The following is a 72,089-nucleotide window of genomic DNA, read 5'->3' as shown; positions in this document are numbered from 1 at the left end:
GTATCACTGAACATCCTGCATGAGTTTCACGTCACATGACCAAGGTCAAAGGTCATTTAGGGTCAATGAACTTTGGCCGAATTGGGGATATCTGTTGAATTCCCATCATAACTTTGAAAGTTTATGGATCTGATTCATGAAACTTGGACATAATAGTAATCAAGCATCACTGAAAATTTTGTGCAAGTTTCAGGTCTCATGATTAAGGTCAAAGGTCATTTAGGGTCAATGAACTTTGGCCGAATCGGGGTATTTGTTGAATTACCATCATAACTTTGAAAGTTTATTGGTCTAGTTCATTAAACTTGGACATTAGAGTAATCAAGTATCACTGAACATCCTGTGCGCGTTTCAGGTCACATGACCAAGGTCAAAGGTCAATGAACTTTCGCCGAATTGGGTGTATCTGTTGAATTACCATCATAACTTTGAAAGTTTATGGATCTGATTCATGAAACTTGTACATAAGAGTAATCAAGTATCACTGAACATCCTGTTCGAGTTTCAGGTCACATGATCAAGGTCAAAGGTCATGTAAGGTCAATGAACTTTGGCCATGTTGGGGTTTTTTGTTGAATAACCATCATATCTCTGTAAGTTTATTGGTCTAGTTCATAAAAAGTGGACATAAGAGTAACCATGTATCACTGAACATCTTGTGCGAGTTAGAGTAGTATTCAAAGTCAGCACTGCTGCTATATTGAACCGCGTGATGCAGGTGAGACGGCCAGAGGCATTCCACTTGTTACTTCTTAAACTCTCTTCTTGAACACTTGTTACTTTTCATCTTGCTCTCTCTAAATGGATATCAGAATGGAAAACTTGAGATTGGTGTGTGTCAAGGAGGGGAGACAGTCCTTACTCAGCTTGGAGATCAGGGAAACCAATGGTATCAACAAAATATGACAGTTTCCTGTGGAGACTTTCCACTTCAGGTAATAAAAGTCTGCCTAATTTGGAAAAAGAAATAGTTACATATTTATGATAAGATAGCATCATGACCAGATGATAGAGAATACCTTGTTTTAATATCCCAAAAGGATTATGATATTTCAAGCAGTACTCTCATGTGGACAGTAATTTAATTCTCTTTTTCTTTCCTGTATTATCAAGATCATACGCATAAATGAATAATTCCACAATATTGTTTTCTTTTTATTTCCAAGGTGGATCCACACCTTACAAGCTTTGCTTTCAGTGGACCCCCTCATTTCTATTCATGCTCCATTTTATACTTTTTTACGAAGTAAGAATGTTCATCTATAAAATTGAATATGATTTATATTACTTTGTATTATTTCACAAGTGAAGAATTGAATTTAATGTGGCGTTTCATATATGGATATAAAATTGTTCTAGGATATATCATTATGTATAAACAATAAGATATTCATCACATGAAATTCATATTATCCACAATATTCTCAAGATGTTGCTCAAATTATTATATTATCTTTATTACTCAAATGTTGGTAGGCCTTAAAATGCCGTTAAATGGTTTAACTAGGAAGGTATAGAGGCGACACCATCAAAAGGAAGCTTGAAGATGATTTGCACAAAATTAGGCAGAACAATGTGATTGGTTAACGGAAAATTCAATTTTGACATCTGTAATGCTGCTAGAGTGCAGCTCTTAGCATGCATTAGCCTTAGAAATTATCTTTCTGCTATGACATAGACATGACATTAAAAAAGGGTGCGATATTTGCGCAGTTTCATGATGGTGAAAAGGGATATTTTACACCAGAAATCATTACACAATATTGATTTCAACACTTTAACAAGTGTGTTAAAATCAATTTAAATTTATGGAAATATGTAAAAGGTAGTAGTTTATACTAAAATTTTCCCTTTTGTTGTCTATCATACATAATACCGGTGTGTTGGCTCAGTTGGTAGAGCGTCCATCTCACAACCGGGAAGTCGGGAGTTCAAACCCCGGCCGCGTCAGACCAAAAGACATTAAAAGATGGGACTTGCTGCTACCCTGTTTGGCGTTCAACAACGCAAGGAATAGAGCTACGTCGATCTGGCGCTGCACAGTGACTGCCGGGACCGCGATCAATTGGGCAAAGCAAATTTTCGGAGTATTTCATTTCATGTCTATTTCAAACAATAAAATGTGGACTTTCAGGTTTAATACAGGTCTATATGCTTTCCATTGTTATCATTATCATGTCAAAGAAGAGACTTTTCATTTGAAAATTGACTGTCTGATGATCATGATTACTAATGTTTTGTTGTTGACAAATGCCTAAACAGTTCAAGCCCAACTATGTGTGTGTTTTGTTCAAACAGATTACATTCACATCAACCAGGGTTTCAGAAAAGGCTGATGTGGGTATCGATGATATCTTCATTTATAATCACCCACAGGGTAAGTGCAAAATCTCCTAAGGTTTTCATCATACTTGCATCCATTTGTGCTCTTGTTTCGTCCGGAAATACATAATCAAAAAAATAAAAAATAAAATCGTCATTGTACATGAAAATTTTATTTGTCAAAATCCGCAAAAGAGGATTATATGAATTCTTTTTATAGATAGAATTGGTCCCTGAAATGCGCCATATTCAAGTATTTAAATGGAAAATAAAAAGAAAGAAGTGTACAGTCATTTTTTAAAGAGTGACATACAGCGGGCCTTACTAAACACAACGCAGTCATTATTTATGCTGTTATTCGTATCTAATACGTTTTTTTTTCTACGTATAGATGCTTTAAAATGGTGATACACATGATTATAAAGAAAGACAACCAGTTAGTCTAATGAGGTTTAAGTTGGGGTTGTAATTTTTCTTTCAAGCAATCTTCTTTTGATGACACCCCTTCTCCTGCTAATTGTGAATTTGAATATTTGTTTAGATTTACATTATTTCCCTTTTTCTATCTATAATTCATGCCAAAAACATAAGTCAATATTATGTTTGTTGTGTAATGGAAAAATGTATTATACATTTATGTGAATGCTAAAGAAAACTATAAATCAAATAAAATAATATATTCTCTGATTCAGCTTTATGCATACGATGCATGAAAGACTAAAACCCACCTCCCTCAGTTCATTCTTTAGATTTTCTGTCTCCTTTTAATCTCGCAATTATTAGATTTGTACACTTCAACAGTTCCTACAAACAGCGCAAGTACCGATGTCACAACTGCACCTATGTCATCCAGTTCCCCTGCCACAAACCAGGGACTCACCGTTCCTGGTAATTCTGTTGCGACATCAGATATGTCGGATGAGCTAACATCTGGTACAGAGATGACTACAAGGTCATCAAGTTCCATTTCACCAATCCCGAGAAAAGGTTTGGGTTGCATTACATGAATGACAAATGCTATTTTCTAAAGGACAAAGTATACTCATGCTCATATCATTTTAGGAGTTCCCAAAGTAATTTCTTATGGAGTGTTATTTCATCTATTAAATCCTATTTCAACAAAATAAGAAAGAAAAATTTAAACCAAAAAAATCTTTAAGATGAGTGTTAGAATAGATATTGACGAATGATTTCTCTTCCCCTTGTGATCCATGGCCGTAGAAAAAATTTGCTTAAGTTTTCAGGATCTTCCATGAAAATTCAAAACACCTTCCAAAGACCAAATTGTTTATTGATGGTTCATGCTCGAGAATGTAGACAACGGATATTCAACTCTTATTTGAAAATCAAATTGAATAGAAGAATCAATAATATTTAATAAGTAGTAAATCTATTGCGTGTTTAATTCTTTGTTCAAAGAAGACTATAAATAATTGCAAAGATAGGTTCTTAAAACGTTATTTTTTTATTCTTTTTAACTATTCCTCGCCATAATTTCTACAATTTTATTTAGGATCAAGTACTGTATTGCCGATTTCTCTAAGTGCCGCAGGATTGCTTTTAGTAGTTGCAGTAATACTTCTTGTCTGTTTCATCAGAAATAGGTTCGTTCATTTTTGTTTGTACCTTACCATTTTTACGTGTGCATAAGATGCTTGATAAAAAAATACATTCGAGATACAGATTTTTTTAAGTGTGGGATTGGTAAACGTATGACTAATTCACTTACATAATCAAAAATGTTAGTCTAAAAGTGTTAGTGTTAAAGAAATTTAGGTTCATTGTGACAATTACATGTATATTCAGTATCCTTTGTATCTTTATTTTCAAAATATCAAGTAGGCCTAATGCCATAACATATATTACGTGAAGCTTAGAATTGCAATCATTCTGATTTTGAAGAATTCAAGTACTTATTTGGATTGTCTCCGACCTTTTCATCAAAATAATCTTACTGTTAGGTGGTGTTTGAAGAATTACAAGGTGGTATGACAATCGCAGAAATGGTTTATGGAAAGGACTGAAAGTGGATAGAGGTTGAAGTGATATGGATAGGCGAGGGAGTAGTTCAGTATATCTCCTTGCTGTTGGGGTAAACTTGTTCTTCAAAAACTTTTTTATGTTTAAATTTTCAATGAAACATACAGACGTCAACAGCCAGAAAAGCCCATTTCGCTGGAGTCCATCCATAGATACGACAACCATGCTTACAACACAGGAATGGACGGGCTACACCACAGTACAAGAGATACACGGCGGGACACTGACAGCACCTTCGACAGCAGCACATGGCGCTCGACGGCTTCTACCCTGAACAACCCGGAGGTGAATGGAACACTAAGCGGAAGTCAGTCACCGAATGGTTCCAGTCATGCTTCTCGTACTTCAAGGTCCGCAGTTCCAGGAGATGGAGAAGACGCGGAGACCAGGCAATATTTTGTGCTGAATCCTGACCGCGCATCCATGCTCGTGGAGAATGAAGAGAATGTAGACAGCAGGAGTCCCCGGGATCCGGAGGCGCTGTATGACAATAAACCAGAGCGCTACACCTACATCGATGATACCTCCTCAGATGCCATGGCAACGGGTGATAGTCATGGCTTGGGTTTAGAAGACAACGGTTATGATCCGGTGACCGTGAAGGACGACATCACCGGTGGGTACCAGTACGTCGATGACACTGGAACGGCCGTTGCGAATGACGCTACTAAACGTGGCGATCTTTCAAGTCCATATGAAACAGTGACTATTACAGAGCCATCCCCGCAGTCAAAATCGAAGAAGACTAAATCGAGTGAGAGGAAGGTACCTGTTCCGGCGACAAGAAAGAATATTCCACCCAAACCCAAGGAAATGATGGTCGATAATATTTTATATAAACCAATGAATGGTGAAATAAGGGTTGATAATGTAATATATAACCCTGTACAAGATGACAGATAAATATTTGTCTTATCTTGTCTTTTGCGTTTAATCTTTGTGTTCATCATGTTCATTGGTTAGTAATCAAGTCTACTTTCATGGTCCATATTATTTGGTACGTTCAGCTTCGGGAGGTCAATATTATGATGGATTAAATGTTAAGGGAAATGGTTGTCTCGCTGAAAGTAAAATTAGATATGATAATGCGATATCATTTTGAAAAAAAGTACTTGAAATATGCTGTTAATATTTTTAATGCCTCCGTTAAAAGTTTTTATAATGTAGTAATATTTTCGAAAACACTCATCAACCTACTATACAATCATGGTGCCAGCTATGAAAGCTGTTTCTCCTTTCTACATCATTTCCTTTTTCCATTCATATTGTATAAAAAAGCTTGTGATTTTTTTGTGGCGCACTGTAAATTTTGTGACGAATGTGCTTTGTTTTTAAATGCATAAGCGTAATGTGTTATATGATTATATCTGCGAATACTTGAAGTATGCTATTTTATATTGTCAGATATTGACATATCCTCATGATTTTGATATAAAAAAATTTAGGAGCAGAAAAAACCATGATAATATATACTATAGTTAGCTCATGATACCAAATTGTCCATTTACTTAGACAATTTCAATAATTTGGGATTTGAGATTACGCGTGTGATGGGAATGTTTTGTTATAATGCTACAAAGGGAATACTTCATGAAACTGTTATTTCTTCTGAACGTAAATTCGGCCCCATACTTCCTGTCTGGCCCGCTTATAATTTTGGGCTCATTACGCACCTGGCTTGAATTGGTTCCGTATTTACTTATGTATATTCAGTATCAAATTTCAATATTGCATAATCTTCTAGGTCTCTATAAGCATTTTGTTCTTTAAACTACCGGTATCTCCTTTGGTTCCCATTTTTTATTTATGTTATTAATATTAATCACATTCCTAATGACCCCCACCTCATTTTATCCTACTATCTCTTGGCACTTAAAGGATACTTATATTTTCGTCCAAATGCATTTTCATTATATTTGCAGACACATCCTACACTGGAAAAACTGTGGTGTTAAAACTGACACCAATTGGTGTTAATAGAGGACCACATCCTGAGATGTTAAAATAACACCCTAAAGATTGAACATAACACCAAAGAGTGTAAATGTAACAACCATAGGTGTTGTAATAACACCTATAGGTGTAAAACTAACACCATCAATTCAACACCGGCCTAAAGTAACTGGTGTGGTCCTCTATGTACACAAGTTAACACCACAGTTTTTGCTGTGTAGCATTACCACAATCTTTTTCTACCTCCAAGCAACACTGATACATTCATCCAAACACCCGCTCCTTTCTTATCCTGCTACAACCCCCACACCCCCTCTCCCTCTCTCTCTCCTTCTCTCAAATAATCTACATCTCTTTCTCTTTGTGTTGGTGTACCCTTCTCTTCCACATTGGATTTTCCTTAATTTTTCAAACAGCAAATCAGCTACCATTTATATTTGTTGCTTTCTTGTACATTTTTATTTGGCCAATGATAGACATGCAGAAAATACGAACCTAAAATGGATAAAGTGGATTAATACATCAAGCGAAGCAAAATGATTATGTAGTAAACATTTTATTATGTACAAAACGATCGGATTTATATGTAAAGTGTATTTTACATTTCTGTTTTTTTTTTTTTGTACGGCTTACAAATGCATTTTATTTCAAGTTCCAGGGCAGTCAAATCTGATTTTTGTTTTTAAGAAAAAAGGTGTTACGGAGAATGGTGACTTCATTTTTGTCTGGCGCCCCCCCCCCCAAAAAAAAAATCCCAATGCCCCACTTGGGTGTAATAAACATTTCTAGACCAATCTGTATTTATTTTATGCCCACCACATGACGTGTCACAGAAAAAGGCACAACTTCGTCTAATTTTGAATCAACATTAGTTACTAATGTTACCATGGTTTCTGTAACATTAAATATAGATTTCTGATTTATCAATTTGATATTTCGTTTCAGTTTCATCTCAAGATTTGTATTTTTCTTGTTTGATAGTAATCATGGATTGTTTAACTTGTTGTTATATTATATTATTCCAATTTAAATTTGATTCGGTCATGGATCACATAATATTGCAATTGATTTACAGGAATTGTACAAAAGATAACCAAAAAGTGTTACCCCGCCTTATGCCCTCATAGAGCTTCTAATCACAATGCAATGTTTAATGAACTAAAAGATTTGGATATGTATTGTCCAACGATAATTCAAGTTAAAAATCATACTGAAAAAAATGTTGACAAGGAGAGTGATGTCATTAAGCAGATGTTGATACACAGTCACATTAAACTGTGCCTCTTGGGTTATATCGAGGAAAAATAAATATGTAGTATAAGTCTCATGTTCATTTACAAACAACATGTAGATGATACTTTAGGGACGGTTTCACGTTATAAATGGGAGATATACCACATATGAAGTTCTACCAAAAAGAGTAGGCCTATATTTATAAAATAAAAATACAAATGTAAATGTTAGCTAAAGCATTATTAATATGTTAGGGCGCATGTATCAGTATAACAATCTTCATCATTATTATGTAACTCAAAGTTACAAATGGAAGTGAAATCTTAATTAATGCAAACATTATTTCTTTAATAGAATTATTTACAAGTTACAATATAGAAAATGTTATTTCTTTACTTAGATTATGTTCAATAAAGAGTATTTCCAAAGGGCATTCCAACTCAGTTCAGTTGTCTCAGTGTGACTAAAAACGAAATAAGTTGGTAGTTACTATTGATAATTCACATGAGCCTGAATAGTTCGGAAGATATTGATTAACGTATACCCTGTAAGGAATACAACAATCGTGTTTAGAGCTATTAATAGAGAGATGGAGAGTTCGACCAACCCAGTTTCAATGGGTTTCAACAATGCGCAATTTCATATGAATTGGTCTTGCCCAACAAAGCATCATACTCCATGTTGTTGACCCATTGAAATAGGGTTGGCCAAATTCTCTCCATTCATGACTCTGATCGTGTTATATATACTGCCCTCCTCCTACCAGAGTCCTAACCGGGATCGGCACACGTTACAATACAAACAGTTTTGATTCAATTAGATACATTGTCATTTCCATGAAAATATGTACATGATTCCGTTCGATAACTTATTGACCTTCCAAATACTTTTTTTGCAGCTCAATAATCCATGAATAATATCTCACTTGGCGATGTTACTGTTGAAAGAATAGCTTCCCGCAAGCAGGCGCGCCGGAACACTTTCAGTTTTTTTTTTTTTTTTTTTTTTTTTGGGGGGGGGGGGGGCAAAATCCCGAAGGGGGCACAATATTTTTGACAGCGTGAGATACCGAAGCGATAGAGCGGGAGAGGCTATGGGAACCCCCCCCCCCCCGCGGTAAGGTTTTTGTGTAAAAATGGAGTATAAAAGTTGCGTTTCTAAGTGCATTCAAAAATAAATTTCTTGAGAATTAAACAGTCTTGGAGTTCTTTTTGCTCCTTCTGTTTCCTTCCTTCTGACCCAGCCTGGTGTTTCTTCATGACCAGGGTCGCAGTTCCAGCAAATTACGAGCCTTTTGCAAACGAGATTGTTTCAAACCAATGTAATATAAGCCTTTTAAAGACTTTAAGATGACAAACATGACCGTACGCAGCCGGGGGCCGCCGATCGAGAGGGCAAAATTCACAAAATTCACCAAAAGTGTGCACGAAATCCTTCAATTTTCTTCTAGAAAATGCAAAAGCTCCCCCATCACAAATCCCCTCGCTCTTACATTTCTTCGAAAATTTAGGTCTTGCAGCCCCACCCACTCCCGGGTTGTTGTTTTTTTTTTTTTGCAAACGTCCATGAATAACAAAAGCTGGGATGAACCAGAGAACATAGCTGCCATTTCGATCTGATTAGTAACAGGTAATGGGAAGAAGTTTTGGAATCTAAAATACATAAGTACTACATATGAGCTGAAATAGTATCAGACAAAACGCCTTCCAATCATGCCAATGAAAAGGAATAGAGGAAAATGCGGGGCTGTGAAAATTGAAGATTTTTTTTTTATAGTAGAGCAGTACTGTAACGCTTATTTTTTTTCTTTTATATTCCTTACATTTTTATTCATATCTCGGATAATATGAGTCCGGTCAAGAAGACACTTTTACAGATGATTTTATTTTCTTCATGTCTAAACATTATCTCTAAGTTGCTTTCGAGTGGGATTCACCATTTTTACAAATTATAAATTATAATCCTCTACACATGATTATTCTGAGTGTAATTTTCTGATAACATGTCTATATTGAGTTGAAATGACCTTGGTATTTTCTTTAGGGCACTGAATTGTTATTTGTTTGGCGTCACATGTGCCTTGGAGGCGAAAAGCGAACTGAATCACTATGATCAACAGGTCTCTCCTCCCGATATAACTAATGGGGGGGGGGGTGCAGGTGGACCTCGACACCGTCCGGGGTTTCCCCCCCTACTCTTATACGAATAGTGGGAATAGTGCAGTGGGTTCTTAACGTGCAAAGGTGGTGACTCTCCTCTACACGGGGCCTTCATTTAACAGCCTATCCGGGGGACGGAATGTTTTCCATTGCATAGCCTGCATCTATGAAACATGGGAGAGACGTTTACACACAAAGCACCGACTTCAGTCATCCGCCCAGGGTGGACTCGAACCTACGATCTTTGGTTCGACTTCGACGGGCAGACGCGTTCCGACTGAGCCATGCAACACCGCTCTCTTGTTATCACTGTATTAACTCAATTTATATTTAGTTGAAAATTAAATAATTGAAACAAGTTTTCTTGAGATGTTATGGTTTCTGGGCTTGACCAGGGGCGGATCCAGCTTTCGCCAATAGGGGGGGGGGGGGGGCGAAAAATATTTTCATCAATATTTTTTTTCTTGATTGGCCGCTATAATCTGATTTTTTGTTGGGTTTTTCAGGGGGTAGTCCTAACTATATAGAAACTGAAATTTTAAGTATATGTTAATTTTTATTGTTATAAACAAGATAAGGTATATCATGTGATCGTAATATATAATGCGGGCGCGAAGCGCGAGCTAAAATTCTTTTACATTTTATGTCCTTAGAACTGAAGATTCTGAGCAGTTTTTATAATCATGAACAAAGATAATTATCCAACTAACAATGCGAGCGCGAAGCGCGAGCCGAAATTTTATTATAGTAACGTGAAAAGGGACTCAATTAGGACTGCTTTTAGTGATTAATGAAGAGGATACAAGTATCACCAATTAAACAATGAGAATGCGAAGCGCGAGCTCAAATTTTTGATATTCCGACCTGAAAACTGAACAGTCTAAGCGCGTTTTTATTTAAATAAAGAACAAGCTGTGTGTCTCAAACCATTAAATGCAAGCGCAAAGCACGAGCTTATTTTTTTATATACTGACATGATAAAGGAGCATTTTGACAAATTTTGGAAAGAATTTCCAAAGAGAAGTATCTCATAAGTCAAACAATGCAAGCGCGCAGCACGAGCTGAAGAATTTGATATAACAATTTGTGTAAATCAAACAAAATAATGAAAGCTTGATGTGCGAGCTAAAATATTGTGTGCAAATTGTTTTCAGAACTGGATATATAAAGTGTCATTTAATCCTTTTGCATGGGATTCATTACACAGACAATGCGAGCGCGAAGCGCGAGCGAAAATTCTTATATATAGTCTATATAAAGTCTATTTTCCAATTCTTCCCCTCACCTTTCTCTTGTTTGCTTTCTGTAAATTACACATCATGCGTGTAATACCTCTTTCTTACTTTTCTTTCTGTTTTTCGTAGTTTTTATCAAGATAAAGTACACTTTTTTCTGTAGGTTGTTAAAAAATAGGGGGGCCGGGGCCGGCTTGGCCCCCTCCTGGATCCGCGCCTGTTGACAGCTATGACATAGATTCCATATCTTGCTCGAGTAACTAGTGTTCACGCGCGTTAGTGATATCGGGTCCGGTCTGAGCGTTTCTGGGCGACCGCGCGTTTGTTAGACGACACAGCCAGCATCATAGAATTATAAACCTAATCATTGGTGGACCACTATCAATTTGCCATTCGCTTTTAGTCTGAAATGTATTAATTAAAAGGTTAAACGTTATCACACTGTAATAAGATGGAAAAGGGGCTTATCAAAGCTATGTTTCAGAGGAACTGTTCGTCAAAAGACGCGAGGCTTACTATGATAATGTATTTGCCCCGTCAGGGGCAAATTTTTTTCATTTTTTACAATGGAAATGACAATTTTCAGGCAGAAAAGTTCCTTCATTTACTTTTGTCCTTAAATAATTTATCATTTTTCATCTTTCAGGGGGGCACGTTGCCCCCCCTGCCCCCCCCCCGCTTCCGGCGCCCTTGCCCGCAAGTCCTGAAAGTCCACGAATCACAGTTTCTATAACAGGAAAAACAACGAAAAACATAAATGATTTAGTATATTCTTTTGGGTTGAACGTACGTCATAGTGTTTTGTTGTTTCTTTGTTTTCATTATTAGTTATTTTCTCTAATTCATCAGGTTTTATAAAGATCCAAGCACTTAAGAATATATAACAATAAAAGACAATCATTATTAATTATCGAACACAGATATTTACATAATTATCATTAGGAGTGGGCTATAAATGGGTGATTTTGGGGTTTTACTGTGGAAACAGTTTTTTGTGTTCCTTTTACCTTATCTCAACATGAAATGACAATATTTTTGTCTCGGGTCCACAAATTGTCGCCCCATTTCGTAACAAACAAGCAAAAATGGTCATGTAGAGTTGGGGCGACAATTTGTGCAATAGCTGCCCTCTTTAAAGGACAAGTCCACCCGAACAAAATGTTGATTTGAATAAAAGGAGAAAATCCGAGAAGCTTAACGCTGAAAATTTCATCATAATTATCGGATATAAAATAGGAAAGTTTTGACATTTTAGAGTTTCGCTTTTAAAATTTCTCAAAACAGTTATATGCACATCCTGGTCGGTATGCCAATGAGCAGACTGATGGCATCACCCACTCCCTATTTTCTTTTTGTATTTTATTACATGAAATATGAAAGAAAAAAATCTCATTGTCTTGTGAAACATCTTTTCCTCCTGAACATGTGGAATTACCATTATTTTAACAGTTTGTGATGAAGTAAAGTTGGTCCTTGTTATCAAAAATTATAATATCATATAATTTAAACAATAAAAAACAAAAGGAATGGTAAGGGACATCATTGACTGTCTCATTTGCATATCCCTGAGTTGTGCAGATTTTTTTGTAAAAAAAATAAGCGAAACTTTAAAATGTCATAACTTTCTTATTTTACATTCGATTTTGATGGAACTTTCCGTGTTTGTTTGATTTATCTCTATCGATTTGTATCAGCAATTTTCTGGGGTGGACTTGACCATTTGAGAGTGTGGGAAAAACTAGTAATTATTTATATAGCGCATATCGATCAGCGAAGACTCTCTATGCGCTTATTCAGTGCATTATACAAAAATTAATAATTCATTAGACTTACCACCCTTTCACACGGAAAATAAATCGCAATTTGAATGATGATTCCAGTGAAAATAAAAATGCCAATGACGAATTAGCACGTGTGAAACTATACTCTTTACAATAATGATTCGGGATTCACGTGTGAAATGGCCCTTAATGATATTTCATATAAATTAGAATAAATTGCATCAAAACACTGAAATTGCAAACATATTAGAAAACTATATGATTATTTTGATGATTAATGATATGATTTATTTTGAATATTGGTGAGTCTTAAGAACGGATTTACAATATGGAATATGACGACATCGTTCTGATATCTAAAGATGAGAAATTCAAGAGTACAAGGACAGATATCGAAGGACTCATTGATCCTTTTTATTTGTGTTGATGGAGGGAACAGAAGGGAGATATTATGATTGATGTATGAGCAACAATCATTTTTTTATTTCGTTTGTCGATAGTAAATGTCAATGTTTAAAAAACTATACAGATCATAACATAAAATAACTGATTTTGGGGGGCGCGAAACAGAATTATCATAGGATTTGTCAAGTAGATGAACTCATAATTTTGAGCAATTCGGGGTCAGGCAAGCATAATATAAAACTTGATCTCAAAGAGTTGTGCAATACTAGTAATAACGAGTCAGAAAACTGCCCAATGATTTGTATAAAGTGACGGAAGAGGTGTTTCTCACCTGTGTTATTGCCATCTTGTTTATCCTCGCAGAAAAATCCCTGATGAGATTTTACACAGATTTGTGTACACATGTCACATTCCCCAAAACAGGGATCTAAACGTAAAAAAATAATAATTAATCGAGAAAGGAAATGTGTACTCTTACATTAATACATCCCATAACAACTTATTATTGTACTCTTTGTACTTTTGAATGAAACAATGAGCAACAGTTGACAAGAATCTATCTTTCCCATGGGTGGATCAAGGATTTACCAGAGAGGAGGGAAATTTAGAAGATGATGAGCGAAATAGGGGGGGGGGTCACCTAAAACTATACAGATCATAACATGAAATAACTGATTTTGGGGGGCGCGAAACAGAATTATCATAGGATTTGTCAAGTAGATGAACTCATAATTTAACTCATTAATACATCCCATAACAACTTATTATTGTACTCTTTGTACTTTTGAATGAAACAATGAGCAACAGTTGACAAGAATCTATCTTTCCCATGGGTGGATCAAGGATTTACCAGAGAGGAGGGAAATTTAGAAGATGATGAGCGAAATAGGGGGGGGGGTCACCTAAAACTATACAGATCATAACATAAAATAACTGATTTTGGGGGGCGCGAAACAGAATTATCATAGGATTTGTCAAGTAGATGAACTCATAATTTTGAGCAATTCGGGGTCAGGCAAGCATAATATAAAACTTGATCTCAAAGAGTTGTGCAAGACTAGTAATAACGAGTCAGAAAACTGCCCAATGATTTGTATAAAGTGACGAGGGAGGGGCCGTCCCCGGCGTATGGTTAATTCACATATTATTTTTGTGAAAAATCAGAGATCTCCAGAGTCATCAGAATAAATGTTTTATTTCTTAATTAACCGGAAGAGGTGTTTCTCACCTGTGTTATTGCCATCCTCGCAGAAAAATCCCTGATGAGATTTTACACAGATTTGTGTACACATGTCACATTCCCCAAAACAGGGATCTAAACGTAAAAAAGAATAATTAATCGAGAAAGGAAATGTGCACTCTTACATGAATACATCCCATAACAACTTATTATTGTACTGTTTGTACTTTTGAATGAAACGATGAGCAACAGTTGACAAGAATCTATCTTTCACATGGGTGGCTCAAGGATTTACCAGAGGGGAGGGAAATTTAGAAGATGATGAGCGAAATAGGGGAGGGGGGTCACCTCCTCATGAATGGAGAGAAACATAATTGTGTCGATATTAGGGAGTTCTCGATTGGCACGTCGACTAGTGGACTGCGACGAAAGTACGTCATAATAGTCTGCTTTGTGTTGATGGTATGCAAAGTCAGTCGAGCACATGATTGGAAGACAATGAGCATGTGCAAGCCATTCCTGACACGTCAACTTCATAAATGAGGACCGTGGGGTTTTGCTCAGATCACGCTCGTTCGAAATGTAGTAAACGAGCAATCAAATCCTTGCCCACTGATTAAAGCAACGTGGTGATTTACTCCAGCGGTTCTGTATACCGTAAACACAAAGCAGACTATTATGACACACTTTCGTCGCGGTCCACTAGTCGACGTGCAAATCGAAAACTCGCTATTACGTTTTACCCTCAGCGCTCCGGATCCATAGAATGTTGTATCACCCCATCAGTCAATATCTGAAGATTTTTGTTCCAAAAGGAGCTAATTTTACTATTGGTGTTTTTCTGTAAATCAATTTTTTTTTAATTCACCACTTTCCCTTAGCCACTGTTGTTTTAGTTTGATATAGATGATAGTAGGTCATACTATCATCTTAGGTTAATTAAATCATGAATTCAAAAATCTAGCATTCATTATCAATTTCCCAAGAATTTGTACAATTTTTTTCATGGATTTAGCTCCTTTTGGAACAAAACCCTAGAAAATGTCAATTTCTGCCAATTGAGACATGTTTGATATTGGAAAATGAACACGAAACACATAAATATAGGTGGCAGAGTACATTTCGCATCTTTTCTGATGTTTACACATTGAAAATTATAAAAAGAAAAAAATATTTTGTAATCTTTTCTAAGAACGTCCACTATTCGAAATCTAATTCCAAAGGAGTTAAATCCATAAATATTCATAACAAATGTAAAATTCTGTTGTTTTCAGCAAAATTTGCACTGATGGCGTGAACTTGTATCCACAGCATGTACCTAAAAAGTTGAATGCATAACTTTATTTGAAATAGGAAAACTAACTAATTTTAAACAACCGCAGAGTGGATTTAGCTCCTTTTGGAACAAAACTGGTTTGGAGTTAACTCCTTTTGGAACAAAACTCAAATTTGCAATCAGTTTTTACAAACCTTTCAAATTTAATGGATTTAGCTCCTTTTGGAATCAAGCTCTTCATCCGTAGGCCTATATTATCAGATAAGTATGATGCGCTGGTTGTGTGTGATTTCACATGTATCAGGAAAAATATAAAATTTTAAGTCTATAAATCTGATATTCGTTGATAAATTTTCGCCAACCATATCAATTGATAACATCGAGTATCTCGTTTATCAAAACCGTCTTGATGACTATGTGAATTTCCCCATTTACACATGGGCCACATATTTTAATTATTATTTTGTCTACAAGATGTGTTTCTAAACGTATATTTAATACTGGTTTGCCGAGCAAACCTTTTTCTTTAGATTTTTCCTTTCAGATTTGACTTTTCAAATTGACCGTATGAGGTCAGCGCACTTGCCGAAAGCTAGAAAACGTGAATGTTTTTCTTCGATATGTCTCAGAATAACCAATAAATTACCCCAAACTGAAGCAGTTAGAATGCCGAACAAGAAGTAAGTTTGCATAATTAATACTCATTGTATCTGTATATGTCTTAGAAAGAATGATATGTTGTTTAGTTAATGTAAAAAAAGGGAAATTATTTTTGGTTGATTTCATAGAAAGTCAAGGTCAGTTTAGCGTAAGGGTGCTTACGTGTCAATGAAAGTAAATCGGGCAAATTATGCTAATGAGTATAGTAGCGTATGAAGACGTAGAGGGCGTAAGAGATGTAAACAAACCGTATTTTGTGAATGGATGTTAGTTTAATATAGATTCTGAGAATGAAGTTTAGATAAAGAAGTCTTATGACTTATCAGGAGAAATTGATGTTTAGCTTAAACATTCTTGCATTAATTCATAAACCATGATGGTGGTGATGTAGCTGACAGTTTATTTGATATGTGCAAAGCATGGGAGTGATTTTAGTTGTAGCTTATCTCTCATAGGATTTGATAAAGACAAAACCATTTAGGAATATTGAGAATAGATTAGATAATACTTGGAGAGCAAATGATATAAGGCGATACTTTACATAAAATAAGCCCTATTTTTCTGCTTATCAGACTCATGAATAATTATATAGTCTTCTGAGGTACTGAATTCGTTTGAAGAATGTTTACATTTTATATTTATACGAAAGGAACTATTTCTTTTAAGAGAGTTTCAGTACACAAATAATTAGTCAATGAAGACTTGACTTTAGTTTGAACAAATTCATTTTAAATGACAACATAGCAAGGAATTATGATAAAGTGTTACATATAAACATAAATCAGTTTAAATACACAAAATTAGCTATCATAATGAGCAAGTCATGAATGTTGAATGATAAATAGATTCAGGTACTCGAATCGTAAACAAAGTGAGTCTGATAGTGTCATTGACAAAATAAGTCTATTTTGCACTTGCAGCATACTTATGATGTTTTTCATTTCTTTTTCTGATTATGCAGATTGAAAAAAATCTCCCTATACAATTATCGGCATTTCTAACTCCGAGCTTGAAAGTTTCCTTTCTCCGGCGATCCATCAAATTCAATTTCTTTGGGAGACGGATCAGAAGCTGTAACGTCTTTATCTGGGATCTGGAGTGAAGGAGATATGGATGAATCTACTGAGAAAGAGACTCCTGTGTCCAAGGCTGATCTTCTGAAGAGTCAACGCCACCAACGCCGAGGTGCGAAGGGCAAGCTTACAAGAATAGGACACGCCTTGAAGAGCTTGATAGAAGAAAGACGGCCTATTTCAGATGTGCAGGAGATCTATGAAAGGTATCTTCTTGCTTATGAAGAATTGCAGAATAGGCATGAATCATTTTCAGAGCTTATTGAAGATGACGATGAATACGACATGGAAGAAAGATGGATGGATGAATGTCAGCAGTCTTTCCTAAGCCATCAGGGAGAGACAGAGAAAAACGTTTCAGCGCAGAAACTACGAAGACAGATGACGAATTAACAGCCAAGTGATTCAGAAGCTAGTTCTGATGAAACAACATCAAATGTTCAGAAGAGAGTGGGATCCATGTTCAAAATGGAAAAGCCAAAGATGCCCACATTTAACGGAAATGTGCGAGATTATTGCATATTCAAAGCTGACTTTCAACATGCTCTGGGAGAGGTTTTTGATGAAAGAGATGCTCTGATGATCTTGCGATCATGTCTACAAGGTAAACCCCTACAGATGATTCAAGGAATGGGACGAGACTTCAAAGCAGCTTGGGAGCAGTTAGATATTGTGTATGGAGACCCAAGGTTAGTTGCAGACGCAATTATTCATGACATCACCAAATTTCGCTCCTTGAAACCAGGTGAAGATGCTCGCTTCTGTGAATTTGTGAACATAGTACGCAGAAGTTACATTGTGCTCAACGAAATTGGGAAGGAGAACGACATGAATAATAGTCACATGCTGGCTATCATGGAGAAGAAACTCACCCCTGAAGATAGAAAGATCTGGTTTAGAAATCAAGAATTGGGTGAAGCTTCTGCAACATTTGAGAAATTTCTTCGATTCCTCACCCTAGAGTTGAAGGCAAAGATGAGATCAGCAGCTCCGGTAAGAGGTGAAGTAAAAACAAGCATCAACTTTGTAACCAAGAAGTCCAGCCCAAGTACCAATAACCAGGAAAGAAAGTTCGACAGATGCTGGCTCTGTAAAGATGATTCCCACTGGACTGACCAATGCAAGTCATTTTTTTCCAAGTCGTTCAAGGAGAGAATGAAGCTTGTCAAGGAAAATAAGGCATGCTTTGCTTGCGGTGCACAAGTGTCAATCATCAAGCAGTCACTTGCAGACGAGTTAAAGCTAGAAGGTAAAGAAATCACTGTTGTGATATCAAAGCTGGGAGGAGTTGAAGAGGAGGTAATTACCAATGAATACAAGGTCAACGTAAAAGAGCTAGGAGGACGAAATTCCTTACCAGTTACGGTGATTAGCCTGCCTCATATCAGTGCCACAGACAGTGTACCAGAAGAATATCTACAGTCAGCAGCCAAACAACTTATAGAAATATGCTAAACAGGCATGGCGGAGATATTGACTTACTAGTTGGCAGTGACATTCCCAAGTTCCATGGAGGTGAGTCAAAGGAGACCCACAACTTAACTGCTCGTCATTCACCTGTTGGATGGGTGATCCTAGGAAGGTTACCGCATAAGAGGATGGAACCAAGTAAAGTCTTGCACGTGCAGTTAGCCAAGCCAGTGGATCTGACTGAGTTCTGGACGACGGAGTCGATGGGAGTCAAGGACATCGACTGTCAATGCCAACCTACAGGGATGACCAAGGCAGACAAAGAGGAGTATGATATGATTGAACGGTCTTGTGTCGAAGAAGGTAATCAGTGGCAAGTTTCGTATCCATGGAAACGAGACCCAAACAAACTTCCTGATAACCGATGGTTAGCTGAGAAGATGTTGGAAGCTACAGAAAGGAGGCTTCTAAAGAATCCTGATCATGCAAAAGCTTACCAAGAACAGATGACCCAGCTGGTAGAGATGGGATTCGCACGGAAGTTGTCTGATAATGAAGTCAGTGGATATTCAGGACCGGTTCACTATATTAGTCACCATGCAGTAGTTAGACCTGAAAAGAAAAGTACCCCAGTGCGTATTGTATTCAACTCGTCAGCAAGCTATCAAGGACATTCTCTCAATGAATACTGGCACAAGGGTCCTGATATGTTGAATTCACTTTTTGGAGTTCTGATGAAGTTCCGCGATCACTCTGTTGCAATCAGTGGTGACATATCCAAGATGTATCACCGTGTCAAGGTACCTGTAATTGACCAACATGTACACAGGTATCTCTGGCGTGATCTTGAAGTTGAGAGGAAGCCTGATGTCTACATCAAGTTGGTTGTCACCTTTGGCGACAAGCCCTCCCCGGCAATGGCCCAAATTGCCTTGAGAAAAACAGCTGAAGTAGCAGAGAAGGAAAGTCCTAAAGCAGCACAGATCCTGAAGAAAAGTACATACATGGATGACATTTGTTTCTCGACACCAACTGAGGAAGAAGCCATCCAGCTTACTGATGAAATCGACAAAGCTTTGGCTGATGGTGGATTTCACGTCAAGGGTTGGGCGTCTAATAAGAATATAAGACCCAGTAACCAGAAAGAGATGGACTTGCTGAAGAAATTGTCCAATGAGAAAGTCTTAGGAGTTGTTTGGGACCAACATAACGATTCATTCTCGTACAAGTCAACCTCGGACGGGTCCAGTAGAGAAGAGAAATCAGCCAATAATGAAGGAAAATGGACAAAACGAAAAATCCTGAGTCGAATAGCAAGAATCTTCGACCCACTTGGATTTGTATCACCCTTCCTTGTTCGAGCCAAGATGGGAATGCAAAGGCTTTGGGAGAAGGGATACAAATGGGATGAAAGACTGCCAGATGAACAACAGAAATGGTGGACAAATTTCTTCAACGAAATGAAAGAGTTGAGCGAGGCTAAACTTGACCGAAGCCTCACACCACCAGGAGCTATTGACAATCCAATATTATGTGTGTTCTCAGATGCACCAGAAGCTGCCTTCGAATGCTGCGCGTACCTGAGATGGCAGATAGCAGACGGCAGTTTTACTACAAGATTTGTAGCAGCAAGGTCAAGAGTGGCCCCGTTGAAACGGCTAACTATTCCCAGATCAGAGCTACAAGCGGCTCTGATGGCGACGAGGCTGTATACTGCGATAAAGGAAGAGACAACTCTGAAGTTGCTAGAGAAAATCTTCATGACAGACAGTCTCATTACTCTAGCATGGATCCACAGTCAGTCCAGAATGTACAAGTCATTCGTCTCATCCAGAGTGGGAGAGACCCAGAGTGCTGCCAATCCAGAGAACTGGAGATATGTTCCCGGAAATATTAACCCTGCTGATAAAATCTCCAGAGGCTTAGCAGTCAGAGATCTAAGTAAAGAATGGGAACATGGTCCTGAATTCCTATTCAAGCCTATAGATGACTGGCCAGAGGAAAATCGCTCCATGTACAACAAGGTGATGATGACAAGGAGAGGAGAAAGGTAAAGCAAGTTCTACATACAACATGTTCTGGTGTCATTGGCTGTGAGAAGTATTCGTCTTGGAGAAGACTCCTCAGAGTCACAGCTTATGTACATCGATTTGTCAAGAATATGAAGGCCAGATGCAAGACGAAAGTTGATGAAGGACTGACAAGAGAAGATGGCCCACTCACTGCATCCGAGTTAAGTGTTGCTGAACTGTACTGGATCAAGGAGGTACAGAAACCACTTCATGAACGCTTGAGGTCTGGTGAATTCAAGGCTCTAAGTCCATTTCTCAGTGAAGGTATCATCAGAGTTGGAGGTAGAGTAGATAAGAGCAAACAATCGTATGAAGCAAGACATCCAACTCTTATCCCTAATGGCCATCATGTAGCTAAGCTTATCACTCGCTACTATCATCAGCAAGGACATGCGGGTAGCTACAACATCGGCTAAAATCCGGACGAGGTACTGGATTCCTGGAGTTCAACGTCTAACCAAATCAGAGAAGTACAGATGTGTAACATGTCGAGAGATGGAGAAAAGAGCAGAAACTCAGTTCATGTCTGAACTACTAGCTGATAGGATGATGCCTTTAACGCCACCATTCTATGCCACATCATGTGATTACTTCGGACCGATACCAGTGAGAATAGGGCGTAATAAGACTGCGAAGTACTATGGCATCATCTTCACATGTCTTAACACCAGATCAGTCCACTTAGAGGTTGCACCTGATTGCTCGACTATGGAGTTCTTGCAGGCTTTACGACGTTTTTTTGCAATCCGTGGCCAACCTTCTTGCTTAATCAGTGACAATGGGAAGCAGTTCGTTGGAGCTGAAAGAGAGCTGCGAGAAATGTTAGAGGGCTGGAGTGCAGATGAGCTAAAGGAGTTCTGCGCTGAGAGGGGCACCGACTGGAGGTTTGTGACGCCATTAGCACCTCATCATAATGGGTGCGCAGAAGCCCTGGTCAAAAGCTGTAAATTAGCACTGAAGAAGGCTATCAAGGATCATTGTCTTTTTCCTTTCGAGTTGTACAAATACCTTCAAGAAGTGGCCAATCTAGTTAATCAACGCCCCATCGGGAGGATTCCCACAGACCCAGATGATGATTCTTACCTATGCCCTAATGATATCTTGTTGGGTAGAGCATCTAGCCACGTACCTCAAGGAACTTTCCGTGATACCAAGAATCCCCGTCACCGAGTCGAATTCGTCCAGAAGATCGTCGATTCATTCTGGAAATCTTGGATTCGTGATGTCTTCCCTTTGCTTGTACCAAGACAGAAGTGGAACGTTGACAGACGCAATCTGAGGGTCGATGATGTGGAGATAGTAGCGGATCCAAATGCCGTCCGGGGTAAATGGACTTTAGGTCGTATAACTCAAGTGTACCCTGGAGATGACGGGAGGGTCAGATCAGTCAAAGTCAAAACTAAAGACTCTGAATATAAGAGACCCATCACGAAGATAGTAGTAATATACCCTTTGGAAGGTTATGTAGAGGAATAAGATATGCATGACATATGTATACTTACTTCTTTTCTAGCGGGGGAGGATGGTTTGCCGAGCAAACCCTTTTCTTTAGATTTTTCCTTTCAGATTTGACTTTTCAAATTGACCGTATGAGGTCAGCGCACTTGCCGAAAGCTAGAAAACGTGAATGTTTTTTTTCGATATGTCTCAGGATAACCAATAAATTACCCCAAACTGAAGCAGTTAGAATGCCGAACAAATGGTAAGTTTGCATAATTAATACTCATTGTATCTGTATATGTCTTAGAAAGAATGATATGTTGTTTAGTTAATGTAAAAAAAGGGAAATTATTTTTGGTTGATTTCATAGAAAGTCAAGGTCAGTTTAGCGTAAGGGTGCTTACGTGTCAATGAAAGTAAATCGGGCAAATTATGCTAATGAGTATAGTAGCGTATGAAGACGTAGAGGGCGTAAGAGATGTAAACAAACCGTATTTTGTGAATGGATGTTAGTTTAATATAGATTCTGAGAATGAAGTTTAGATAAAGAAGTCTTATGACTTATCAGGAGAAATTGATGTTTAGCTTAAACATTTTTGCATTAATTCATAAACCATGATGGTGGTGATGTAGCTGACAGTTTATTTAATATGTGCAAAGCATGGGAGTGATTTTAGTTGTAGCTTATCAGCTCTCATAGGATTTGATAAAGACAAAACCATTTAGGAATATTGAGAATAGATTAGATAATACTTTGAGAGCGAATGATATAAGGCGATACTGTACATAAAATAAGCCCTATTTTTCTGCTTATCAGACTCATAAATAATTATATAGTCATCTGAGGTACTGAATTCGTTTGAAGAATGTTTATATTTATACGAAAGGAACTATTTCTTTTAAGAGAGTTTCAGTACACAAATAATTAGTCAATGAATACTTGACTTTAGTTTGAACAAATTCATTTTAAATGACAACATAGCAAGGATTTATGATAAAGTGTTACATATAAACATAAATCAGTTTAAATACACAAAATTAGCTATCATAATGAGCAAGTCATGAATGTTGAATGATAATTAGATTCAGGTACTCGAATCATAAACAAAGTGAGTCTGATAGTTTTATTGACAAAATAAGTCTATTTTGCACTTGCAGCATACTTATGATGTTTTTCCTTTCTTTTTCTGAATATGCAGATTGAATAAAATCTACCTATACAACCAGTGGCATTACTAACTCCGAGCTTGAAAGTTTCCTTTCTCCGGCGATCCCCTTCGCAGGTGTCATTGTATTTTTGTGGGTTATATCGACACGAACAATTGTTATTTGATTGGTCACATTCCTGGGTCCATGAATCACAGTTAGAACTGCCACATTCCAATCTCTCTGGAACACATAATGGAGGTCGATCTTTAAAAAAAGAAGAAACATTTGCCAAACGTGATTTGATGATTAGAGCAACTACATGTAGGCTAAGTATGCAAGGTGAAATGGAAAGGTATATTAGTTGTTTCCCAAACCATTTAAATCAGTCTACTTGGTACCCGAAATTTTGGATGGAAAACTTTTGGTCCGGAATTTTCAGCATAAACTTGAAGGTATTTCTTTATTAGACCTACTAAATCAATTTCGCCAGATTCGTTGTAAAAGGCTGTTCGAAAAATAAGTAAAATATTAAAATACATCAGTAAGCGAGGGAAGAGACTGATCTTTAAAATAAATAAGCATTTCCCCTTTTTTCAGTTGAAGGTGTATAAAAATGGAAGTACTATGGGTAAACTGTTGGCGCATTTTGTGTGTGGCTATTTGCAAAATATGTTGTTTTTAACACTGCTGGAGGTACCCCCCCCCAAAAAAAAAAGTTACTTTGCGAACTTATGCTCTTGCACAATTTTGGATTCTCAGAAATGTAAAGTTTTAGGAACATGCCACTTACGACAGAACCTGGGCTGCGGTGGCAAACGAGGTGGCGCGCTGTGACAGAGACAATCACTGACGGTTTCCGAGCTCAAGCAAGTATCACCAGACACAGTGTGCAATACCAGAAACCATGTAATGAGACTTAGAGAGGCCACTGCCATGACTCTCTGTTATTAGGAGAAACAAAAAGGTAGCCAATTTGTCCACTGCCAACTCGTCCACTTAGTCTTATGCCATTCCGTCCATCAACATTTCGTCTAACAACAATATGGTCCAATCATCACTTCGTCTAATCACCCATTCTTACACATGACCATTTAGTCTCATAACCAGTTGGTCTAATATTCGTTTCATTTTCATTCATTTTGCCCACTTAACACTTGTTTAATTAGACCAAATGGTATATGGACAGATGGACTAACTGGTTATGAGACACATGGTGAGTGGACATAACGGCAATAGACCAAATAATAGTAGACGAATTGGCATGGACCAAATGAATATAAACCCCGGGGCACTTTTATTGACGAGTGGATATCATGCGCGACCAAAAATCACGTAAAAAGGATGTCTTTTTCAAGATAGGGCACGTTACGTACGTAACGTGATAAGGGTGTCAAAAACACAAAAATAATGACAAAAGGGTAGGGGAAGGCGGGGTAAGTTGTGACAGTTTTTGCTTTTTGCATGTTAGAATTGATATGATTAATAATCTTGTCGAAATAAGCACCGTGCCTTGAAATTTAATTCTTCTGAAGTTTTTTCCACCCATATATAACTTTCTATCCCCACACTGAAAGTCATTGTGACCTTTGAAAAAAAACGATGTCAAATGGCTCAACTTGCCCCATATATGGGGTAAGTTTGAGCCACCTTCTGGGGTAAGTTGAGCCACAAAAACTATGTACAAAATGTATGAGGGGAGAACCAGCATGTCAATTTTTTTGTTTAAAGTCTTTTTACTTGCCAATTCTCTATAAATACTAACATCCTTTAAAAGGAAAAGAGCAATCATGTAAATTTGCTCCTTTTATCCAGCATTTCAATCGATTTTTAAGGTTTGTTTGTTTTTTAAGATACATTACCATAGGAATTACCATGGCTCAACTTGCCCCATGCTGTTTGGCTCAACTTACCCCAGTCCGAACTTAGTGCGATAATTTTGTATCCACACATTTATTATGCATCCATCATATAAAAGACTATGACAAGAATGAAGATCCATACCTGGACTAATAATGTTGTTATCATGTCTTTATTATATTTTAAGACGTGTTTGTTTATAAAGCACTTATCTCTTTCACATTCTTTTTTACTTTTTTGGCTGAAATTCATATTTTTTCCATCTAAAAAACTACTTTTTGTTTCAAAGTGGAAAAAAATGTGGTGGGGTTATGGTATGGGTCATCAATACATGACACCACCACGATGTCTGACTCATTCGTTATTGACCTGGGGGTGGTGGCTCAACTTGCCCCTATGCTCAACTTACCCCGCCTTCCCCTATCTACGCTTCGTGTTTAGGGTCACATTTGCGGGGATGATAAAACAAAATTAAAATGTTTTATAAAGGATGTGCTTTTTGCCCCAACACTACGTGTTTAGAGTCCGATTTGCGCGAGGTGAAAAGTGGTGCCGTACTTAACCAAATGTGATTGGTGTGTAAAATGTATGAGGGGAGAACCAGCATGTCAATTTTTTGTTTAAAGTCTTTTCACTTGCTAATTCTCTATAAATACTAACATCCTTTAAAAGGAAAAGAGCAATCATGTAAATTTGCTCCTTTCAGTCAGCATTTCAATCGATTTTTAAGGTTTGTTTGTTTTTTAAGATACATTACCATAGGAATTACCATGGCTCAACTTGCCCCATGCTGTTTGGCTCAACTTACCCCAGTCCGAACTTAGCGCGATAATTTTGTATCCACACATTTATTATGCATCCATCATATAAAAGACTATGACAAGAATGAAGATCCATACCTGGACTAATAATGTTGTTATCATGTCTTTATTATATTTTAAGACGTGTTTGTTTATAAAGCACTTATCTCTTTCACACTCTTTTTTACTTTTTTGGCTTAAATTCATATTTTTTCCATCTAAAAAACTACTTTTTGTTTCAAAGTGGAAAAAATGTGGTGGGGTTATGGTATGGGTCATCAATACATGACACCACCACGATGTCTGACTCATTCGTTATTGACCTGGGGGTGGTGGCTCAACTTGCCCTTATGCTCAACTTACCCCGCCTTCCCCTATCTACGCTTCGTGTTTAGGGTCACATTTGCGGGGATGATAAAACAAAATTAAAATGTTTTATAAAGGATGTGCTTTTTGCCCCAACACTACGTGTTTAGAGTCCGATTTGCGCGAGGTGAAAAGTGGTGCCGTACTTAACCAAATGTGATTGGTGTGTAAAAGGTAAAATCGACGACCGACGTCGACGAACACACTTAATAGAATATCGCTCATTTGTAATTGTTTAGGGGTTCATTTCATGGAATACTTGCCAAGAGTGTCGTTTTCTTTCCAATACTTGTTAAGGGTAGGGTTTCACACGTCTATACTTGTTAAGGGGTGCATTTTCAGAATATGGAAAATACGTGTTTATGGTGCTCGAGACCCCTTGGTCGCGCATGGTATATCCACTCGTTAATGGAAGTGCCCCCCCCCCCGGGATATAAACAAACAAAAATACAATATCAGATTAATCATGTCTGTATAGTCCGATAATGGGCATATAAATCACACCATGTACTGTAATATGTGCAACGACAGGTAACACATTATGACAAAATATTTCGAATACAGAGATTCGTAGGAAATCGTTTGAGGAGGATATTTCAAAATAGAGGGGTAAAAATATGAATGGCCCTTTTTAGGGGGGGGGGTAGGACGTAACTAATACGAGCATTAATATGAGTCACAAATAACACCGGCGTCTGACATTGATTAAAATCTTCCATTAATTCTCGATCCCTTATGCATTGTTCACACAGAGCCGAGTTGGGTGTACGAGTCCCTGCGAGCTTCCGCGAGTTCCAACCCGCGGAAACTCGGGGGAAAAATGGTACATTTTCAGGAATGTTTAAAAGATTAACCAGAGCGCAGTACGAGTCATGAAGAGTTATCGACGAGTACTGCTCGAGTGATTGCGATCTTTTCTCGAGTTTGGCAGAGTTTACTGAGAGTCTTTCAAGATCTTCATACGAGTTATAGGTGGGCATTTTCGTCCAGGCTAGAAGAGGCGTAACCTTTTTTTCATATATACAATATTCTTTTATGATTTCCTATCGATTTGAGGTTGCTGATTAGGAATCTGAATGATGCCACTCGTGTAAATCTTGAGCATTTCCGCAAATTGGCAAAATCCAATGTGGCCGCCAAAATATGCAAATTACCCATGTAAATCACAAGATTGTCCTCACAATAGCTAAAAAAATCCATGTAATTGTGTGGCAGGAGTAAAATACTCTCTAAATAAATTTATTTTTTTACAACAAAAATATTGATATTCAAAATGGCTGCCACATAGACCCCTGTATACTTTTATTATGTACAATATAAATGGCGAAAACTCATTTTCACAAAAAATGAGCGCTATCACTGCAAGTAATTATGATCTATATGAACGAGGCCCGGGGAACGAGGTTATTCATGAAAATCATTGTCACTAACGAGATATATTATTTATTATGTCATGTATGGGATGAATGCTGTATTTTGATATTAAAAATAGCCGTCATTGGCCCTAACAGTATTATGTACAATGGAAATAAGGACCCCCAAAAATGACAAGAGTGTACTATAATGCCTGAATTTGTGATAAACAAATGGGATACTATCTACAAAAACATAATTGAACGAAATATATAATTCAGGTTTCATATTTTTGTTAAAATACTGCATTTTGACTTTCAAAATGGCCACCATAGACATCTATTGTATTACATGTACGTACAATGCGAATTGGGAAACCAATATTCATAGGAGAAAGCACCATAGATGTACATGATTGTGATCTATGAGTAAAACATTATCTGAAAACATAACAGAATAAGTCATATCTTCTTCTAGGATGAAGATAAATACTGTATTTTGAAAGTCAAAATGGCCGCTACAGGCCCTAGCAGTATTGAATGGGGACAAATAATTGTATAACAGAATTCGTATTTTCTTGAGTAAATGGTGTTGCATGAGATTTTTTTCTGCAATTTAACAGATCAGGTCTGTTAAAAAAGGGGAAAAGGGTGTTTTATTAAAGGAAATTTGTAAGGTCCCATACACCCAATACCAATTTCCTGTCAGATTACGCAATTTGGTAAGATTACAGGTGTTCTCGAGACTTTGCTGCAGGAACTTCTTTTATTTTAAGGACAAATTTTCTAACAGTGTACCCTGGACTTATGAGCAAGATTGATCCAAATACTCTCGTAGCTAAATTCATCTCCCTGCAGAAACTGGTGAATTGTGAGACTTCCTTTCTCAAAGACTTTTTAAAACCACATTATTATCAAGTAAAATTGATTATTTTTGTACCATAGAAAAAAAGAATAAATGTTATACTCTTTTATATTGGTCAATTCGCTTGAATAAAAACATGTGCTTTTATATTTTAAAGCTTTATACGTCTGTGCCTAAGTTTGCAGCAGTTAATTATTGAAACCAAGGCCATTATTGAAGTAAATCTTTGTATTCAGAATTCTATAAAGAACAATACATTAAAAAGGTAAAATAAAAATATGAACTGCCGTTTGCTATATGATTAACGATATACCTGAAATTAAAACCAATGTCATGATATTCAACACAGTTGAGTTGTTATGTACACTTTTAGAAATATAAAAAAACATAATAAAATACTATATTCATCGACCCCAAATGACCATGATCATGTGAACTAAGAAGTGTGCAAAACAATCATTCATATTTGAATACCCTTTTAGATGTTTGATGAACTAGATCGATAAACTTTCTAAGTTATGATGCCAATTAGACAAATACCCCCAACACGGGCAAGGTTTTTTGACCTTAAATGACATCTGATCTTGGTCATGTGACCTGAAACGGGCACAGGATATTGAGGGATACATTGTTGATCTCATGTCCAAGTTTCATGAACTAGATCCATAAACTTTTAAAGTTATGATGAAAATTCTGCACATACACCCAACATTATCAAAGTTCGTTGACCCTAAATGTTCAGGGACCCACTTGATAGAAACCAAAATTATCCACACTCTTCATAACTCGCTATACTCTTGTAAACCTCGTGTTTAGCTCCCAAGTGACTCGGCGAGCTCGTGCAGAACTCGCAGCTGGTCGTATTAGAATCGCGGGAACTCGTGTATGGAAATATATGGTAATTTATGCAAATTTCTTCGATTTTTCACGAGTTGCCAAGAGTTTACGAAGAGTTTCTCACTAGTTTAGCGAGTCTACTTCGAGTTGTTCCGAGTTTGATCGAGTCTTTCAAGAGTTCTCGAGAGCTTGACAAAATTTTGAAATTTTTAAAAATTGCACGAGCTTACTGCGACATCACTCGAGTTGCGTCGAGCTGCCAAGAGTTGTAAAGAGCTGTGCCGAGTTGCTGCGAGTAACGGAGAGTTATCAAGAGTTAAATGAAGAGTTACCGCGAGTAGCCCAAAAAATAAACTCGCCACAACTCGCACAAACTCGTACATCCAACTCGGCTCTGTGTGAACAATGCATTAGCATGTCTTGGCTTAGATGAAAGATGGAAAAACTAAATGTTTATGAATTATGTAATCTTGAAGGTAAAATGTCATAACTTGCACATTTTATTTTGATATCATTCAAAGTGGATATTGAAATATATTATCTTATTGTAACGATAAGTATCATTTTACAAATGTTTGTATAAACAGTTTGATTCTACATGTTCTATACACATATTAAATGGCCCAGTGACCCTACTAAAGGGGTGTTGTAAGAAACTTGCGATCAATTGTTTTTTCCTGTCTTGTGCAACATATCCTTTACAACGAAGACCTCTTTGTGTGAAAAGCTTTGCATTTGATCAGTTTTTATGTTTCCGTCAATATGATTTCTTTTTCTCTTTTTCTTTCCTGTAATACATGCATGTACGCATATAGTAAGTCGACTATAATTTCTTCTTTTCCAAGGGGGTTCCACAATTTTACAAGCTTTGCTTTTTAGTGGATCCCCCTCATTTCCATATCCATTTATGCTCTATATTATACTGTGTTTTTTTTTTTACGAAGTAAGAATGCCCTTCTGTAAAATTGCATTTGATTTATATTGTTTTATATTACTTTGTATTATGTTTTGAATGGAAATGAAATAAAAGAATTGAATTGAATTGATATTGAATTGCAAGTCAATTGATGGTCCCTAAATCAATCATAGGTCTTGCAGTTAATTGCAAATTAGTGATTGATTGCTAATTTGCTCCTTGAAACAAGAAGTTTAATCTAATTTGCTAAAGCTAACGTTGATCTATTAGTTGTAAAATTGCAAAAGAATATTTGCAATTGATCGCAAATATTTCCTTGCAACACCCACTAAGGCGCAATCGATTAAAGTAAATGTATAAAACTGATATGATGTAGGCCTACAATAAGTTATAAAAAAATAAGGTCGTAGCATAGTACCATGATCAACAACTAATAATTCGCATTGTAAAATGGAAGATGATGGCACTCTATCAAAACTACTTGAATATTAGAAGGGGCATGGGCGGATATCAAGGGGGGGGGGGGCAGGGGGACGTGCCCCCTACTCAAAAAATTAGTAGGGGGGGCACAATATTAAATGTTCCCCCTACTATTCTTGGTCTTTTTATGATGGCAAGAAATACATCATTCAAAATCAAAATAAAACGTGCATTTTTTGACGAGATGACCTAACTTTTGAGATAACCCTTTTGTTTTGCTTGTCCAATTTATTTTAATCAAAATGACCTTAAATATGGGTTGATGAAGATAAATGTTTTTTTTTTCTTGTCAAATTTCCTTGTCCCCCTACCTTTTTGGTGAGATTTCCGCCCCTGAGAAGGGATAAAATATAAAGGGTTCCTTTGGAATGTGGGGAAGAAGAAAACTCAAACCATGCCAAAATATCCATGTCACGGCCCTGGGTAAATGATTTCGAAACTAATTAGTTTACAGTACTTACCAAAGAGTGCGAGAGATGGTTCGTAGACCAACCGGCTAACTTCGTAGCTCAGCCTATGCTTAAAATCGAACTAAACTTGATGTAAACATGCCTATTTTATAAAAACAACGACACTTCTCAAATCATTAACCGACATTATCAGATTTTCTACACATGTATCATGACTTGATAGTTAATTAATTTGTGAGGACTTGAAGAGTAATAGACATTGAGTTGATAAAAGGTGCACGATAGATAAGGACCTACGTGACTTTTAGCCTCCTTGATAATATGTTTAGTTTTGATAATTCTTTCTGATAATAACCCGAAACAACACAGAGGGGTTTTTCAGACTTAGACCTATATCATAACTTTTTTTTCTAAGCAAAAAGATATAGTAAAATAAATGAATTACATGTACGAAGAACAACTTGTATCGTCATGAACGTGAATGACACAGATCAAGAGCCGCGGAGCCCAAAGAGGGATTATCAATGAACGTGCATGTATAAAAACGTTTATATCACCATTTGATCGTGTGTGTGGCACTAGCGTACCTACGGGGGGGGGGGCAGTCTGCCCCCCCCTGACGAGTCACAACCCATATGCAAAGGATGTATCCCTGCCCCCCCCCCCTGACGAGCTTGAATACCTTTTTTTTTGCTTGTCATTTTTTTTTCTGGAACATAATCCTATATTTGTGGTTGAAGATCTTTTTTTTTTGCTTGTCAAATTTTGGGCGGACGAATTTGCCCCCCCCCCTGACGAGTCACAACCCATATGCAAAGGATGTATCCCTGCCCCCCCCCCCCCCTGACGAGCTTGAATACCTTTTTTTTTGCTTGTCATTTTTTTTCTGGAACATAATCCTATATTTGTGGTTGAAGATCTTTTTTTTTTGCTTGTCAAATTTTGGGCGGACGAATTTGCCCCCCCCCCCCTGTGGAAAATCCTAGGTACGCCACTGGTGTGTGGGTTTTTTTTCTTGCATGTTCAGCCAAATTGAGACATCCCCTCCCAAAAGAAAAGACCAAAACGTTCCGCAGCTCCTACAGATCAGTTAACATTTTGAAAATGTTTATAAGCAGCTGTAAAGGTGAACGGAAGTGATGGTGAATTGTGCTTTCCATTAATTGGCAATATCAATGTTAAAGTTCAGAGTTTTGTAGTAGGTTAATGGATAGATACAGCTATAGCAAGCCTGGAAAGGGGGCTGTTTTAATATATAACTCAAATTCATTTCCAGTTACATTACAAAATACATGTATTTGCCTTTTAAATGTCAGACGCACAATATTAGTAGATACTGACAGATCCCTTGGTAAAACCATCAACCTTACCAGTAGAGTCCAAGGTAAAAACACACATATGCTCTCTCACCATTCAATTCTAAGTAGTAAAGTGTGTGCCTATTCAATGGTTATTAACTTCACCTTTTTTTATTCCCCGGTGTTATTTTTTTTTCATTATGTAAAATGCACTATTGATGTAAACTGAAAAAGGATCAGTTTTCAAACAGCCGACCTTCGATAAAGCATGATGGGTATGTCTTGCGCAGATCATCACGAAAGAAACTGCATGCAGTAGACGACAAAATGCCATCGGCTTGAATGACGGCATCAAGAACAAACGCAATGAATAAGAGTGGTCCGAAATGTGTACCTTGCTGAATCACTAGTGTAGGTAATTGGCACCATTTTTATTGATTTTTTTACTGGTTACAGCATACCGATGGCAAATCGACGACTGCAGCTTAGTGGATGTACTGTCTTAAAAAAGGGGGGGGGGTCCATTATAATGTTAACTCAGGGAAAAATTACATCAACTGATCAATGTGATCATACATTGGGTAACATTCAAAGATGAAACTTATTCCGGCGATAAAAAATACCAGGTAATAATGAATTCATGTATTGATTATTGTATACATTGCCCTCAGAGTAAGGTATATACGTTACAGTCATGCTAAAGTAATTTGAATAGAAATTTGGTGTAGATATTTATTATTTGTCCCATTTGAATAATAAAATATTAAGTAAAGTGGTAATAATTCAAACGATTAAGCCCCTTTTTGCCTACTCATTCCAGTCTCATAAACTATATAGGCAAAAATATCCTTCTTCCTTCTTTTTTCCTCTTCCTATATACTCGAATGTTCGGCAATTTCTATTTCACAGTTCCAAGATGTAGACTTAGCATTCGTTTTATTTGCTCCACATATTTTGTTCGTTGATGTGCTAAACCTCTTATCGATTCTCCCATCTCCCCCTCCTTCCTCATATATCTGGGTGTGCTTCTCTCGCTCCTCACCCCCCCTTCCTCCTCCCTTTCTTTCATTCTCTTTCTCCCCCCTCCCTCCCCCTCCTCCTCTTCCCTCTAAGCACCCCTCTCTCATCCATCCCCTCTCGCTCTCCAATTACAATTACGTCAATTCCCAATCCATTTAACATGGAGTCAGAGACAAAAACGATTGAATAGACATTCTTTTTTCATGAACAATAACACATCGTTTATTCAAGCACAATTATCTCCATTGATTTACAGCACCAATCATAAAAAGGATACATTTGTACATACAAAAGTCAAAATACACTATTGTAATAAATTAAATGCGCATTTCTTGAGAGTAATCAGCCTTTTTTTAGTAATCACATTACACATCTTTTTTAGGACGACGTCGTAGTAATAATAAGTCCGGAAAATATAATAGGTACTATCAACATTTTGGTAGACAAATATGTCTCTTTTTTTGGGGGGTGCTCTAATTTGTTTAATACTTTTAAACGAATAAGAAGAACGTATATATTTGGCAAGGTTAATAGAAAAAAAAATCTACAAAAAACATATGCTTCAAAACCAGAATGTTAAATGGTTCATAAATTCAATCGATGGTTATTCCCGAAAGATGCGAGTTACCAGTGGAAGTTTAATACAGCTCACTATAGCAATCTAATATAACGATATACAATACCTCATTTAAAATATAAAAACAGATATATATCGTTCTGGTGTAAAAAAAAAACATAATCGTGTAATAAACATATTTACATACATCACAAACATTTAACATGGAGAAAATGTGGACATTTCTCCTAACAAAAAGAAAAGACAGAAAATACCACGTGTTTATGAGTGTGCAGTAGAAGCATAACCTTTAAAACAAAACGGAAAATCACAAAAAACGAGAGATCTGGATGGTTGAAAACCTTAAAAAATTCTCCAACATTAAAAAAATCTACATGATTGGATGTTCATCAAATCAGAACTGCATCAAATTGACTCATCTATGCATTCTACACTCTTTACTTTTAAACAAGTTCATAAATTCAGCACCCTTTACAGCTCTTCTATTGACTTTACACTTCAGGTGTTGATTTTCATCACTTGGGATGCTGAAGTAGGACGTGGAATGCTGCATTGAGCACCTACATTAAGGTGCTGTCATAAGCACTTCCAGTGCTTAAATCAACACCCAAAGTTCAGTCACCACATGAGCTCCTAAGAATGCTGAATTTAGCACTATTTCCTAGCGAATTATAATCATTTGTACTTTCAAATCATTTTTTAAGAAGAACAATATTGAGGTTTCATACCAGGAGTGAGAAACGCATATTCGATATAATACATAACCATGGAGAACACAATAAAGAAAAGCAGTTGTAAAAGGAAACAACGGATTCAATGTACAAAGAAATCATACAATGACACTTTCCAATCTGGTATTGTCCATACAATAATATAGGCAGAACGGACAAGTTTATTCCAACAACAATTTGATTTTGATAATAAGAACAAAACATAAAAAAAAATGATACCAATAACAATTCTAACGAAAGATTGATGGATATAAAAGGTTTAAGGAATCGTGAAGCTTTACATTTTCTTAAATCTATGGGCAAAGTAATGAAAGGGACAATATCATTCTCATACTACAAAAAGAAGAAAAAGCAATTAGAAGGAAACACACGCATGTTTGTTGGGCAAAGCAATACCTAATACTGGTAATGTGTAACGTTTATACAATGTTGCGTGAGAATTCATCCTTGTATCATGTTTTATGCAATGAAGAAGCACATTACCTCTTTATTAAACAATAATGGCTAATTTCTTACTCAATATTTTTAGAGTATCTATTGTAAAGTATGATGTATACTATATCCTGTTGACGACATTGTGGTGAAAGGTAAATAAAGAATAATATAGATGCCATAAATTTCTTATTTTACATTCACTTAAAACACAATTGTCAGTGTTATTGCTTTTTATTATTATCTTTTCACTCTTTTCATTAAAATCAACTTGTTGTTGAGATGAAGCCGTTCCAAAAAGATTTATAATTATATACAATAATACATGTCCATGGTCACATTGGAGCAATATATACAATAGTAAAGTTCTTACAAAGAATAGTCCATTCCTGGCATGGCATATATACTTTCTCGCGTGTATACACATTAATAAACTCAGTCAACTTTGCCTTTCAAAAACAGTTACCAAACATATAAAACTGCATTTTCAGAAAACATTTGGCCCTAAAACTAACACATGATTATGAGTTTAGAAGAAGATTATAGTGGACAGTATTGCCAACAGATACCTTTAACATTTTTTCTTGCACAAAATCTTGAAGTTTCTTTTCTGTATAATTATTATACATAAGATCAATTAATCATATACCATGTATACATGATAGTATTATGGTATAAACATTATTTTCATAAATTTTCACACAATTGATGACATTGATTTATTTTGTATGCATATACATTGAGACATTCCCCGATGTTGATCTATACATGAAAGCTGGCTTTAAAAAATGCACCATACTGGAAGAATTTGCGACTAATACTTACATACTAATACTAATATAGATGGAGATTGCAATATTAAATTTATCTTTTAAATAATTTCTCATAATTTGCCAAAATTTTCCTTTCCTTTTTAGGAAGAATTCAGTAAAATTGACCAAACTGTTGGGATTTGTCATATTGGGGACAAGTCGAAACATATCAGAGCTAATCGCTGCTAGAAAGAGCAGAGTGCATCCCTCTATATGAAACAAAGTGTGAAAGTATCTTCACACTTACATGACCTATGCATTAGAGCATTTGAATCATAATGGAATATGGCAACATCATGCACTGTGAACTAATTGTTGAGGTTTCCACAGTGTCATGAAAATATCTTCACTCTGTTGACTTCGAGTGAGCATTTAACAGTGCGAGTCACGTTGATCTCTACACATTAATAACTGAACCATTCAGGTTTCCAATGTGATATCATTTTCACCCTGTCAAATCCGAGCATTTAACAGATGTGAATCACATTGTCTACTTCGTGGACACAGTGTGGAATCTCACATTGTTGAGGTGTCCACAGGCTGATTTTTTTTCTACATTGTTAAATTTGAGCATTTGAAGAGTGTAAATCACTTTTTTCACATAGGCCATTATCAGGACACACTTAACACTCACAGTGGAGAAGCAGCATTCAGTGTAAAATTATATTAACACTATCAAATTTGAGCACTTTAACGGTGTGAGCCGTATTGGAGCATTTTTACAGAGCAAATCGCAACTTCACACAACACACTGAGAATTACTCGCACCATTGAGGTGCCCATGCTGTGTAAAGGTTTCTTCACACTCAGTCTGTTAAATGTGAGCACTTCTTCACATAGTATGTGTGTTCACACCAAGACCTAATCAAACCATGGAGGTATCCGCAGTGGACACTATCCACACACTGTCAAATTTCAGCATTTTAAGAGAGTTAATCACATTGGAATAGGCAAATACACAGTGAACACCAACACTGTAGAGGTATCCATAGTGTATATGTCTACACACTGTTAATACACCATTCAGGTGTCCACAGTGTGCAATCTGCATATGATACACACTATTTGGTGTAAAACACCGTGTTTTATATTCAACACCAGAGGGCATGGTCCTTGAAAACATCACTTGATGTTTATTTTTAGCACCACAATCAAACAGAAGGTGACTAAAGAAGCTGGCTATATGTAACACAATAAGAGTCAATCATGAATGAAACATACATCTAAGAAACAAGATCAGTTGAAACCAAACATGGAATGAATAAAAACAATAAAATGGTGACTCCATTCAGCAACCGTCCAGGACATCCAGTGGCAATTCTACTGCAGGTCCTATCATTCTTACCTCATCATGGTTTTTTCGCTGTAAAACACAAGACATCTGATAATAATCTGAAAGTACAGAATGGGCTTAATGGATATGCCATAGGTAAATTTGCTCCAGGTATTACAAGAGAGGTAAAGTGCCACTTGGTCTATTCCACTTTGTCTGGATCTACTTTCTATTTTGTCTCATCACAAAGGATTTAATCACAGTTCACCTACAACCAGTTTGTCTACTAACCATTTGGTCTACTTCTCCATTGAGCCCATTTGCCATTGGTTTAATTTTCAGTTCATCTAAACTCATTTCATCTGACAAAGTACAAGATCATTAGTAAACAAAATGAGAATTATAATAAAGTGAGTATATTAGACCGAGTGTAGTGTTAACTATTATTAGAAGAACCAATGGGAATAGCCCAACTGCTTGTACATCAGTGAATATAATCCACCTAAAATAATACCTCAACAAAATAATCAAATGATTTGATCACCAACCTATCTCTTTCCAACTATCATAGAGGTATTCTTTTCTTTCTGTGTTTCTCTAAATTTGAGACATTTAGAGTACATGACAATTACTGGTATACTAGAATCTTTGCGTTACAGTAGTTAAAAGATTAAACAATGATGCAAGATACAGCCTAGAGCAATTGTTAACATTTGCAGAGAAGCAAGAATAGTAAATGTTGTTAAGCATGATTTAATTGATTGCATCTTTCTATTTCGAGCAGCATTGCAATGTACATGATAATACCCTACGCACACAAGAAGTTGTAACAGTCCATTTCCATTGAAATATTCAAATCAATGGAATTCCATACTCCACTTTACAGATATAGAACTGGTAAAAATGTAATGCTTGTACATGGTCATCAATCTACATACAAACCCTTCCTTTTAGTTACAAACTTGTTGATATTTTCCCATTTTTTTTCTTTCCTGCGCCAAACTGTAACTCTTAGATTTGTGAATATATCTTTATATTTCCATGTAAGTGCATCATTGTAAGCAAAACATTTCAAACATTCTTTCTCAATTACTTTATCTAAATGATTTGATTCTAGGGGTAAATGAAAACTATTGTCATCATCATCATCATCATGTCTCAAATTCTTGATCTTTTGACATAAATGTCATAAGAAAAAATAATCCACTTGAAAAGATCATTCTTCAAATACATATTCATAACATCAAATCAATAGAAAGCCCCTCTTTCGATTGATGATGCTAATTACCATAAGTTTTGGTCTAAAAAAAACAACAAAATCTTGTATAGCTTTAGTAAGCCAGCCTCTTCACACATCACACAAGTGGCCAATATCGCATGAGGTAGGGGCACACTTGGTCCTCCACAAAAGAACATTTTCTTTAAAATATGTATTGAAAAAATAATGATCGCAGAGAGTACAAAACACTGCATTCTCATAAAAAAATATTAGGTTGTCCAGAAGTTTGCACACATAATAGCTCTACAAAAGAGAGTTGGAATGAGATGCCTACTGAAGCATTTTAATCATGCTTAAGGCCACCGCACACCTTATGACTGTTCGCGATCCGATTTTGGAAGAAATCGCATTTTATTCATTTTCTGAAAATGTGAATGGAACATATCATTTTATTTGAGGTATTAATTAATTGAAAGAATGCTGATATAACCATTTTGAAAGATTGCAAGCCTTTATTTCGGAGTAAAGGCCGAATTAGTTTCAAATCGTAGCCTATTACAATTGTACGACTGATATGACGTCATTACGACCAGATATCAAATTTGCTTGTATTCTAAGGATGATAGCATAGTCACGGATTTCAACATATATGCATTCGTACAAAGATTTAGAACATTACACAGTAAGATATTCCAAGTCTCAATATTAGCATCAAATTCTACTACATTTTATTCTGAAATTGGGTCGCAGACCAATCGTAAGGTGTGCGGTCGCCTTTAATGAATAAAATGTACATGTAAATCTTTATCAATGAAGTGGTTTTGTGCAATTTTTCATGTTCTTCCAATTGTTGTGCTTTTGCATTAATACCCTTCCTGCCACCATACATAAATACATGTAGTATAAAGGATCTTGTCCTAATAGCAAGTAAATAATCAGAATATGAAAATTGATGGACTTTTAAAATGTTTAAGTGAGATTAAGGTTAATACTAACCTGTGAATTACCTTTGAGTGGAATGCATGATTGACATGATACAGCAATCTATAGACTTTAAAATATGTAGACATTCCAAACCACATTATTTCAGGACAATCATACCAACGATTCCAAAAGATAATCCTGAAAAACACACACTAAACCAACTCCAAAACAATCAATGGTGATTCATTAGAAATTAGGTTTATTTCCTATTCGTCTAATGCCAATTCGTCCAATCGCCAACTCATTTTACTATCATTTGGTCTACCATAAGTTTGGCCACTATCCACATTGTCTAATTGACAATTTTCCACTCATCATTTCGTCTCATTACCACTTGATCCAATAACCATTTAGTCCGTATACAATTTGGTCTAATTGGACTAAGTGTTAAATTGTGCAAAATGAATGAAATGTTTATGAGACAGCTTGTCACAGACAAAAAGGTGATTAGACAAAGATTTAATACTTCATGAACCCCCCCCCCACTTCCTCCATCTTTTGCCATTTAATTCCATTTTCTACCAAGGAATAACTAAACACCCCTTTTACTCGTCCAAATTGGACGCTGAAACATGGAAGCTCTCTGTACATAAGTTCACCCAGTACAGGAAGGGGGAGGGTGACAAAACTGACAATTGCTCCTGCGGCAATTGATGCGGGCTTAATTTCGCCAAAGATGCAGGGTTAGGGTTGCAATAGGGATTTATGTTAGGTTTGGAGTTAGGTTTATGGTAGGGTATAGTGTTAAACCCAGGGGTGAAGTTGGTCGTTCGAATAGTGTGTGGAAGTTAGAGCGGAGCAATTGTCACCAGAGCAAAATGGGTGATTTCAAGTTCAGTGTTGACCGTATGGTGTTGGTGTTGGGTCAATTTTTACACGATTATAACACCAAATATAAAATGAGGATGGTCCCAAAAAGTCACTCACTTGTTGTTGAGATGTCAATAATGTGATCTGAATCAGTTTTACAAACTCTGAATAAGTTTTGGAGCTAGGGGAAGCAATCAAAATTTCAACACTAACACCGACACCAAGGCCAACACCGAACTTGAAATCACCCAATGTCATAGAACCCAGGAGGGGAGATGATAGATGTAGGATTGATACTGGGTTAAGAATTGCTTATGTCGAAAGGGTGGGTGCTGTCGCGTTAGGGTGCGTCAACGCGAACGCGAAGATTCGTCCAAAGCCCCCCGGTTTAGCCGAAAGGGTGCGTCGGGAGCGCCACGTCGCGTTCACTGGAACGTGCCCTTTCGTCCAAAGCCCCCCCCCCCCCCCCGGTTTGGACGAAAGGGTGTGTTTAATAATAATGAATATATAAATAAATAAAAATACAAATATTTATAAGAAAGTTGAATATAAGGTATTTTGCCAATTTGCACGTAAAATAGTGGATTTTCAATCATTTAAAGCATTGACAATTTGAGGAAAAGAAAGAAAAGTTCAACTAATAATAATAATGATAATAAAATCAGATACCCACCCTTGCAATAAGCCACTTGGCGCCAATTTTTCACTCCAAATTCATTTCCATAAATTCACTCTTTGGGGTGAAAATTATTATTATTACTATTATCATTATCATTATTAGTTGAACTTTTCTTTCTTTTCCTCAAATTGTCAATGCTTTAAATGATTGAAAATCCACTATTTTACGTGCAAATTGGCAAAATACCTTATATTCAGCTTTCTTAGAAATATTTGTATTTTTATTTATTTATTTATTCATTATCATTAAACACACCCTTTCGTCCAAACCGGGGGGGCTTTGGACGAAAGGGCGCGTTCCAGTGAACGCGACGCGACGTGGCGCTCCCGACGCACCCTTTCGGCTAAACCGGGGGGCTTTGGACGAATCTTCGCGTTCGCGTTGACGCACCCTAACGCGACAGCACCCATCCTTTCGAAATAAGCCGTTAAGAATTGGGAGTCTGAAAACCCCTTATATTGGCTTCCGAAAACATCTTCCGTCCAATATGTACTACCCGATTACATCAAGATAGTTGACTCATATAGAACTTGCCTAATGGCCGACACAAGAACAAACCCTGCTTGTTGTTTCGAATAAAAAAAAACACTCTTACAATGTCATTTTAAAAGTTCTCACACAATTCTAAACTGTAAAAAGTAACAGAGTAGACTATACTGGTGTATTAGGATTGGCCTTGGCATATCCATTCGGAGTTTTTCTCTGTAAAAAGAAACAAAAGGAAATGCAAAAGAAAGAAAATAATAAGGAATGCAACTTAAATAAAATGTCTTTTTAAACAAAAGAAATGGAAGAAAGCTGACATAAAAAATATAACACATTACCATGAATAAATGAGAACATAGTGTTCAGTGAAAATGCAAGGCGATAGTACATGCAGTAATACTTTTAAAAGAATATGAAATACAAAATAAAATATATAATAAATACTGCTGAAATGAAATGTCATACATGCAGGAAGGATAACATGAAACAAATCAAGATTTGGGGGGAAATAGAGCATTAGGAAATTAACAATTTAAAACAAAAATAAACTTCTTAGTGTGCAACAGTAACACCAGTGTAAAAAAACAACACAATGTACGGACATATACTACACATCATCAAAATAACCATAACAACTTTTATAAGGACACGAACGAATTGGATGCAATTTGCAAGTAAGTTTTGACCTTTATTTTTCATAAACCTGTAATACATATATGGCTGACATGTCTGAAATTCATGCACTGATCAGAAGGTAACTTTAAAAAAAAAATCACAATGAAAAAAAGGGAATGTTTTCCTCATGACAAATTGAAGCTATCCTTATGTGGGAATACCAAACCAAAGCTAATGAAGCAAATTAGGAATGTTGCACACAATTTCAATGTAAGAATGGTATTCCCGCTATTACATTAGAGTTGCATTGATACAATTTCAAACACATGTCCACTTACAATGACAGTCCTTATTTTGCCATTGTACGATTACGTTTATTCAATGAAACATGATTCACCATTCTTACATTATTAAGGTTGCTGTACATGTAGTTTTCTGTTCAAAATATATTTCTTTGAAATGTTTACTTTTTGTGTTTACAATGTCATATATTTTGAGAAATTTTAATCATTTTATGAAAGCAGAAGTCATCACAATAAACAAAGCAAATCAATGTCTAGCATGCAATATCACCGTGTTCACATGATTGGTCATGTGATGCGAAGGCCAACTGTATTAACTGCATAATGTGATTGGGAGTCGAAACCATGTGTAAAAATGGAATGAGAAGACTCCAAAAGGAGGGAACATTGCAGCATTGCCAATTTGAAGACACTGATCACCAAGTAGAGAGGAAGATAATTGCCCGTCGTGCACTTTGTCAAATCAAAAGCTATTTTTCGACTGCAATATGAATTTATTTTTTTTAGGAAAAGGAAGAGGGAATAGTAGACAGAAAATAAAGGGGAGAAATGGAAGGAGAATAAAAAGGGAGAAAAGAATAGGTCTTTTGGTTGTTTCCGTAATATTGATTTATTGTATGCACTCTGATTACATATCAAGCAGTGGAAGCAGGCCATGCCCGTGCATTCTAGTATAAATCATAACCCAGGGGGGGGGGAGCCACTAACATTGACGGGTGGATACCATGCGTGACAAAAGAAACACGTAAAAAGGATGTCTTTTTCACGATAGGGCATGTTACTTACGTAACGTGATAAGGGTGTCAAAAACACAAAAATAATGAAAAAGGGTAGGCCTATCTATTTCGCTAGAAAAATTACGTGTTTAGGGTCGAATTTGCGGGGATGATAAAACAAAATTGAAATGTTTTATAAAGGATGTCCTTTTTGCCCCAACACTACGTGTTTAGAGTCCGATTTGCGCGAGGTGTAGAAGGTGGGGTCGTACTAAACCAAACAAGGTAAAGCCGACGACCGAAGGACCCGTAACAATAAAACATTCCTGTACTTGTTTAGGGGTTTCATTTCAGGGAATATTTGCCAAGAGTATCGTTTTGTTTCCAATACTTGTTAAGGGTAGGGTTTCACACGCCAATACTTGTTAAGGTGTGCATTTTCAGAATATGGAAATTACGTGTTTAGGGTGCAATTCGAGACCCCATGGTCGCGCATGGTATCCAATCGTGAATGGAAGTGGCACCCCGGGAGCATAACACATCCTACATGCAAAAATACTTGACTTCATCTTGAGCCGTACATTTGAAACCTGATTATTATCAATCTGATAATATATTCATTAAAGATAAATTCCAGTTCTGGTAACAACCTCAAAATGACTTTTTTACAGAATCTAATATAATGACCACCCAAGTGTCTGTTTATATGAATAAAAGAATATGTGCCAAAGGATTCTGGAAGAAATAGTGTAATTGCTGAGAAATAAGCAAAATAAGCGCGGATTCGGTCACTTCCGTCGGGGTCTTTATTCCAGCAATAATAATACACTGTCCCACGTGTGCTTATCTGTGTTGGTGGTGTTCAGTGTGAACATTTTTTACAAAGTTCAGTTTATGTAACTGTATCAGATCTAGATCCGTGATACAGACTTTCTCATGAAATCAGTGTTTACAGCAACTACTGGCATTTCTCTTTAATTTCTGCCACTCTGGGGCATGAAAGCTATCTAGGTAACTTTACTAATTTTCTGTATCTCGGGTGTGAAAACCTTGATTGATTAAAGGTCAAGTCCACCTCAGAAAAATGTTGATTTGAATCAATAGAGAAAAATCAGTTAAGCACAATGCTGAAAATTTCATCAAAATCGGATGTAAAATAAGAAAGTTATGACATTTCAAAATTTTGCTGATTTTCAACAAAATAGTTATATGAACGAGCCAGTTACATCCAAATGAGAGAGTCGATGATGTCACTTACTATTTCTTTTGTTTTTTATTGTTTGAATTGTTACAAAATTTCCATTTTTTACAAATTTGATGATTAGGACCTCCTTGCCAGAAGCACAAAATGTTAAAATCATAGAATTCCATGTGTTCAGGGAGGAATGAAACTTCATTTCACATGATAATGATGAGAAAATAAAAATATTTCATATTTCATATAATAAAATACAAAAGAAACAGTGAGTGATGTCATCAACTCTCTCATTTGGATGTAACTGGCTCGTTCATGTAACTATTTTGTTTAAAATAAGCAAAACTTTAAAATGCCATAACTTTTTTATTTCACATCCGATTTCGATGAAATTTTCAGTGTTTTGCTTGATGAATTTTTCTCTTTTTATTCAAATTAATTTTTTGTTGGGGTGGACTTGTTCTTTAAACTAATTTTTTTAATCAATTTTTTGAGTCACATTTTTATTCTCAAGATGGTTATCATTTAATAATGTGGACATTCTGCTTCACACTAATAAGAGGACTGAAAACAACATCACCTTATGACTTAGTAGAAGGCCTAGTATTAGCAACAGTTGGAGTAGTTGAAGTAGTAGTAGTAGTAGTAGCAGTAGTAGTAGTAGTAGTAGTAGTAGTGGAAGTAGAAGTAGAAGTAGTAGTAGTAGTAGTAGTAGTAGTAGTAGTAGTAGTAATGGTAGTAGAAGTAGAAGTAGTAAGTAGTAGTAGTAGTAGTAGTAGTCGTAGTAGTAGTAGTAGTAGTAGTAGAAGTGGTAGTAGTAGTACTATTTCGTCTAGCAGTGTTTTAGTAATTTTGTTATGAACAAAACTCGTTTGAGTCTCAACTGCATGCCACAATGTCCAAATTTAGGTGCATATCCACATTGTTTATAGCAGATGGTATAATTATAAGCTTGACACCATCATTTCTTTACCGACTAAGTGTACTATAAATGTTGTGGAAGTGCCGTGGTGTAACAGTTCTGACTCTCGCCTTGTATACAGAGGGTCATGTTTTCGAATCCCACCACTGCCTAGCATCCTTTGGCAAGACGTCAATCCACAATTTGCCATTCTCCACCCGGGTACTAATGGGCACCTGTAATATGCGAAAGCCTATGTAGTATGCCTAGCAAAATTTGAGTCTTGGAACTCTTGTTGGAATGCTGCCCAGGGAGTGGAGAAGATGCATTGCTTGCAGGCATGTAAAGATCTGATGACCGGGGTAATAATATTATCTGTGTACCGGTTAGTTCAAATGTATTAAGCACTATATAAATGCAGAATATCATTATTATAATTTATTAATTTCTATTTTGGTCCAATTATCAATTTCATCTAATATCTACTTGGTCAATAAAACAAAGACCTACAACAAATATTAAAACCATAGTAAGTCCATAATTAGACCAGGAGGTAATAGGTCCATGGATAATTCACCACTGACGCACCTATTTCACAACTGTTATTCTGTTAATTCTGAGATTGAATCAAGAAAAATAATTTCATTAATTACCCCTTATAGCTTAAGGCATTTCTTGAAAAGAAACTACCTTCATGAAATAACAAAAAGGGCATAAAAAACTCCCTTAGCTTGGTAAATGCATACAATAGGATGGAGATGTATTTATGCAAATTTATTAAAAAGGAAGTTTATCAATCAGAGATTATTTGTCTTTATGGGAAAATAACCTTTATGTATCTGTCTAGAAAAACTAATTTCTCAAACTAGGAAATACATGTAAGAACAAAGACCACTCCAGCAAGCAATTCTGAAAATAGGAAAGTATAAAATAGGAGAAATTCTACTCTTAACTTCACAAGAATATTTTTAAAGGAAGAAGAAACAAATAGAATAGTTCCTCTCAGCTCCAGAGTGATTTCTCATTAACAGATTTGTAAAATCATTTTTCAAAAAAATTGTTTTTTTTTGTTTTTGGCATCGGGATCAATATACTTAAAATGAACATATATTTCTCACTATATCTTCTATTCTTGTGTTGGAGAACTACTTGCTGTTTTCGATGTATCAACGTCTGTGACTGTGAGCGGAGGGGCTATGCAGTAAATATGGAATGCACTGAGCGTAACCTTGATGATGTCCCAGAAGCCCTCAGATGTGATGTTGGCAAACTTGATCTGAGAAGAAACTTTATCACTTCACTACAGAAAGAGTCTTTTCCCTGCCAACGAGAAATGGTTTTGCTTCTTCTGTCCCACAATCAACTAAGCTACATTGACAAGAATACTTTTGATGACACACCAAAACTGGCGTTTATTGTGCTTGATTCAAATTTCCTTCAGAATGTTCTGTACCTTGGTTCCTTACCTCTTATTAGTGAGATATCAGTCAACCGCAATCATATCACCAAGTTGCCTCATCCGATACTTCGTAATACCTCACAAACGGACCTTTCATTGCTTCAATTAGCATTTAACAAACTCGAGAAACTACCCAAAATTCACTTTAGAGTATCAGCTTTGAATTTGAAAGGAAATGCTATTACTGATATGTCAACGAAGATGCTTGCATATCCACGTGCTATATCAGATCTTGACATATCACATAATAATGTTGACTACATGGACAATCTACAACCAATGGAGAGCCTCAAGACACTTGCACTGGAATTCAATTTCATACGAAGCATCAGTGACACCGTGTTCAGCCATCTACCTTCTCTTGAAACAATCCACCTCGAAAGAAATTACATTGTGGATGCCTCGCCCTTCAAGAATATGAAATATATAAAGCACATATTCTTAAACAACAACCATCTAAGGTTTATAGGTGCACCGGCATTCACTAATATTCCAAACACAATAACCATAGATTTAACAGGCAATGACATAATCAAGTTCAGATATGATTCTTCCTTCCTCACATCATTAACACTTGTTCTTTCTGACAATATGCTAAAAATGAACATATTAAATGGAAGGAATAACTCAAAGGTGGAATATCTTAGTGTTATGCACAATAAACTGGAAACACTTCCGCTACTTCAATTTCCTCTGCTGGAGTCACTTTATGCTGAAGACAATGTGATAACAAATGTACAATTCGGTGTTCACGGTCATCAAAATATTACTATATACTCTTGAAAAATAACCAAATAAGAAACCTTGCCAATTTGAGAAATTTGCCAAGTCTTAAATGGATTGAGCTCAGTAAGAACTTTATAACTACGTGGGATGATACATATTTGATAAGCTCATCCCAACTACTCACTCTGAGACTGAGCAATAACAGACTGGCAGAACTATCTACCTTTACACCATTCCCACATCTCAAAGAATTAGATTTGTCCAGCAATATACTTCACACCATACACAAGTCAACGTTCAACTCCACACCCCAACTTTTATTTTAAACTTCAGCCAAAATGAAATCTTCAGTCTAGCTTTTCTTGGCTCTACGTCCACCTCGATATCAGTCATAACAGACTAATCACAATAAACCCCAAAGACTTTTTGAGTACAGTCAGCCTACAACATTTGGATTTATCATTTAATTTCATTACAGAGATTAATATCATTACCCCAATCATGCACACTCTTCGAAATCTTGATATTAGTCACAACCAGTTGACTGATTTTAACTTGAATAACTTATTAAATCAAGACACATTTGTTAATCTGAATATAGAGGGCAACAACATAACACAGGTTATTTCAGCAGCAAAACATGTACATTTAAACATCAACAGCAATGCCATTGGATTTTCGAATTCCAGTTCCATATCTGGAAGGAATATTTTAGCATGCAGTAATAACCTCAAAAACTTCAAACAGGTAATGATTTCATCAGAATTGCAAGGGCTGTTCCTAAGCATAAATCAGATTGCCTCTATACCCAACTTCACATTCACCTCAGCATCCTCGCTTTTGTTCCTTCATTTGGATAATAACCACATAGCTCATATATCTTCTTTAGCCTTCTTTGGTCTACAGAAAGTCCAAAGAATAAATCTGGAAAGAAATCATCTGACGTCCCTTCCCTCAGGTGTATTCTCATATATCCAAACGCTCAGGTATCTTCGACTGGGGAACAATCCTCTCACATACATTTCAAATCGACCATTTTCACAGATCAATGGCCTCTACAGGGTATTCCTCGGTCGCTTTCCGTTCTCAAACCTAACCATGGAGGTATTGCAAGATCTTCAATCAGTAATGTTTTTAGATGTCCCAGAGAATTTGCCTTTCGATCATTCTTAACCAGCAACCAGGAAAACTTGTCCCTCTCAGAATTCCCTAATCTTCTCGGCATCAATCTCTCCTCAAATGACCTTGGATCTCATTTGTGTAGTGATGTCAATGAAGCAGGTACAGGCTATTGATTTGTCCAACAATAGCTTTATTTCAATTCCAAAGGATTGTCTGCCACAAAATAGCAAGGCATACACACTCTATCTTCCTGGGAACAAAATCATGAACATTTCTCGAGATGCATTTCACAAGCATCATAGATTTTGGAACCTCGACCTTGCTGACAATCATATTGTGTTCTTTGAATGGGGCGCCTTACAGTATCAAACATACCTATTGGAGATAAATCTTGCAGGCAACAGACTTTCCCAACTTGACCTCGGGTTCTTGACATTCTCTTTGAAGATGATAATGGTGAATCTTCAAGATGTTCCTTGGTCATGTGATTGTGACCTCATCAGAGCAGCTCGTAAACTTAATCAATACAATAGGATAGTATGTGAAGAACCTTTGCTACATGCGAACTCTACCTTGACAGAATATGCACTTTCTGACAATTCAAGATGTCGACTTGAACTGTGCTCTGGACCAGATCAAACTCTGCTTGCATTCGTTCGCGATACAATGGTTGAACTACCTTGCCCAATCATCAAGCCAAACTTCATTAATTGGTCAGTTACATTCAACAGACGGCAACCAATCTCTATTGGTAACACTACCCATCATGGGGTTTCTATTCTTCCCCATGGTGCTCTCCTTATTAAATAAATGACTAAGAACATAACTGGCATTTACACATGCTGGAGTGAGAATGAATTTGGGAGGACAAAGTTCACTATCAACATACTTGTTAAGGAAGAGGCATGGAATACAAACAAATTGAGTAATAACGCTGCATCTTCAAACTTTACATTGATCAATGTCGGTGAGAAGCTGGAAGGAGACACTGCAATGTGGGTACAAATCTTCTGCAAGTACAATCAAAAGTTCTTATGACCTCTTGCTTTCACTGATATTGGCAATCCATTCATTGATTTTATCAATAACATTGGTTTAGATTAGAAATTTGCTGGGTTAATGAAAAATATAGAAATTTATGGAACAGTAAAGCATAAATTTGTTCATTTGATGAAAAAAATGCATACAGAGATAGACCTCTGCAACCTATGAATGTTCTCACCTCTATTCTATATATCTTTAGTCAAGCACTAAATACATTATTAACACAAAAGATAAATACAATGACTATTAAACTTCTTCTTTTCTATTTGATTTTGGAATAGCTACAGAATTTGTACATGTCTCCCTGATTTATATTTTATGGCCATTTGTTCATTCCTTGTTTCTTCTCCTCCCTATTTTGCCTTTGTAGTGTATTCCTTATTAACATTTAATTATATACTTTATTGCAATAGCCAGATCAACAAAACATTTTTTATGGATAGACATTATAATACTATAGTAGCAGTAACTTTGTAATTTTGTTACAAGGTTAACACAGTAATAGTAGCAGTGGAAGAAGAAGCAGTATAGTAGTAGTAGCAGTAGTAGAAGTAGTAGTAGTAGTAGTAGTAGTAGTAGCAGTAGCAGTAGCAGTAGTAGAAATAGTAGTAGTAGTACTAGTAGTAGTAGTAGTAGTAGTAGTAGTAGTAGTAGTAGTAATAAAATAATTTTAAAAGGGTATTTATTTTGCTAAGAAAGCTATGTGTTATAGGGTCGAATTTGCGAGGGTGTAAAAAAATATTAAAATGTTCTATAAAGGATGTACTTTTTGCCCCAGCAGTCAACACTACATGTTTAGAGTCCGATTTGCGTGAAGTATGGGAGGTGGGGTCGTACTATACCCAATGATGTAAGTGAAGGTAAAAACGACATCCATGCCATCAATTAAAATATCGCTGTACTTGTTAAGGGGTTCAATTGAGGGAAAACCTGCTAAGGGTATCGTTTTGTTTCCAATACTTGTTAAGGGTAGGGTTCACCCACCAATACTTGTTAAGGGGTGCATTTTCAGAATATGGAAAATACTTATTTAGGGTGCTTTTCTAGACCCCATTGTCGCGAATGGTATCCACTCGAAAATATAAGTCCCCCCCCCCCCCAGTAGTAGTATGAGTTGTTGTAGCAGTAGTAGTTACTTTATCTTTTATAATTTATTTTCAATTCCATCTTTATGGAAAAGGGAATGACAATGTTTAGTTTTAAATGAAGTTTTAACTGGGTGACATGATATGTTTGTAATACCAATTGCTGTGATATCTGAAAACAATATTATATAAAATTATTTTGACTTTATTCAACTCACTCAAAAGTCAAAACTACTACTTTTTATTCTTCAGACTATCACTTGTCAATATTAAATGTTGCTTATGGTTGGTGTCACCAATTATCTAATTGTATTTTGCATCTTCAATGAAATCTGTTAAAATGCAGGAAGACCTTTACTTGTAGTCTTGTAAACCATTTTATAACAACCCAAGCATGGATATGAAGCATGATGAATAAATAACAAAAATACTTGTATCATAAAATATATTTTTTTATTTTAAGTTCTTTGACTAAAGTGACCTTGACTTTGACATAATTTGACTGTGATTTCCCCCAACCAGGGCCCGTTGCAAAAAGAAATACTCTGGCAATCTTTTTCAATGACTTTTTCAATGTGTAAGTTTCAATGGCATCATTTTGTTTGTTAGATTTTTTGGGATGACAAAAGTTGGTTGCAATGTGTCTCTGATTGGTGATAACTGTTAATCATTATCATGATTTTAAATGGGCCGATCCTGTCATCAATGTCTTTAAATTTCTTTTGAGTTTTGGTTTCAAAGCATGTGTAAACGTAAAGTTTTGGTGATAGAAATCATCCATCAAGAAATCCAGATATTACAAAAGTGTAGCAGTTGACGTATGTGTTTTGGGCCGTTAGGATAATGGCACTTCTGCAGCCATTAGCATTTGAATTTGGCATCTAGTGCCATCTCTCTGTGATTCATTTATTATTATTTTGATTTTAAATAGCCCTTTGAGCAATACATATTCTTAATGATTGGATAGTAAAATGTTACTAAGATTGCATCCTGAAACTTTCAGCCCTTTCCAAGATTGAGAAAATATTTTATATATGCGTACAAAAATATGCTCATATTTTGTTTTCATAAATTTTCTTTCATGAGAAACATATATTAAAATGCTATCTGTATTATATTTCATTATGTAAAGGAAAATGGGTAGTCGGAAACACCACTCCTGATCATAATTATCAGGTCAAACCTGATAATTATTAACCCCACTATTTGTCACAATATACATGATATTCTCAACAGGTGATCGATCAGAATTTTACTTTAATTCTGGCTTATTTCTTTTTAGAGAGCCATTACTTTTTTATTCATTGGATGCATTATTTTAAGCTAACATTATGGCAACATCGCTTTTATGGTACAGTAACTCTTCATCGACTACTGGCTTTTGATTGGCTGCTTAGCGACAGGCTACACCTTAACAGCCAATCAAAATCCAGAATTTAATAATAAGTAACTACAATGCAAAGTTATTATTATCGAAAGCTTCATACCACGCGAGTCAACTGGTCAAATTTCTATCAGATTTTAACCATTATGACTTTTTTTCCCCTTTATCCAAATAAGTTAATTATGAAGGGTGGATCCCCTTTTGCTTGTTGACCATAAAGATTTTGGCCTTGATTCGAACTTTAAATTGTCATTTCATGCAAAATAATGAAATTTGAAAAAGCGAATGATAATCCTAATCAAAATGATGGAAAATAAACAATGCATGATTTAGCTAACCATGCAGCATACATTCATCCATTGTTTTAAGTCCATTACTATATTATTAGGCAGAGAAATGCATGCAATATCTCTCCAGTTATAATGAGGTGCATTGGTGTTTTGGAGGAACAGACAAGTCATGCACACGTTCAATACAAGAATATAACATTATAGCACAAGTCCACTCAAACAAAAAGTTGATTTGAATAAAAAGACAAAAATCCAACAAGTATAACACTGAAAATTTCATCGAAATCGGATGTAGAATAAGAAAGTTATGACATTTTAAAGTTTTGGCCCAACAACTTAATTTCGTAAAACAGTTATATGCACATCCAGTTCGTTATGCAAATGAGGAGACTGATGACGTCACTCACTCATTATTTCTTTGGTATTTCATTATATGAAATATGAAATATGAAATATTCTAATTTCCTCCCCCTTGTCAAGTGCAACACATTTTTATTTCTCACTGAACATGTGGAATTACCAATATTTTAACAGTTTATGTTTATGTTAAGTTGATCCTTATTTTCAAATCTGTAAAAATTGAAATCTTGTATTATTCAAACAATAAAAAACAAAAGAAATTGTGAGTGATGGACATCGACTCTCTCATTTGCATATCGCTGAGTTGTGCATTTAACTGGTTTGTGAAAAATAAGCGAAACTTAAAAATGTCATAACTTTCTTATTTTACATCCGATTTGGATGAAATTTGCAGCGTTATGTTTGTTTGATTTTTTTTCTCTATTTATTCAAATCAACATTTTTCTGGGGTGGACTTGACCTTTAAACTGGAAGAATCTATCAAATTGGATGGCAATTTTATGCTTAAATCTAAGAACTTTGCTTGAAATCTATGTACTTTGCTTTAATTGCTTCTAGTGACTGAAAACACAATACTAAAAAAGTCAACGAATGGGAATAAATTATTGCGAATTTAGTATTGTAGAAAATCACTCTAACATAATTGCGTATGTTGATTTTGTTGTGTTTTAGTGTTGTTTCTCCCCAACTTGATTTTTTAGGGGGGGGGGTTGTTTATTAAATGGCCCAAATGAATACTTTGTTCAGATGCAATTTTACTTCCACCCTGATATTATATTTCAGTTAATATTTCAATATATGACAAGGTAAATGTATTCAATTTGGTATCAAAACATTAAGTTTGTATGATATCTCCAATGATTCATCCAACATTTGCTATTTCATCTCCCTCTGCATTTCTTATAAGAGGACTAGCCCTACACATACAAGACATGCTTGTAATACTACAAACTGTACATACCATGGGAAAAATGAAACCAATAATTTAGATATTTTATCGTAACTTCATCAATCACAATAATATCTTAATGACAAACATTTGTAAAGCTAAGATCCTCCTTTTTTATATGATGTATTTTATGATATGCAATTGGGTACTTCACATTTGAATATTTGAAAAGAAAGTGCACCAAAATGTAGGCAGTAAGTGTCTGGCTTTCAAAGAGATTTTTTTTTTTTTTCATTTGTCATGTGGAACATCAATCAGGAAATATGAGCTTGAATAACAGGATTCAGTTTATTTAATGCTTTGATGCATGTATGCCAATGATTCCATACGGCAAATTTGATTTCTCTGGTTGCCTGCTATTGCAACAAATATGTACTCTATATATCACCATGATTCTATCTAAGCTGAAACACCCTGATATTTTAACTGTTTTTACTCACTCACATCTAAAAACTCAAAATTTATAAGTGCTATCTAACAGAATGACAGAAGGTGATCTAAGCTTTCACAAATATTTGCCTTCATAAATGTAATTATGTTTAAGATAAGGCTGACATAATTATTGGTTTCATTTTTTTTCATGGATGTCCTTTGGCCTATATTCCAAAGTCCAGTTTTAACTTAGTCCATGGTCTAACTCTGTGCTGAAATTATGGGAAGCCAAATATTTCAGAGACTTGTTTATATTTCTTATGTTTACCGCGTTCTTTCTTCAGGCTTGAATGGCTAATTATAATATTTTAAACATTATTCCCAGATAGTTTTGAATAATGATCATTCTAAAGGAGCCAATAAATCAAACATGAGGTGCTAGATTTTTCTGTCACCATTGGCTATCCATACTTTAACCAAACTTTAAGACCAGAATACGGAATAGAGGCCAATTTAGTATTACATTCAAAGCAGTTCAACTGCATCCCACTCACCTTACGACAGCAACAGTAACATACTAGAACCAGGATAGCAAGGGAAATAACTCCAGCAACAGATCCCACGATGATGTAAAGCGTTTGGTTGTTGCTCGTTTGTTTCTTCGGTTCTAGAGCGGGGAATGGAAATGTACATTTTTATTTGGTGGGGAACATTTCATCCACAATTGTGTTACGTTTTACCAATTATAACTGTCATTTGTAAAATTGATAGGTATTTTAATGAAAAGGTGAAATAAAATAGATTGACTCTTTCAAACTATTGCAGCAGAAGCTCTGTGAAACTCAAACATATATGCATCACAGGAATTCACTTGAAAATTTTCTATTTTCAGAATATTGGGCTACGAGTGTCAAAGAATCTGAAATGAATATGAAATATTCGTATGCTTTTAAAGTGTATGATAACACTTTTCAAATTAATGTTTATTTCTGATCACAGCTTCAATTAATAAATGTGGGGGGTGCCAACGTATTCTAGGGGCAAAAAATCAAAAGGTAACCTGCATTAAATGTTCAATATGGTATGTTTATTAAACAGATTTTCTTTTTCTCATCCAGGTTTTTAATAAACCATTTTAAAAATGAGCATTAATAAAAAGAAAATAGAACACAAAGTTTGGTCATTTATTAACAAAATAACAAAGTTGTTTTCAGGGAAATTGAATATACCGGGTTGAAATTTCAATTGTGTAAATCCTTGTTTCAGTCAGAGTTCAATCCTAACCCTAATATTGTGCTCCTATCCATTCCTTTATTGCACTACATTTTGCTGATAGCATTGTGAGGAATTTCAACAATATCACTCTTCAAAATCTCAGACAAGATGTCTCAAGACTGCATGTGTGAAATGATAAGTGGAGATCTCATGTCTTCCAACTCACATCAAATACTTCCCATATGTTGTTCATGCATGCTTCCAAACTTGTTTTGCGATCTCAGCATATCCATTAGTATCATATAACACTTGATATTGAAGGTGTAATACAATATTTCTGTCCTACAGATAATTACCCTGTGCAAGAACAGTACAAGAAAAAGAACTACTGGTTCTTGAAGGGGTGCAATGATTCTCGGGTATTTCCATTTCAATTAAACAACCTCACTCGAGCAGGAAAAAGGTTACCTGGGGGCTGGTTGGGGGGCTATTTAGCCCCTGAAATGTGCAAACGAGCCCTAGAAAAATAAAAAAGACCCCCCCCCAAAAAAAATTTAAAATCCCCATTTAACACAATGTAAAAGCTTACTAAATGATGAAGTTTTAGGCGGTTCCATGACATTTGCTCTGGCGACAATTGCTCAGCTGTAAATTTGATACACTATGGAATTGCAAACTTTAACCATGGATTTATATACATTATACCCTATTCTAGACCTAAACATAACCTTCACAATAAAACCTTATCAAAGCCAAACCCTAAAACTTTATCTTCAGGCTTGGTCCCACTGCACGTACGGATACAGAGAGGATGTAAAACGGAAAAGAATCTTGCCATCCGTTGGAAACATTATGTATTCGTTTTGTACTCATTGCATGTTTCATACGCTCTACATTCATCGAGCATCCGTCCACTGTGATTCCATTGTTCGCCCATTTTGTTCATTGTCTGGAGCCACGGATGAAAATGGATGGAGGCACCCTGACGTATATTGCTTATCCACTGTATCCATTATGAATACCTTTTGTGCCTATCAACCAGCAGGACCAGGCCTTTAGACAAAATAAAGCCCAGAGCAATTGCTGCAGGAGGAGAGGTCGGGTCATCGTTTTAGGACGCAAGTCGTGGAAAGTAGCACCCAAAAAATACAAATGAATTTTTTGCCTACATTTGAGCAACAGACTAATAATAATAACCATTTCTCAAAGACTGCATAAACCTTCTTACTTCCTAAATCAAAATTCAGTGGCTGGGATAATAAATATATGTAAAGCATTTAGCTATGTTGTTGAAATAAAGACTGATTCAGTTTGGGTGCTGTATTTATGGTTATTTATAACAGGGGGCTTCAAGTATGCATAACAATAGATAATTCAAGCACTGACAAGCAACACACCTGGAGTCGAATTCATCTACATTATTGCACAACATACAAATGGAATGCTTATAGTATCAAATCTGCATTTTGTACTGAGAAAAAATTTGATGCATATTCACCTGATTTTGTTGGTTTAACTGTGTTAACAGATGGCTCGCTTTCTGGCGTTGTTGTTACTGAAAATTAAATCAAAATAAGAAGAAAAAAGTTATATATATTGATGCGTATTCTGAAAAGAAACATTTCAATATAGGATAGTATCGTTTCTAGCACTCGAAGTACACCCCCCCCCCCCTCAACTGTCTTGGAATCCAAAACATGTTTGGGTAGTCAGAAGACTGTAATTTCAGAAGAAAAAATACATGACACCAATGGAAATCAGACATTAGAAAGAAAGATTTTTTAATATCCACATAAAAGAAGGAAAGAGTTTGAAAAAAATTCCTTTCATATTCTACAATTCATTCCTCCCTTTTGTAGTTCAGAATTCCACAAGCTTTAATTCCACTTTAATTTTCAATCAACATTGTCTTTTACACAACTATACCAGGATGAACATCTTCAATCGTCAATGAAGCAGTATTGTCATTGTGAAACATATTCATAATAATACAAATTACCAGGCCTGAAAAAGGATATGAACGACATGTACATGTGTGTTTGAAAATACCAATCTAAACCTGCATGAAATGTATTTTTCAATGGTAAAAACAAACAAAAACTGTGCATACATTTTAATTGAAAAAAAAACAACATCCAAGTTATTTCCAATTAGATCAGGTTGAAATACGCAATAACATTCTTTGTGAATCAGTAGCTGTTTTTCTGCTGCAAGGCTGCTTGAGGTAATTTAGGTTCAACCTCTGTTCAGAAAATCAGAACACTGCCCTCTATGTTCATCTACAAGACAGCATTTACTCAAATCACACACTTGAATGCAGCATAGATGTACAAAAAAATCCCTGCCTGAAGGAAGGGATATTGATGAAAGTGGGGAGGAGAAACTAGCATCATTCTGACATTGGGAAGTCCCTGTGAGTCATAATTATTGACTCTACCTTGAATAAAAGAGGCTAACGACAGGTAGCTATTAAAGGGGAAGTTCAGCCTATCAAAATGTTTACTGTACAACAGAAGAATAATACAAAAATATTGGTGAAGGTTTGAGGAAAATCCATCAAAGATTTCAAAATATATTAGAATTCTATTTTTTTTCAATTTGTGATATCATACGTGAGCAGCTTCCCCATATACTGTTTAGTAAAAGATTGATGAAATGTCATGAATATGAAAATGGTTTTCATTGTACCTAAGTATATAAATGGACAAATTATTTCACACCTGTTCCTGAAAGAAAGTCACCATGAACAATTAAAATTTAAGCAGTTTTATTCCATAACATATAGGGTAGCTGCTGGGAGATTAGATCACAGATTTAATACTTTTTTAATCTTTGATGAATTATTCTCAATCTTTCACCATTTTTTTTTCATTAGTTTTTCTGATATATTTACTATCATTTTTTTTCTTAAGGGTGAACAGAAACTTCCCTTTTGAAATGTCAAGACTTCAGATTGTTAACACTATACTTTAATATTGTTTTATGTTTGGTGAATTTAAGAGGGGTTCAAAAGCCAGCTGGTCTATGATTTTTCACTGAAAACTGTTCATGCTTGAAGCTTTCAAATTCCTAGAGTAATAATGATCAGAAGCATAAGAAAATTGGCGGAGACACATTTAATGAATAACTTGCCTGATGCTATGCTTTATCTTTCACTTTGCTGGAGGATTAGGGAGTGGAGGACATTCTCTAAATTTTCATGTGAAAGGGCCACAAATATCTAACAATTCAAGGGGATTCAACAAGATTTAGTTACAGTACATAAAAATTAAAATGTAGACATTTATTCATGCATAACTTTTACTTTAAATGATTAATTCAAATTAAGTATGTTGATGCCAGTGCATTACAAAGTAAAAAAAATCATGCCCTATCATAACTTTTTAAATAAAGTCATATTTGATTTTAATGAAACAATGAGCATCAAGACAAAAAAAATGCAATTCTATTTTATAATACATTTGGTAAAATATAGTACTGTCAATATATTCTTATATGCCAATTTTATTTTGGTTGCAAGTAGGCATTCAATAGTGATCTGAAGCAGTCAAGTAGACTCAAGGCCTCAGGTAACCCCCCCCCCCCAAAAAAAAGATACCAATAGCACATCTTGGAATTGTTTTTATTTTGTGTGTGTATAAACCATTTTCCAGAAATCAGAATATCGCCCTCTATGTTTCCTTCAAGACAATCATCAGAATCACATTTCCTAGGATCCCAAATAAAGAATTGTTTTTACACATAACAGGGTGCACCTGACACGCATGCTTGCAAGATACACAGCACTGTGTATACCTGTGCCTCTTCTCAAAGCAACACATTGAACCTAAAATAGAGTACATTGCTAAAAACAGAAATCAGCAACATTGACAATGTATTGCTGCAAGTGAGTAAGTTCATATCAGCAGTAGAAAGCAATGCAAAATCCAAATATAAACAAATAAAAAACAAACAAATAGGTTTATCATGACAAAAATGTACCTTGCGTAAGGATTGTAGTTGTAGCAGCAAAGCTGATATTTGAATATCCAGAACATATTTGAGACAATAATTATTACGATGAAAATGTTTGACATTCTTTGCACAGTAGAAATGCTGCGAAGAATTCTATACAATTCTGTTTTATAAAATCCCTAAAGCCGTTAAACAGTTTAACCGACCATGGTAATAATTTCAAGATTAAATATACACAATTATTTGTTGTTTATACTTGTTTAAAACTGTTAAACAACTACTGTAAGGTTCATAAAGTATTAACCAAGTGTTGTATAAATCTTTTATACAGCATTTTTAGTGTTTATAAAGCATATTGTCAAGGAGATCAGCACCATGCAGGAATAGAGAGGGGGTGTTACCCCCCCCAAAAAAAAAAAAAACATCCTGGGCCCCCAGTTTTTAACTTATCATTAAAAGTGAATAAGCCTTCCATTTTTGCTGCATAATATATATTTACATTATGGCACCAAGTCCAGTTATGAACATAGCATGTGTGGGATATATCATACACATAACTTGGTGCACACACAGTTGAATACATAATGAGATGAAGCATCCATGCATGTCTTATAGTCATAATGTCATACATGGGATTTTATTTTTTTCATAGCTGACTGAAGGCCGGAACGCAGCGTGGTGGACATGAAGGGGGATATTATGATTTGCACTCAAACCTCTTTCCCTGCATTAAGAACGCCTCACGTGATGCCACCAAGGGAAGTGGGGCATTGGTTAAACAGATAATGGATGTCTCCAACACCAATATAGGTATGAAAAAAAATTATTTTAAGGTAGATTCAGACATTCTCATATAGATGCTATAGGCTTCTCATCCTTGGTTTGTGGTTTTTCAAATGAAATTTGACAGCAGATATGAAAAGACTGAGAGCTTCTGACAAATATGACAAAACTCTAAATTGTATGGATAGAAGATTGAGAGAGTAAGAAAGGAGACAGAGGGTATACATAAGTTGTGAATAAAGAGAAAAAGAGAGAGTGCGTGTGTGGGTGTACATGTTATGTCTATGTGAGTGTGTGTAGATTGTGAAAGAAGAGAGTAACCACAAAAATAAAAAAATAAAAATACTGGGAGGGTGGTTGTAGGTGCCCATCATCAGGGTTTTTTTATAAAAGGTGACCCTGGAAGGGCAATGACAAGAGAACGAGGTGCTTAAACTGCAACTTTGCATTTACCCCTTTGGGCAGCTGTATTTTCTCTTTCCAGTGATCTTTTGAGCATTTTGCAAAACCGCCCTAAGTCTCGTGTAATTTTGTTTCCCTGACCAGTGTCTATGTACATTGTACATATTGACTGGGGATACACGTATTTGGTCATAGCTAAACTAAATGAAAACACTATTGGCATTATCAATACCAACAAGTACGCATGTTTACAGGATAATCATGATCAAGAAAAAAATCTTGCACACCGGCAAAACTTCCAGACATGGAATTAGAAAGAGGATGTGTAAATGTCACTGTGACAAAGTAACCTAAGTGCCCACTTTAGTCCCACATGGCTTTCAAAGGTCTTCTTAAAGGACAAGTTCACCCCAACACAAATTTGATTTGAATAAAAAGAGAAAAATCCAACACGCATAACACTGATAATTTCATCAAAATTGGACGTAAAATAAGAAAGACATCTTTAGATTTCGCTTAAAATTTCACAAAACAGTTACATGCACATCCCGGTCGGTATGCAAGTGAGGGGACAGATTATCACTCACTCACTATTTCTATTATATTTCATTAAACCAAATATGAAATATTCTAATGTTCTCCTTATTGTCATGTGTTCTCCCTGAACACACTGAATTACCTCTATTTAACATTTTATGGTTCAGTCAAGTTGGTCCTTTTTGTCAAAATCTGTAAAAATTGAAAGATTGTATTATTCAAACAATAAAAAAAGACATATTGAATGAAGGACATCATCAAATCTGTCATTTGGATGTGAGTGACTAAAATCGTGCATATTTTGTGAAATATAAGCGAAATGCCATAACTTTCTTATTTTACATCCAATTTTGATAAAACTTTCAGCATTATGCTTGTCTGATTTTTCTCTAAGATTGCTTCAAATCTACATTTTTCTAGGATGGACTTGACCTTTAAGAAGAGTGGATGTCCTTTGCATCTGTTTTACACCCCTGCCCTTCTCCAGCCGGTTGCTAATTGATTCAATTTCCTGCTACATGCTGTGTTCTGCTTAATGATGGAATGTCTTCCCCCATGTCTTCATACCCATGTCTTTAGCCTTGTATTTATTTTCCACTGTTCATACATAACAAGGAATTGCATTATTGATTTTATAAATGCCAATAAATGGTCATTTTATGTATTAAAAAAAGTTCCAAAGCAAATGGGGGTGTTCAAATTAACACTAAGAACCACAACCCTCAGAAGCACCACCCTCATCCCCCCCCCCCCCCCCCCCCGTGTTAAAATTGACACCCTAGAGATTTAACATAACACCAAAGAGTGTAAAACTTAGAACCAAACTTTGGTTCTAACTTTTACACTCTTATTTTAGACTCTCTGGTGTATAGGGTGTTTAATATCGCTTGTTTTCTTAAATAGGAGTAAACACATTTTTAGTGATCTACACGTATTCCTCTTAGCCTTGTTTTATACATGTATGTATGGAATTTACATGGTATATGTGTTTAAATGATAATAATTCAATAGAAAAGATACCCATACATTTGTACGGATCATAAAACAAACTGCAATAATAAATATGATTTCACATTTACCATCATGTTAATGTCTGATATAGGATCAGTGTGTTTCTTCACCCTTAATTCCAGTATGGCTAAGACCATGCATGGACCTACTTACATGTATAAAGACTGAAAATAAAGCACTCATAAAAAAGCATGAATAGTGCAAAACAACATTCATTCAATTATCATGAGAACTACATGACTACACCTTCTTTAAGTTATTGTCTTTTGTGAACATTTAAACTGATGCCATTACCACATATGCCAACCTTCTTCCAAAAAAAAAGTTTTCTTAGAAGGAAAAAATGTTTTTCATTTTTTTAAATGATGGTGCAAGTTCCGAAGCGAGCAATGGCACTGTGGCTGTCTATGGAAAGCAAATCATGCAAAACATACTATGGCACATACTCTATGATGAAAAAGTTTTAAAACAGGTAAAACAGAATACGAAAACATATTGCCGCATGCATTGCACAGAGGGAACAAATATAATAAAATAGGAAATAAGCTTTATATTCATAATTGTCAAAGGAACAAATACTCCCACCAAAACGGAATGGTTGGCATCTCTTCAATATACCTCTTTACATACATCACTTTCATGATTCATCAATTGACATAGCGTCATGAAAACTGATTGTGAACTTCAATTTCCACTGTCACTTCCAAAGGAAATCATAATGAATAAATAACGACGATGCTGCTCTCTCGCTGCTGCCATCACCTAAAGAAAACTCTAACCCTTCTATCAAAGCTCCTTTCCCCGGTTAATTACAGTTTAACCAGCCTAATGTACTTACATGACCCATGGAATGTGTCTCGCATTGAGAAAGGATAGACTCTTGAGGACATCCAATATTGGCTGGTGATATTGGATCCCTCGTGGAATTTTCATACCTTCATTAAGAATTGACAAGAGGTACATCCATAATGAATGCAAGGGAACACAACTTTAATGGCTTCGCACATGATGATGGGCAAATCGGCTGTCCTATTATTGGCTAAATGGCTGAACTTTGTGAACTATTCTGACACTCGAGGGACAAGACGATGATCAATGAATGAATAACCTGGAGAGAAAATGACTTTAAGTGATCCTACATGTACATCAATATTGATGGTCGCAACTGTCGCATTCCAAACTCTTCTTTAAAATCAGTTTACACCCCCCTTCCCCTTTCAATAACAATCATATCCCCCATTCATCTGTTCCATCCCCCCCCCCCCTTTCCCTTTCTCTCTATCTCTCTCTCTACATTTGCTCTTAATATCTGAGGTATTACCCATTCAAATAAACTCATTTCTGAATGTTTAGACATTATTCTTAATTTTCACCTATTAGTAACAGCCAAAACATTACAGAAGTATTTGACTATATACTCTAAAACTATTGAAAAGCAAAACGAAATTGTATAAGACCAAGTTTTGACTCTATTTATTCAAAATACGATTAAGATGCATTGTTGGATCTAATCGTAAAGAAGTTTAAGTATGTGACATCATCATCTTCCTCATTTGCATACAATACTCCTTGACTTGTCTTGTACATAATAATATGAAACTATATTAAAGTAAACTTTGATATCAAATCAAATTATTTTTTTTACATTTCTCTTTTCATTCAAATAAATTTCTTTTTGCATCGACCATGGGTTTTTAAACTTCTAGTGATTTGTCTAAAACATTTTCTTCAAACTCCCCGAAGGAATCTCTAAATTCATTGAGAAGTAAAAAATCATGAGCTGCTGAATTCCTGCATGACCAAAGATGTACAATGTATATTGAAAGGATGGTAACACATATTCCAGGATTTGGATGCAGTTGATGGTTAAATCATCACTGGGGCTTTGACTACAAGATGAGAATGTTTAATTAATGGCAATAAGGGCTTTAATAATATCAGAACACATGGTCGAGATTAAGTGGCAGCTGCCTTGAGGAGTACCCCAACCATAGCTAACTGTAATTCCATCTGTTCTACCAAAGCCTCCACTTAACACCAATCTCAATGCATGGGACTGCTTTCTCATTAAGATGTGAACTGAGTATCGGGTGATCACAGACACGTGTATTATCCTCCCCAATATGAAAGCAGATTCTATCAAAGTAATATAATAGAGGAACTCCAGGGACTTATCTTATACCCTTTCATAAACCCATCCTCCAATTAGCCGCCTAAGAGTAATGCGGATAATTCAATAAAAATTGCGTTCACAAACTCCGAAAATAATCCGCACTATTTTTACGAGTGCCCGTCCTGAAAAAGGCGGATAATCATCATGACAACTGGACACGCCCCCTCCGATGTGGTGGTGTTGGAAAAGGGTGACCTTGTGACTGCGCCATGGCAATTATCCGCATTATTTGGAAATGCGTTCATAAAGTCAAAATCTGGTCCCGATGCTGCTATTATGCGGATAATAGCATCATCAAAATAATGCGGATAACTCTGGTCCTCCTCCGATTTTACGACCAAATTATGCTGCTATTAGCCGCATAATTGGGTTTATTAAAGGGGTATCATAATGTGTTGCGATCATAGATATTAAACTAAAATTGCATTAAATCGCAACTTCCTATCACTTTTAATGAACTATAATACAAATTTAGATCAATTGCAATTCTAGCATGATGGAATCAATCACAACTAGAAGAAATGGCCCTGGGCCAATAGAAGTTACATACTCATTACTGTCGTTTGGATAGACAGGATTATCATTATAAAATTCACCAAGGGACAACCTAAAGATAAAAGCAAAATCAAGCATTCATAATAGCAATGCAAAGTATGGATTGTCATGAATGCCCCCCCCCAAAAAAAAAAAGAAGAAAACAACAATATTGTCAAACAGAGGTTATTTGATCTGCTAGGCATCAATAAAATTAAGCAACGTGATGTTTACTCAATATCAATAATAAAATTAAAATAATATTTGATAAAAACTGAACATTTTTACCAAATATGTATTTCTTTTTTCCTCTTCCGAATAAAAAAATTGTGATAACTGGTAAAATTTGACAACTTGATCGAAATGTGTGTAATTTACAGTTGGTGTAATGCAATGTTGGTGTAACACTACTACAAATCACAAAACCATTTGTAATAGATACCTGCATGACTATAAATTTGATTTCTAAACACTTTTTTCTATAAAAAGCAAGTGGTAGAACAGGTGAACTCTTGCTAAAAGCATCTAAATGTACATGTACACACTAAACCACTAAAAAGACATGTCAAATGCAATATATGGGTGGCTCAGCTTGAAAGGTTTTCAAATCCAAATCTCTCCCTATTCTTCCAGAAGAAATCACTATCATTTATTATCAGCAAATCTCTTGTACTTTCTACTTCACATTGAGCTAAATACATGTAAACATTTAACATTAATAAGACAAACCATTTCACAGCTAAACTTATTCATGGATATGAATATGAATACTGGCAAAAAAGGAGTTGACTCATCTGCATACACATACTGTACTTCTATAAACATCAATGCAGTTGCTCTTTGCGAAAGATTTCCAGGAAAAATATGATGCTGCAAATAAAGTTGACATAATAAAATCACTGGCCGCTTTATCAAAATAAAACAAATTAACAGAAATACATTATTTCGGGGGAAGAAAGAGTGATTTCAATGCTACATAATCCAATGCAATGTTGTACCACACGCTGAAACACCAGAACAAATTGCCAAACTCCTGCACAGTTGGGTATTTAAGCAGCCATGCTTTACGTTGGTTTAAACAGAAAATTAAGAGTCAAATACAGTCATTGTACTCGTACACTAAAATACACAAATGTGAGTCCACTGTTACCACAAAATTTAACAAAAATAATATTTTGAAATAAAACAATGAAAATCACTAAGTTGTAATTGTGTCACATGCCATATTTTATTACATAATTTTGGTTAATTAGTCTCAGAATATTTGTCCATGTAAGCAAAAGTAAGTATAAAAAAGCTTTAATGTCATTTTTCAAGGTCATCTCAATGTCAGTCCCAATTCATTGTGGACTACATGTACATGTACAAGGATATTTTCAGGGTCATGCTAAGTAGAGAAGCCAAGAATTTGACAGCATTACACCCCATAATGCTTTATGAAAACAATTCAAGGTCACTCAGATGCAGGGTACAGTATATTGCCATATACAATGTGGATTCAAATTCAACAAATATATCTTCAAGCCTCAAGATCATTTCAAAATAGCATATTACCCAATTGACTTATAGATCAGTGTGGACAATAGTCTCAAGGTCACGCTACATGATTTAACCAATATCAGGGAATAATTTTCCAATTTGCTCAAACTTTAAATGCCGCTCCACAAAAGTCTTGTGTGTGCAGCAGATTTGAAAGCTTTTCTCTTATACCAAAAATACTAGTCCAGTTTGGCAAGCAAATCAATCCCTGTACATGCATATGTACTGTTGCATAATTTCAAGGTCATCTGCAGAAGTGGGCCCTCTCTCAATAGATACAGCCAACTATGGTTTATTTCCTTTTCTGAAATTCTCAAGGCCAGCAGAGATTACAGGGAGCATCTTGCCAGTGATTTTCACTAGGTGGTTTCAAACCGCCTCGATCACAAGAATCCCCGTTAAATTACGAGAACTTTTTAAGGCTAGAAAATACCTGTTAATTATTCCAGCATTCACACCGCCCCGAAACACATCCTTCGGGATAAGTACCCGAAGTTACGAGCATGCGCAGTGTGGTCTGATAAGCAGGCAAGGCGGGAGATTCAAAATCACTAGCCCAGCAGCCACCCACGCCGCCGCGCCCAACGACACGCTGGGCTAAAAGTTCCCGTAATTTGCTTTCACATCGCCAAAATACCTGCGACCTTGGAAAAATCCCCACGAAAGTTCTCGTAATTTCGCCAAGTACCTACTATTTAGCGGGTATTTTCTTTCGGGGATATTACGCGTAGTTTGCTTTCACATTACCAAAATACCTGGTATTTTCTGATCGGGGTAAATTTCCCGATCAGAGAATACCTGGAACTGGCGAACTTCGAGGCGGTCTGAAACCACCTACTGACAAATTTGCTCTAGGCCAATCAGAAGCAGGGATTTCAGTAGCCTCTAACAACTAAATATTACTGTTTGTTTTGTGAAATGCTACCCATGCTTCTTATTGAATTACTGTGCATCCTATCTCGGTATCTCGTAAAACTTGATGACAAGAATGGATATGCTGGCATGCTTGTAGATTTATTTGTATTTATCTCTATCATTGTGGTAAAAGATGCAATTACATATAAATTCCTTTGGTAATGGAGTTTAGTGACAAAAATAATCATGAAGTATGATATTTCATCATGCCTGATAACTCAAAATGAGGCATTCATCCAGTAGAGCATTTCATTAAAAAAAAGGGAGTGACAAATTCACTCTGCACAAATCAGATTAAAGGATCATTAGCTTATAACAACAGTCGCTGAAAATCAGTAGGGCCGTCTGCACCATCCCGAGTTTTCAAATTAGCGCGCTATTTCTGATCCGGCAAATTATCCCGATCTGAAAAATCTCGAGATTGTTTGTAATGCAGACGCAATTATCGCGCTAGTTCGTAGGATTAATCTCGAGATTGCAATCCCAAGTCAACTCGGGTTTATTTGCAAAATAGCGCGCTATTTACGAATTATCGCGCTAATTCGTATGTGCAGACGCACTCGGGTTTGGACTCGGGTTAATTTATTCATGACCTTTAGTCCATAATGCAATTCGCGTTCCATTTCCGCCTTGGTAAAAACATAAACAGCGATTATACCGAACGCATGCGAAAGTCAACTTTATCATAGCGTTCATCAATTCCCCAATCAGCAACGATGGTGTCAAGCCCCCCGTGAATGGATTTTGGGAGAGACCAGACCGATGGGGGAGGCGCTCATTATCGACGATGGTCATAGTCAATAACAATACTGACAGCATTGTCGTCTTATTCCTTCGCAAAATGTGAGCAAATAGCATTTCTTTCCTCCCCCTCTCTCTCCCCCCCTGTCGTTGCCTCGGAGTCCGCCATCATATTAAACGAAGAATACTTCACTCGCTTATAATTATAGCGAGGCTGAGCTGAGAGGATTGTTGCATAACAACGGTTGAATTCGGCGAAAGAGTACATGTACTTGATTGCATAACGCGGGAAGTTATTCAAAAGCGCGGGCCGTTGAAACTCCAAGATCGAAAGTGCACATGCTCGGAATATCGGCTTGTTGCCTCGCTCAAGCAAGAATCGCTCTTCGTGCGATGGTGGAGACGGGGTTTCTTGAATCTCGAGATTAATCGCGAAGAGGGCTGATCGGGCTAAAATCTCGAGATTGAGCAAACTCGGGATGGTGCAGCACCGCCTACTGACTACAGTGTAATTGTTTCGTGAAATGGTCTCCTGAACCAAGTGACTACTTTAAAAGTGACCAAATTATTTCTAATACAAAAGAAGCTACTACATTCAATGTATGCTGCCAGTTTCAACTGTCTTTGGCCTATGTATTTTTGATTTATTTATTTTTATAGAGGGCTGTACAGCTAATTTAGGCCAGTGTCATTACATTCATTTTGGAAAAAAGAACTTCCCCCAAAGTTACTAAAACTTTGCATTTCACATTTTTACTCCCACGAAAGTGTAAATCATTTTCCATATTTACTTGAAATTATTTTCATTTAGTGGAGAAAATTAAGAATATTCCCTTCTTCATTCACTCCTCTTCTTTATTCAGTTGATGTTGCACAAGATTTACTAACAAAAATGTCTACATATGGGACTGAAATGGAAGGCCCTTTTAAAGCACCAATAGGACTAATTAATACAGAGACTGGCCAATGGGCTGATAAACTTAAATTGAAAAAAAATAAGATACATCCACTGTATATCAAAACATACATGTACATGGAAACAATAGATGCATAACGAACAAATAAACGATGACTACCCTACTGGACAGAACACAATGTCCCACAATATGTTCATAGTGTGGAATTATTATGTACACTTTTAAATATGTGGATGATTTTTATTACACTGTGTGAACACTTTATACTGTAGAGGTGTCCCATGCACAGTGTGATATGTTCACACTGAGCATTTTAAAAGTGTGAGTCACATTTACACATAGTCCACTACATGTAGGTGAACACACAACTGTGAACACATTGTGAGCACACTTTGAATACACTTTGATCATACTGTGAACATCATGTTCAACACTGTGGACACAGTGTGAACACATTGTGAACACACAGTGAACACACTGTGAGCACACTTTGAACACACTTTGAACATACTGTGAACATAATGTGTCACATTGTGGACACACTGTAAACCCATCGTGAACACACTTTGAACATACTGTGAACATAATATGTACACTGTGGACACAGTGTGAACACAGTGTGAACACACTGTGATCACACTGTGAACATACAATGACCACACTTTGAACATACCGTGAACATAATGTGTAATACTGTGGACACTAAGGGCACACTTTGTGACACTGTGCTCTTTCCAGCGGGTAGGAGTGAATTACATGTAACAAGAGCAGCAAACAGACCAGTGATCATTACAAAAACATAACTGTGATATAAAGATATGACAAAGATACCACACAATTCCACACATGCATGACGATGATCTAAAAGGACAGCGAAAACAGAGTGAGTGAAATGAGAATGAAATCCTCAGCAGGGTTCATCCAAGTATTACCTGATGATGCAGATTCAACGGATTGCTCGGCGACGACGATGCTCGAACCTGCGGTCGTTCTCCTCTGCGTAGGTGTTTCTGTCAATGATTTCGTTGTGGGGGCTTTCGTTGAGACGGGGGTCGTTGTGACTACTGGTTAAGTCACGCCATCAATGTGGAGAGGTGAATGAATGAAACAAATATACCCTTAGATATAGACCGACAGTGCATCTTGAAACGTCACATGACATGATGGTTTGCACATAATCAATGTGATACAATATGTGTTAAATATGGCCAGCACCCACATGGAACAGTTTCTCAAATGTGCATGATTCCAAAATTACAAAAAATAACAATGAACTTAATGTATCAATAGTTACTGAAAAGGACGCAGGCACAAAATTATGTGACCTATAGAGCTCCCATCTCAAAACCCTTGCTGGACAAAAAGTAAGTTAGAGATTTAAGCACAGTTTAGGCAGATCTATTCTTAAGATTTAATCTTGTTCTAAATGATTGATTGAAATCAATTACTTGAATTTCTCAGTACAAGGAGAAAACATTGTTTAAAGTTTCACTCAAGCATGAAAATGAGCTGAAATATATTAATGGTGCAAATCAGTACTTCAGAAAAAAAAAAGTTCAGATAGATTTTACAGCTTCATATTTTGAAACACATGTATTCATGTAGGATACAACTCATCTAAATTCTAATTTTGAAGAACCGGAAGATAATTTTGGGGCTATTTCTTAATACATTGCTGACCAATACACAAATGGAGGTTCGAGTTGCATCACTGCACAAATCTTCCATGGATAAGATAAATAGCAAACTAGGTCATTCTTTTGGATTATGAATACTGATTTCTTTTGTAACTCCAGTCTTAATATTCAAAGCAAGTTCAATATCAAGACTACATCATTATACTCAATCACAATTAAGTTAGTATTCATCACTAAAATACAAATGTCACAGGAGGAAAAAATCTAGTAGTCACAAAATTGGAACAAAAACTCACATTGGACAACATCAACGATTCAAACACAATTATATTCATGAAATAGAATACAGATGACAATATGTTTAGATTCTAAAAGACAAAAGATTAATGAAAGCTCCAGTCAAACCTTGAACAAATTCCATATAGCATGTATAGTATCAAGCAAGAGATTCATGAAAAATCATTAAATGAAAACCATATCATCTTTTACTGCAAGTACGAAGAGATGAAGGTAATGAAAAAGGAAATAAAAATGTGATAAAAGTACAATTGAGTATGATGCCCAGATATACAGGAATTGTTAAAAAAATATCATTGATCTATAAACGTTGGAAGATCAAAAATTAGTCAAAAGAAAATATCTACAGGAGGGGATCTTAGGGGGACCTTTTCAATAACAAGTGACTTATCATTACATCTGTATGAAGTGCATTTTAATTCCATACAAATTCATATATTCTCCACAGGCAAAAAATATATATGCATTTTTAGTTGTGGGTTCTAATTTTCACAATTTATTGCCTAAATATGCAACATTGGAAATTAAAACGTTAACATTGCAATAAATGAGGACTTTCCAAGGATCTTTTTTAAAAATAATTTTCAGTGCTCTTTTTGACATTTCGGGGGCTACATTGCCCCCAGTTCCTGTGTATTATTCCCCTGACTCCCCCCAAAATTTTCTCTTTTAAAGTATAAGACAGTGGTGAGGAAAACTTAAGGAGGCCGGGACTGGACACGGTGTAATATTCAGAAAATTTCTCTGCAAGCAATAACACAATCAATAGTTTTCATCTGCCATCTAGGTCAATTTTTTAGGATACAAAGCATTGATATTGTTCCCCAGGCTTTAACTGTGCTGCGCAGGTGCTCTGGAGCAGCATTCAAGGAATTTCTTCCTACCAGGTATACCCAATTCTAAGGACTTGCAACTGATTTTTGTGCTTGCGTTTAAAGGCAACTCTTTCTGCAACGGGCCCCTGGCCGTCGAATGCAGCAAATTGTGGGTAAATTTCTTGCTGAAGGACAACAAACAATGGCCGGGAAACGAACCCACGTCCCTGACATTGAAAGATGAGAGTCATAACCACTTGACCATGACGCCCCCACATGTTAAACAAAGTAAAGGAATGTTACGATTGGGCGCGTCGTGGTCTAGTGGTTCTGACTCTCACCTTTCAAACAGAGGGTTCGAATCCTAGCCATGGCGTGTTTTCCTTCAGCAAGAAATTTATCCACACTGTGCTGCACCCGACCCAGGTGAGGTGAATGGGTACCCAGCAGGATTAATTCCTTGAATGCACCAAGTTCCTTGAATGCACCAAGTGCCTTTAATATATA

At 36.1% G+C, this 72,089-nt stretch overlaps 2 protein-coding genes and 1 long non-coding RNA gene across 4 annotated transcripts; 2 read left to right on the top strand and 1 right to left on the bottom strand.

Annotated features, from left to right (window-relative positions):
* The first annotated feature begins 2,054 nt into the window (after positions 1-2,054).
* Positions 2,055-6,103, top strand: LOC121430893. 2 transcript variants are annotated; one of them, XM_041628321.1, is made up of 4 exons: positions 2,055-2,377; positions 3,124-3,309; positions 3,836-3,926; positions 4,470-6,103. In XM_041628321.1, the coding sequence occupies exons 1-4, from the start codon at positions 2,251-2,253 to the stop codon at positions 5,263-5,265; spliced, it is 1,200 nt and encodes a 399-aa protein (XP_041484255.1). In that variant the 5' UTR covers positions 2,055-2,250; the 3' UTR covers positions 5,266-6,103. The 2 variants fall into 2 exon arrangements, with proteins under 2 accessions (XP_041484255.1, XP_041484254.1); XM_041628320.1 differs by having other exon boundaries at positions 3,106-3,309.
* Positions 6,104-16,096: 9,993 nt separating this feature from the next.
* LOC121430929 lies at positions 16,097-20,794 on the top strand. Its single transcript, XM_041628361.1, has 2 exons — positions 16,097-16,264; positions 17,206-20,794. The coding sequence occupies exon 2, from the start codon at positions 18,766-18,768 to the stop codon at positions 20,779-20,781; it is 2,016 nt and encodes a 671-aa protein (XP_041484295.1). The 5' UTR covers positions 16,097-16,264; positions 17,206-18,765; the 3' UTR covers positions 20,782-20,794.
* Positions 20,795-41,592: 20,798 nt separating this feature from the next.
* Positions 41,593-56,890, bottom strand: LOC121431059. The gene is made up of 3 exons (XR_005972095.1): positions 56,826-56,890; positions 54,667-54,779; positions 41,593-41,808 (listed from the first exon to the last, which is right to left on the bottom strand). It is a non-coding gene; the product is annotated as an uncharacterized LOC121431059 (long non-coding RNA).
* Between the last annotated feature and the right edge of the window lie 15,199 nt (positions 56,891-72,089).

This window comes from Lytechinus variegatus, chromosome 17 (genome assembly GCF_018143015.1).
Source record: "Lytechinus variegatus isolate NC3 chromosome 17, Lvar_3.0, whole genome shotgun sequence".
In the NCBI taxonomy this organism is placed as follows: domain Eukaryota; kingdom Metazoa; phylum Echinodermata; class Echinoidea; order Temnopleuroida; family Toxopneustidae; genus Lytechinus; species Lytechinus variegatus.
The sequence above is the reverse complement of the archived record's forward strand: the minus strand, read 5'-3'. Positions and strand labels throughout refer to the sequence as shown.

Excerpts from the sequence above, each read along its gene's own strand:
- LOC121430893 (XM_041628320.1), top strand. The coding sequence starts at position 2,251 with ATGCCTAAACAGTTCAAGCCCAACTATGTGTGTGTTTTGTTCAAACAG. Across the intron at positions 2,378-3,105 it reads CATTTATAATCACCCACAGG|ATTTGTACACTTCAACAGTT; the intron begins GTAAGTGCAAAA and ends CGCAATTATTAG. Across the intron at positions 3,310-3,835 it reads TTCACCAATCCCGAGAAAAG|GATCAAGTACTGTATTGCCG; the intron begins GTTTGGGTTGCA and ends AATTTTATTTAG.
- LOC121430929 (XM_041628361.1), top strand. The coding sequence starts at position 18,766 with ATGCTAAACAGGCATGGCGGAGATATTGACTTACTAGTTGGCAGTGAC.